The sequence below is a fragment of the Mustela erminea genome, chromosome 2 (assembly GCF_009829155.1).
Source record: "Mustela erminea isolate mMusErm1 chromosome 2, mMusErm1.Pri, whole genome shotgun sequence".
Classification (NCBI taxonomy): domain Eukaryota; kingdom Metazoa; phylum Chordata; class Mammalia; order Carnivora; family Mustelidae; genus Mustela; species Mustela erminea.
In genome coordinates this window covers 40,411,354-40,482,709 of record NC_045615.1, presented here as the reverse complement: position 1 = coordinate 40,482,709, position 71,356 = coordinate 40,411,354, and the positions used below count along the sequence as shown (strand labels likewise).

At 37.5% G+C, this 71,356-nt stretch overlaps 2 protein-coding genes across 2 annotated transcripts; one reads left to right on the top strand and one right to left on the bottom strand.

The window, feature by feature from the left end:
- Positions 1 to 26,654: 26,654 nt before the first annotated feature.
- Positions 26,655 to 55,688, bottom strand: ASIC5 (acid sensing ion channel subunit family member 5). Its single transcript, XM_032332701.1, has 9 exons — positions 55,387 to 55,688; positions 46,033 to 46,270; positions 44,008 to 44,133; positions 40,208 to 40,357; positions 38,898 to 39,045; positions 36,495 to 36,551; positions 34,055 to 34,223; positions 28,612 to 28,703; positions 26,655 to 26,845 (listed from the first exon to the last, which is right to left on the bottom strand). The coding sequence occupies exons 1-9, from the start codon at positions 55,686 to 55,688 to the stop codon at positions 26,655 to 26,657; spliced, it is 1,473 nt and encodes a 490-aa protein (XP_032188592.1).
- Positions 41,568 to 42,731, top strand: LOC116584408 (methionine-R-sulfoxide reductase B2, mitochondrial-like). Its single transcript, XM_032332702.1, has one exon. The coding sequence runs from the start codon at positions 41,572 to 41,574 to the stop codon at positions 42,112 to 42,114; it is 543 nt and encodes a 180-aa protein (XP_032188593.1). The 5' UTR covers positions 41,568 to 41,571; the 3' UTR covers positions 42,115 to 42,731.
- Positions 55,689 to 71,356: the final 15,668 nt, after the last annotated feature.

The window sequence follows — 71,356 nt, the reverse complement described above, 5'->3', positions numbered from 1 at the left end:
AGGCATTAAGGTCATTGTGATAAGTGAAATAAGACAGACACAGAAAGGCAAATAATGCATATTTCAGCTGATGTATAGAATCTAAGGAAGGTGAATTCCTAGAAACAGGGAATAGAAGGATGGTTACCAAGGAATAGGGATTAGAGGAAATGGGGAGACGTTGTTTACAGGTACAAACCTGGGGCACCTGAGTGGCTGAGTCAGCTAAGCGTCCTACTTGATTTTGGCTTAGGTCATGATCTGAGGATCTTGGGATCCAGCTTTGTGTCAAGCTATGCACTCAGTGAGGAATCTGCTTGAGATTCTCTCTCTCTCTCTGCCTTTCTCCCTCCTAGCTTGTTCTCTTCCTCTCTCTAAAATAACAAAAACAAAACAAAACAAAAAACAAAGGTACAAACTTAAGACGAATAAGTTCTGGAGACACAATGTACAGCATAATGACTACGGTTAGCAATAATGATGTATCATATACTTGAAATTTACCAAGATTGTAAGGTTGCTGTGCATGTGCACATGCATGCACACACGCACACACACGTGCGCACGCACACACACACACGGTAAATACTAGAAGTGATAGGTATACTGATCGGCTCAATTATGGTAATCATTTCATAATATATACATACATACATTAAAACTTCATATTGCTCACTTAAACGTACACAATTTTAACTTAGTCCTCTGTAAACCGGGGGAAAATGATTTTGTCAACTTAATAAATTAAAAAATTCATAAACACTTGCCCTTTTGTGGTTTTCCACATCACATGAAGAAACCTCAATATGATTTATATATAATACAATACAGCACCACAATCCGGCATTGTAGTTCAAATGTATTAGGACAAATAACATAACCAAAGGGATTTAGGTTATTTTTGTGTCAAAGTCATTACAGTGTACGGCACAGGCTGAGCCAACTCCTGGGCAATTGTTACTCTGAGGAGTGGCCCTGGGGCTTCTCAAGGAGTTGAGTCTGTATCCTGGAATCTGGGACAAGGGGAAAGCAGGGCCTGAAGAAAACATCAGTCTCAGGAAGTATGTAGAAATCAAATTTAGGATCTGACAAGAAAGCCTAGAGTCTTAGTGATAGAAGCCAGTAATCTAGATAGTTCAAAGTGGAAAAGATTTGGGAGATAAGTGTGTCTGGAGTTGAAAGCCTTTTAAAAGCATGGTGCCATTGTGCATGTGCAATGTTATTCATGAACACATAGTTTAATTATTTTATAGCCTCAATTTTAAACATAGAGCTTCATATAAAATAATAGAGTGGTGGTTATAATTCCTTGATGCATTAGTATAATGATTTCTTCCTCCAAAGCTCCATATTTTTTAGTTTGTTTGGAAATTGCAAGGGTGGTCTCTATGAGCAAAGTCAAAAAGAAATATGACGTAAATTTGAGCTACATCAGATATGTGAAATTTTAAACTAAAAAATATCTGGTAGCCACACATTAAAAAAGTAGAAAGAAACAGGTGCAATTGATCTTAAACATCTGTTTTATTTAACCCAATATATAAAAAATATATTATCATTTCAACATGTAATCCATATAAGATATTATTCATGAAACATTTTACATTCTTTATTTCATCTTAAAACTTTGAAATCCAGTGTCTCTTTTATAGTTGTAATACATCTCAATTCAGACTAGTGTTCAAAGATAAATAGGTGTATTAAATAAGAGTTTATTTGAATAAAAATCCATTTGTAGTAGAACAAAAGTGCCCTTCACAAGGCAGTACCATACTGCGAGTGGTTAGGAGGACTACACTGACAGGAGACTTTTCTGGAGAAAAGGTGAAAGTCAAATAAGGAAATTATTGATTGGCTATAGTTTAAAGACTACATAGCTCCTTGTGATTGGTTGTCTGAGGGTTTCAATTTCACAATCTTGAGGCATTTACAGGCTTAGATCTTGGGTTGTTTATGTTAGTTTCCATGACATTCCAGTCACAACAGTCTAATGGCCTCATTTAATTAATTTAACACCAGCTCCTTCTCAAGTTCTCAGTGGTCAGTGAAGCCAATGGTCATTATCAGACAGTTGAGGTCTAACTACACAGAATGCTGACTAGATCGTCTACAAAAAGTGAATAGTCTTCTGAAATATTTGATTGTTTTGTTTCTTCCTTGCCAGCACATTGAATCATACTTTGTTATTTATACAAACAGAACGAGATTGCTGCTATAAACATTTGGGTACTTGTGCCCTTTCGATCACTACATTTATATCTTTAGGATAAATACCCAGTAGTGCAGTTTTTGGGTCATAGAGTAGCTCTATTTTCAAATTTTTGAGCAACCTCCATATTGTCTTCCAGAGTGGCTGCACCAGCTTGCATTCCCACCAACAGTGTAGGAGGGTTTCCCTTTCTCCCCATCCTCACCAGTATCTGTCATTTCCTGACTTGTTGATTTTAGCCATTCTGACCGGTGTGAGATGGTATTTCATTGTGGTTTTGATTTGTATTTCCCTGATGCTGAGTGAGGTTGAACATTTTTTTCATGTGTCATATTCACCATTTGGATGTCTTCTTTGTAGAAAAGTCTGTTCATGTCTTCTGCCCATTTCTTGATTGGATTATTTGTTCTTTGGGTGTTGAGTTTGATAAGTTCTTTATAGATTTTGGATACTAGCCCTTTATCTGATACATCATTTGCAAATACCTTCTCCCATTCCATCAGTTGTCTTTTGGTTTTGTTGACTATTTCTGTCCATCAACAGATGCATGGATAAAGAAGATGCGGTATATATACAATGAAATACTGTGCAGCATCCAAAAACTGAAATCCTACCATTTGCAACGATGTAGATGGAACTAGAGGGTATTATGCTAAGCAAAATAAGTCAATCAGAGAAAGACAATCATCATTTGATCTCTCTGATATGAGGAATTTGAGAGGCAGGGTGGGGAATCGTTGGGGGGCAGGGAGGGAAAAAATGAAACAAGATGGGATTGGGAGGGAGACAAACCATAAGAGACTCTTAATCTCAGAAAACAAACTGAGGGCTGCTGAGGGGTGGTGGAGGGAGGGATAAGGTGGGTGGGTTATGGATGTTGGGAGGGTATGTGCTGTGGTGAGTGCTGTGAATTGTGTAAGACTGATGATTCACAGACCTGTACCCCTGAAGCAAATAATACATTATATGTTAATTAAAAAAAAAAAAACAGAAGAAAAATAGCTGAATAGTTGAAAGTGAAAGCAGTCATGGGATAAAGAAAAAAGTACATATATATATATATAAAGTATATATATATATATATATACACACATTTATAGTATGCAGTTTTGAATAGAGCCTTATTTTTCTAAAGGATTTATTTATTTATTTGAGAGAAGCAAATGAGAGTGAGAGAGCATGACCTGGGGAGGGAGGGGCAGAGGGAGAGGGAGAAGCAGAGTCCCTGCTGAGTGGAGAGTGAATGTGGGGACTGGACCCCAGGACCCTGAGATCAGGACCTGAGCTGAAGTCAGATGCTTAACTGACTGAGCCATCCAGGCACCACAAATAGAGCCTTTGTTTTGAGCTTCAACACTCTATGTATTACAATATAATCTAAAAGGTGATAAGAAGAGTAATAAAGGAAAATGAATTCTAGCTGAGAGATTCTTAGAAAAATATTTAAGGAAAGAAATTGGACCTTTTTATAAGTTGCTAACTGTAGCAACTTAATGTTTTAATATTCTAAAGATTGTAAAGAACCTTACATTTTCACTTGACAATTCTCTTGAAAGTTTTGCAAGAAGCAATTACAAAGCACTAAGCAGCACCTATTGTTTTCTGACAAAGCTAAGGCTACAAAGATCTAGTTTCTCACTCAGTTCCCACCCACATTCCATTTCTCCTTTTCATTTGTATTCATGTTAAATGTTGCTCTTTACCTGTTGACTGAGCCTATTTTTACATTTGACAAGAATATTACCAAAGTACTGACTGAAAATGAATTATGCAAAAGCTAACTACTAGCTGTTTTGCACACTTGTGCAAATGAACATGAACAATTTTTCCTTCTCTTGTACTCAATAAAATGTCCCCAAAATGTAGGATCTCTTCAGAATTTAGTGGGAGAGAAGGTGCCTACTATACTGACCACATGCTCTTCTCTCTTGTGCTAAAACGTTCCTTATACATTTTTGAGATTCAAAACTTTATATATAGCTTATGTATTATATATATATTGCATTTGTTAACATATAAATCCCTTTTAAAAGTTCTTTTTTAAAAATAGGGGCGCCTGGGTGGCTCAGTGGGTTAAAGCCTCTTGCCTTTGGCTCAGGTCATGATCCCAGGATCCTGGGATTGAGCCCCACATCAGGCTCTCTGCTCAGAAGGGAGGCTACTTCCTCCCCTCTCCCTGCCTGTCTCTCTGCCTACTTGTGATCTCTATCTGTCAAATAAAATCTTTAAAAAAAAATAGTGTTAAAGCTATAATAAATATTACAAACCTCTTTCAGTCTACATTTCTTTGTTTTTTTTTAAATTTTAAGATATTTTATTTATTTATTTGAGAAGAGAGCTTGAGGTGGGGGGAGGGGCAGAGGGAGAAGGAGACACAGACTCCCTGCTGAGCAGGGAGCCAGATGTGAGGCTCCATGCTGAGCTCAATCCCAGGACCCCAGGAACATGGCCTGAGCAGAAGGCAGGCACTTAACCAATTGTGCCACCGAAGCGCTCCTACATTTCTTTAAATGTTGTACCATAGGGTAACAGTTATTTGAACTTGGCGAGAAAAAGATGTGATCAGAGGTGATCAGCATCTCTGCTGCCCTTCAAGCTCATAATAAAACCTACAGTACTGATGACAGTCAGGGAGCAAGATACTGTCCCTGCAAACCGCCATGAGCCCAATACTGTTTGGAACATTTTGCATTTGCATTAAACTTTTGTTTAATCCTTACAGTAAGAATTGGTCTATCACCTTTGGTGATATCTTTGGTCTACCACCTTCATTTTATTTTATTTTATTTATTTTATTTTATATTTTTAATTTTTCAAACTGTATCCAGCTTTATTAAAGACACTTTTCTTGAAAAATCGTGGTATTTCAGGCAGGACGTGGGCAGACAGTTGTTAACAGTATACAACGATTTCCCAACTCTCTTCTTCAACGGACTCCCGAAATCACCAAGCCACCATAAAACCCAGGGAAGTCTTCATGTGATCCTCTGAACGTCAGAGTGAGGGTTGGCAGTTCATGTTCAGCATGTTGTTTAACAGCTTTCCTTAAGCCAGCCCTGACTTTCAGGAAATGAAATGGAAATGGCAGAATCACCAATCCAAAGATCCACAAGCTGAGAAACGAACTCTGTGGACGGATGCCCTCTCCATAGGGACATTGCAAAGTCCATATTGCCTGACATACTGGGAACTGCGTTTTGGCATCAGGTTCCAACAGGTCTCTGGGTTTAAGGGAGTCAAGTCTAGGGCAAAGCAGAGAAGGAGAAGAGATCATAAATAGTGAACTTTGTTTTTCTTTGTTTTTGTTTTTTCACAGTACAAAGCATCTGTAACATTGTGGCTAATGTGTGTCAACATCAAGGAATAACCTCCTCTCCGGAACCAAGAGGAAGTTTCTCAAAACTAGAAGAGAAAGGCCTCTCCCCCCACCCCCACCAGTCTAGCTTCAGGGATATCCTATTAGTGACATGTGCCTTTCCCCTCAAACAACAATGAAATGTTCTGTATGCTAACAATAGAGCTTAAAAAAAAAAAAAAAAAGTAAAACAAAATCCTACATTTTTATAAAGCTTGATAAAAAAGAAGCAGTATTTCAAACTGTACATTCACCAGAAAGGCACGGTTATCAAAGTGCATACAGCTCACGTGGCACGCCAGCACGCTCAGCTTTCTGCTCTGCTGTGTGGGGCACCCCCGTGTTCTGCAAGGTTATTCCCATCCTTGCCAGCAGCAGCTTTCCCCTCGGTTCCTTCTCTTCCTTCTTGGGAGGGGCCTTTTAGGTTTGGGCTCTGGTTTTGGAGGAGCAGGATTAGCTGATAACCGTGCAAATCTTCTCTTGTCCCTCACCTTGGCTTTTTATCTCCTCCAGCATCTCCTTCAGCCTTCTCTTGTGCGTGGCTGTGGCCGCAGCCGGATCTAGGCCTTGGCCTTTGGCCGCCCTGGGCTCTTGCCTCTGCTTCACACTCATGTACATCTGTTTTACTTAAAAGGAAATGGAGTCCACGACATTTGGGTAACTTGCCAAAAGTCACACAGAGTGAGTGGAAGAGCTAGTAATTACACATGGCAACTAGATACCAGAACCCACTTCCAGATCAGCATGTCTGATGGCTATCAAATCAGAGGGAGGCAAAGCAGCTGGCCACAGGTGAGTTTCTGCTGAGAGTTTAACATTAGATTGCTATCAGTCAGGTGATGAAGTTCGCGTTGGGCAAGTGAGCACAGACTGTGAGGGAGCTACCACAGGTGGTTATAGCCTCAAACCCTAGGGCTAACACTGATTGACAGGATTTGGAAGCCTGGGGAACAGGCAGGGGACCAAAGCAGGACCAGAGAAGGGACACGTGATAAAACTCAGAGAAGGTCACAAAGCAACAGTCATAAGGACAGAGCAAGAGGATCCCGTGGTACACAGTAGGTACGTCTAAGAATAAGAGGCTTATGTTCAACCTGAAAACCAGATTTACCCTAGAGTTTTCAGGTTGTGGGACTATTTAATTCCAGTAATATGCTCTGAAGGGCAGTCGAAGTCGGGCTAGAAAGTCCTTTACTGTATCCTTGCAGGAAGGCGTCTTCTAAGAGTGCGGGCTCCTTGGATGGGGCGGCAAGCCTCTGTGAATGGTCGCCAACCTCACCCTCACGCTCCTCGCCTCTGTCCACTAGCATTTTCATTGTTTTTGTAGGGGTTGCTGACCCAAAGAACTTTTATTGGTTTTCTTTCTTAAGTCTTCTAGCAAGATCTCTCAGAAATACAGAAGAAATTGTCCTGATTTTCCCTATCCTAATTTCGGTCTCTGCTTCCATGGTACCCGGGCATGACCCACTGCCATCCTTCGATCTGCCAAAATTTTGATGACTTGCTTTCTTGTCAAATAGACTGAAAGGATGCATGTCCAAGTCAGCATATCCACTCCAGTCACTGCAGCCTGGCTAGAGTTTTTGCCTTGCAGTTGGAGCTCAGGATTGTCGTCTGTCCTTCTTCCAAATACAGAAAAATCTACGGGAGAGGAAGTATGATATTTGTGTAATTTCTAAAGCATCTGTTTTTTCTGCTTAGCAGTTTGTTCTTTGAGGGACTATGAGTTTACTTATTCAAACAGCCTTCTCTTTGCATACAGATTTTACAGTCTGTTCTTATTCCGTTCACCTTGATGTCCCCATAAACATTTTCACTTTTCACTAGCACAAGGGTGTGTGTGAAGGTATTAACCAGATTTAAAATAGTAATTACCTATGGATCTAAAAGAATCTGAGTCACACTTAGATATAAAGATTTGAATTTTAGAGTCTTGAAAATTTAAGAGGACTCCAAAACTACATATTCTTTTACTTTTTTTTCCTTCCTTAAATAGGGCCTAAATGAATCACAGCCTTATTTGTTTGTCTCTGTAACTCCATATTAATAGACACCTGGTTGTAAGAGGTGAAATGGAAAGAGAGGCCATCGTTACTTGATCTGTGTGCTTCAAGTAAGAGAAAATGCCACCTGGTCCTGTGCTCACTGCTGTCAAAGTCTGGCTTTCAGCGTTAAAATTCATCCTTGCCACTCAGCAAAGGGCTCATGGAAGTAAACACAAAATGCTCACTGCTGATTTAAAGACTTACTCGACTTTTGTTGTTCTATATTTCCCTCTGTTTTAAAGGTATTTTAAATTAGTTAATATTTGCATTGTATCATAAATCTATATATATATTTTGAAAGATTTTATTTATTTATTTGGGCACATGCATAAGGTGGGGGCAGAGGGAGAGGGAGAGAGAGAAGCAGGCTCCCTGCTGAACGAGGAGACTGACATAGGGACTGAATCTCAGGACCCTGGATCGTGACTTGAGCCGAAAGGCAGATGCTTCACTAACTGAGCCACCCAGGCGTCCACATAAATCTATATATAACAAGGAGAGCAAAGGACAAAAAGATGAAGACTTAACAAGTTCCTAAAACTTTTAAATATATGAGCTCCCAATGGACAATTTATTAACAGATTAGCACTTTAATTAGCTTTTGTATATATAAAATATTTCATCGTATTCAACCTTTTCTTTTTGTCAAAAACAAACAAAAAAAACCAAGATTATGCTGATCTTCATTCTAGAACTAAAGCGTCTATTGGGTTTTCTCAGAAATGTAATCGCTCATTGTTTTTTCTTGAAATTTTTAAATGTGATGCACTGGGTTTGCCAATTTACTTGCCTTTTTTCCCTGGTAATTTTTTTTGGGTGTTTGCCATAAGCAACAACTACTTTAAGCCAAAAGATAAGGTAATTATTATCTTCTTGGTTCTCACTTAGAAATTTAGGAATTACACATTATTTACATGGGATTGTATATCTTCATCTTCATTTTAATAACTGAATTTAAGTAGATTTTTATTATTATCTACTATATTGTGTTAATCATTCAAAAATCATCAAATTGTGAAAGTATCATTTATAAAATATTACTCCTTATTAAATTAAGCATGAGTTAAGCTAAATAACAACAAAAACAAAAATATTAACATTTTAACATAATGGGATAACATTATTTCCATAACAGAAAAGTACCATTTCCCAAGCATAAGTTATTTATGGGGCCAAACTTGACTGAAAACAAGTATCTCCCTGACACTGACATATGAAATCTTTATTCATTCTTCTGGTGTTGTAACAGGTTCCAAGTGTAGAAAGGACCTGATTTCTTCAGTGATTCATATTATGATTCTGACTTGAGCAACAAAGTAAATAATAATATTGTTAGATTATAACCAAGGGTAAAAAACAAACTTCCTGAATCCACAGTGATACAAATAAATGACTGAATAAGTTAAATAAATAAGGGAGAAGAAATAACTCTTCCTCCCAGAATAATTTCAGTAGAAGCAATTATTAATGGATTAGCTATTTAGGGAGAGAAGGGAAGGATCTAGAGAGTCTGAGTAGTAGATCTAAAGTGAAATCAAATTAGCCAGCAGGTACCTGGAACTGAACTATTTTATATTTTTGGCTAGAAGATTCCCTTCCCTATAAAAAGTAGTTTGAACATTTAAAAATAACTCACTGTGTTACACTCTACTTAGTTTAATAAAAAATTTTTCTTTTTCAGAAAATGTGCTCAGGAAACACCATATACATCTATTCACAGCATTTTCCCCTGTTTATATTTTTTGTATTAGAAAATTACATAATTTTGGGCTCCTGGGTGGCTCAGTGGGTTAAGCCTCTGCCTTCGGCTCAGGTCATGATCCCAGGGTGCTGGGATCAAGCCCCGCATCGGCCTCTCTGATCAGCAGGGAGCCTGCTTCCTCCTCTCTCTCTCTCTGCCTGCCTCTCTGCCTACTTGTGATCTCTGTTTGTCAAATAAACAGATAAAATCTGTTTAAAAAATTACATAATTTTGTACCTTGCCTTTTCACTCTATGTCATAAGCAATCATTTTTCTTTGTCTTTTTAAAAATTTTCATTAAGTGGATATACAATGTTTGCATTAAATTTCATCTTGTGGATCTACAATTATTTTCTCAACTGGATTAGCACAGCCAGGCATCAGCACTCAGAAGCTGGAGACAGACTGAGTAGTGAGATCCAGCCCATTTTTCTGGGCTATGTTGGTTATCTACCCAGTGCAGCCCTAAGTGCAGTGACGTGGGGCCTGCTTGTTCATTCAGCACATACTCACTGAGCTCCCACAGAGTCAGACTCTAGTCTAAGAGCAAGGAATAGATCAATGGAAAATGGCCAAAATTCCTTGTCACCTGGGAGACTATGTTCTGGGTGAGGGACACAGGCAATAATAGACTATTTAATATAATAATATTAAATAATTACTAATATAAAAGAAAACTGAAAGAAGATGATGTGTTCTATGGGAAAAATAAATAATAAGAATAAAGAGGATCAGGAATACAGGAATGGGGCTGAAGATGCTTGCAATTTAAAAATGAGAAACAAGCAAGCAAATACTTGATGATATGAGGTAATTATTGCAAATTTTTCAAAGAAGAACAGCCTAGTCCTTCACTTATGGCAGGTTCAAGTGACATGCATCCCAGAAACCAGAAGGATAATATACCCAATCAGACTTTGGCTCTGCCCGTTTCTCTTACTGCATGTCCTTCCCCCAACTAGTTCTCTCTCTCTCTCTCTCTCTCCCTGGCAAATAAATAAATAAAATCTTTAAAATAGCAATGACACATAAGGTGTTCTTACTTTCCAGAAATGTGTCATATCTTAGTCTTTACAGAGTGTTCCCATAGAGGTATTCCCTTAGCCTGAATCTAGCATCCTTGGCCACTGCCCCTTAAAAAAAAAAAAAATGCACTTTATTTATTTATATTTAGCAGTTATAGGTTTACAGAAAAACTGAGTGGAAGGTACAGAGTTCCCATATTCACCTCATCCCACCGCTCCCTGTCTCCCCTATTGTTGATATTTTGCATCGACTGGTACATTTGTTACAACTGATGACCCAATACTAATGTATTATTATTAACTAAAGTCTGTAGTTTACTTAGGGCTCACTCTTCGTTTGGCACATTCTATGGATTTTGACAAATATCTAGTAACATGTGTCCTTCATTACAGTATCATACAGAATAGTCTCATTGTCTTAAAAATTTCTTGTGCATCACCTACTTACCCTTCTCTCCCTCCCCTGAGCTCCTGTCAACCACTGATTTTTCAGAGTTTTGCCTTTTGTAAAAAGTCATATGGTTGGAATCATACAGTATGTTGTCTTTTCAGATTGGCTTCTTTTACCTAACAAAATGTATTTGAGGTTTCTTCCATGTCTTTTCATGGCTTGATAGCTCATTCTTTTATGCCACTGAATTTTTAATACACCATGAAGCATATAATATTTCATTATAGTCACAATATTAGCAAATCCTTCCTGATTAAGGATAAAGCCCTTTCTCAGAATGGTTAGCAAGTATTATACCCCTACAGTTTAGAAATATCTGTAGTCTGTCATATCTATACATTTTCTTTCCAGTCCAGGCAACCTCTAGTAAGGCCTAAACCATTTGGCCACAAATCCTGTTTCTCGGGTATCTAGTCCCTCTTAAGATGGTGAGACCATATTGGCTAAGCCCTGTAAGTGTTACGGCCACTTTCTCCTTGTATTTTATGCACCTCAGTGAACAGTGCCCCTAGAGAATGGGACTTTAAAATATTCAGATTCTAGGTGCATAAAGATTCTGAAGATTCTGTGGGTGAATCATCAGTGATTTGTGGCAATACAAAAGCAGGAATAAGATAAAAATAACTTGAAAAACAAACCCCAGGAGACGATTCCAAGCTGCTCATTTTCCAGGCAGGTCACCAAGGGATGCCCACTGATAGCTTTTCTTCAGATTCCTCAAATAGTATTATTGGGTCAACTTTATAGTTTGGCCTCAGGTCACTTTTCTATCTCAGCGGAAAACAAAATGAGCATGGATCATGGCCTACCATCATACCTGAGAGAATTAAGAGTATCAGGATTTTCCTTCTAAGGTGCCCTCAGGAACAGAATGACTGTATTCTTTCCCCACATAATTTGTCCTTCATGGGCTGCCTTTCCATCTTCCACAGTTTCTACCTATCCATTTTTTTTTTTTTTTTTAAACCTGTCTTAATGAAGACTTGGCCTCTTAGGTGAGAGTTTCAGATTCAGCCATACCATCGCCTCACAGGCGAGTAGCAGAGATAGCCTTCCTAGACTGTTCCCATTTGTCTATTTCCCAGAAAATGTACCATTAGAAAGGTAAAATCATGGGACTGTCGCTACCACAGGCAGTGAGCTAGAACTTCCAATTAGTCCCAAAGAGCCCATAATGTGGAATCAGTTCTATTGTCGCTGTAGGGATATTTATACTTCCCAGAGCACCTGGATGGCTCAGTCAGTTAAGCATCAGCCTTCAGCTTGGGTCATGATCCTGGGGTCCTGGGATCGAGTCCCACATAGGGTTCCGTGCTTGCCAGGTAGTCTGCTTCTCCCTCTCACTCTGCCCCTCCCCACCACTTGTTCTCTCTCTCAAATAAATAAATAAATAAATAATTTAAAAAAGGAATATTCCCACTTTCAGGATAATTGGCATTGTGGTGTTGATTGTTTGCACGGTGGCTTTTCCTTCCTCCAGAGCATACAGGTACACTCCTTGACCTGGTACAAACAGATCAAGTCAAATAAAGAAAATATTCTTGAGGTGAGAAAGTTGGATAGTACATGTTTGCATCATTCTCCAATGTTTATTCTCATTCCCATATTCTTGAAAAAGAATCCTTTTCAGAGGTGTTCCTCCTCCACTGTCTCTCATATTCAGATACAGTGTGCATTTACCCATGAGTCAGATCAGCTTTTCCTATGTCTATCACACTCTCCCCATTTATTTATTTATAAACATATCATGTATTATTAGCCCCAGTGCTACAAGACTGTGAATTGCCAGGTTTACACATTTCACAGCACTCACCATAGCACATACCCTCCCCAATGTCCATAACCCCACCACCCTCTCCCTACCCCCAAACCCCTGCAACCCTCAGTTTGTTTTGTGAGATTAAGAGTTGCTTATGGCTTCCCTCCCAATCCCATCTTGTTTCATTTATTCTTCTCCTACCCCCTTAACCCCCCATGTTGCAGCTCCACTTCCTCATATCAGGGAGATCATATGATTGTTGTCTTTCTCTGCTTGACTTATTTCGCTAAGCGTGATACCCTCTGGTTCCACCCATGTCATCGCAAATGGCAAGATTTCATTTCTTTTGATGGCTGCATAGTATTCCATTGTGTATATATACCCCATCTTCTTTATCCATTCATCTGTTGATGGACATCTAGGTTTTATCCATAGTTTGGCTATTGTAGACATTGCTGCTATAAACATTCAGGTGCACGTGCCCCTTCGGATCACTACGTTGGTATATTTAGGGTAAATACCCAGTAGTGCGATTGCTGGGTCATAGGGTAGTTCTATTTTCAACTTTTTGAGGAACCTCCATGCTGTTTTCCAGAGTGGTTGCACCAGCTTGCATTCCCATCAACAGTGTAGGAGAGTTCCCCTTTCTCCGTATCCTCACCAGCATCTGTCATTTCCTGACTTGTTAATTTTAGCCATTCTGACTGGTGTGAGGTGGTATCTCACTGTGGTTTGGATTTGTATTTCCCTGATGCCAAGTGATATGGAGCACTTTTTCATGTGTCTGTTGGCCATCTGGATGTCTTCTTTGCAGAAATGTCTGTCCATGTCTTCTGCCCATTTCTTGATTGGATTATTTGTTCTTTTGGTGTTGAGGTTGGTAAGCTCTTTATAGATTTTGGATACTAACCCTTTATCTGATATGTCATTGGCAAATATCTTCTGTCAGTTGTCTTTTGGTTTTGTTGAATGTTTCCCTTGCTGTGAAAAAGCTTTTGATCTTGATGAAGTCCCAATAGTTCATTTTTGCCCTTGCTTCCCTTGCCTTTGGTGATGTTCCTAGGAAGAAGTTGCTGTGGCTGAGGTCGAAGACATTGCTGCCTGTGTTCTCCTCAAAGATTTTGATGGAGTCCTGTCTCACATTGAGGCCCTTCATCCATTTTGAGTCTATTTTTGTGTGTGGTGTAAGGAAATGATCCAGTTTCATTTTTATACATGTGTCTGTCCAATTTTCCCAACATCATTTGTTGAAGAAGTTGTCTTTTTTCCATTGGACATTCTTTCCTGCTTCTTCAAAGATTAGTTGACCATAGAGTTGAGGGTCTGTTTCTGGGCTCTCTATTCTGTTCCACTGATCTATATGTCTGTTTTTGTGCCAGTACCATATTGTCTTGATGATGACAGCTTTGTAATAGAGCTTGAAGTCTGGAATTGTGATGCCACCAACTTTGGCTTTCTTTTTCAATATTTCTCTGGCTATTCGAGGTCTTTGCTTGTTCCATACAAATTTTAGGATTATTTGTTCCATTTTGGGGGGTTTGGAAAAAACTAGATGGGATTTTGATAAGGATTGCATTAAATTTGTAGATTGCTTTAGGTAGTATAGACATTTACACAATATTTGTCCTTCCAATCCATGAGCATGAAACATTTTTCCATTTCTTTCTGTCTTCTTCAATTTCTTTCATGAGTACTTTATAGTTTTCTGAGTAGACTATTTGCTTCTTTGGTTAGGTTTATTCCTAGGTACCTTATGGTTTTGGGTGCAATTGTAAATGGGATTGACCCTTTAATTTCTCTTTCTTCTGTCTTGTTGGTGGTGTAAAGAAATGCAGCTTATTTCTGTGCATTGATTTTATATCTTGACATTTTACTGAATTTCTGTATAAGTTCTAGCAGATTTGGAGTGAAGTCCTTTGGGTTTTCCACATATAGTTATCATATCATCTTTAAAGAGTGATAGTTTGACTTCTTCTTTGCCAATTTGGATACCTTTAATTTCTTGTTGTTGTCTGATTGCTGAGGCTAGGACTTCTAGTACTATGCTGAATAGCAGTGGTGATAATGGACATCCCTGCTGTGTTCCTAATATTAGCGGAAAAGCTTTTCTCCATTGAGAATGATATTTGCAGTGGGTTTTTCATAGATGGCTTTGATAATATTGAGGTATGTGCCCTCTATCCCTCTCTATCCCTACACTTTGAAGAGTTTTGATCAGGAAGGGATGCTGTACTTTGTCAAATGCTTTTTCAGCATCTATTGAGAGTATCATATGGTTCTTGTTCTTTCTTTTATTAATGTATCACATTGATGGATTTGTGGATGTTGAACCAACCGTGCAGCACTGGAATAAATCCCACTTGGTCGTGATGAATAATCCTTTTAATGTACTGTTGGATCCTATTGGCTAGTATTTTGGTGAGGATTTTTGCATCTGTGTTCATCAAGGATATTGGTCTGTAATTTTCTTTTTTTTTAATTTTTTATTTTTTATAAACATATATTTTTATCCCCAGGGGTACAGGTCTGTGAATCACCAGGTTTACACACTTCACAGCACTCACCAAAGCACATACCCTCCCCAATGTCCATAATCCCACCCCCTTCTCCCCACCCCCCTCCTCCCAGCAACCCTCAGTTTGTTTTGTGAGATTAAGAGTCACTTATGGTTTGTCTCCCTCCCAATCCCATCTTATTTCATTGATTCTTCTCCTACCCACTTAAGCCCCTATGTTGCATCACCACTTCCTCATATCAGGGAGATCATATGATAGTTGTCTTTCTCTGCGTGACTTATTTCGCTAAGCATGATACGCTCTAGTTCCATCCATGTTGTCGCAAATGGCAAGATTTCATTTCTTTTGATGGCTGCATAGTATTCCATTGTGTATATATACCCCATCTTCTTTATCCATTCATCTGTTGATGGACATCTAGGTTCTTTCCATAGTTTGGCTATTGTGGACATTGCTGTTATAAACATTCGGGTGCACGTGCCCCTTTGGATCACTACGTTTGTATCTTTAGGGTAAATACCCAATAGTGCAATTGCTGGGTCATAGGGCAGTTCTATTTTCAACATTTTGAAGAACCTCCATTGTAATTTTCTTTTTTGATGGGATCTTTGTCTAGTTTTGGGATCAAGGTGATGCTGGCCTCATAAAATGAGTGTGGAAGTTTTCCTTCCATTTCTATTCTTTGGAACAGTTTCAGGAGAGTAGAAATTAATTCTTCTTTAAATGTTTGGTAAACTTCCCCCAGAAAGCCCTGGGATTTTGTTTGTTTGGAGATTTTTGATGACTCTTTCAATCTCCTTACTGGTTATGGGTCTGTTCAGGTTTTCTATCTCTTCCTGGTTCAGTTGTGGTAGTTTATATGTCTCTAGGAGTGCATCCATTTCTTCCAGATTGTCAAATTTGTTGGCATAGAATTGCTCATAGTATGTTCTTATAATTGTTTGTATTTCTTTGGTGTTGGTTGTGATCTCTCCTCTTTCATTCATGATTTTATTTATTTGGGTCCTTTCTCTTTTCTTTTGGATAGGTCTGGCCAGGGGTTTATCAATCTTATTAATTCTTTCAAAGAACCAGCTCCTAGTTTTGTTGATTTGTTCCTCTGTTCTTTAGGTTTCTATCTCATTGATTTCTGCTCTGATCTTTATTATTTCTCTTCACCTACAGGGTTTAGGCTTTCTTTGTTATTCTTTCTCCAGCTCCTTCAGATGTAGGTTTAGGTTGTGTGTTTGAGACCTTTCATGTTTCTTGAGAAAGTCTTGTATCACTATCTATTTTCCTCTCAGGACTGCCTTTGCTGTGTCCCACAGACTTTGAACTATTGTGTTTTCATTATCATTTGTTTCCATGAATTTTTTCAATTCTTCTTTAATTTCCTGGTTGACCCATTCATTATTTAGAAGGATGCTGTTTAGTCTCCATGTATTTGGGTTCTTTCCAAATTTCCTCTTATGATTGAGTTCTAGCTTCAGAGCATTGTGGTCTGAAAATATGCAGGGTATCATCCCAATCTTTTGATACTGGTTGAGACCTGATTTATGACCTAGGATGTAATCTATTCTGGAGGATGTTCCATGTGCACTAGAGAAGAATGTGTATTCTGTTGCTTTGGGATGGAATAATCTGAATATATCTGTGATGTCCATCTGGTCCAGTGTGTCATTTAAGGCCTTTATTTCCTTGTTGATCTTTTGGCTAGCTGATCTGTCCATTTCAGTGAGGGGAGTGTTAAAGTCCCCTACTATTATTGTATTATTTTCAATGTGTTTCTTTGATTTTGTTATTAATTGGCTTATATAGTTGTCTGATCCCATGTTAGGGGCATAGATATTTAAAATTGTTAGATCTTCTTGTTGGGCAGATCCTTTGAGTATGATATAGTGTCCTTCCTCATATCTTATTAAGTCTTTGGCTTAAAATTGAATTGATCTGATATAAGGATTGCCACCCTAGCTTTCTCTTGATGTCCATTAGCATGGTAAATTGTTTTCTACCCCCTCACTTTAAATCTGGAGGTGTCTTTGTGTCTGAAATGACTTTTTCATAGGCAGCATATTGATGGGTTTTGTTTTTTTATAAATTCTGATACCCTGTGTCTTTTGATTGGGCATTTAACCCATTTACATTCAGGCTAACTATTGAGAGATGTGAACTTAATGCCATTGTATTGCCTGTAAGGTGACTGTTACTGTATATTGTCTCTGTTCCTTTCTGATCTACTACTTTTAGGGTCCCTCTTTGCTTAGAGGACCCCTTTCAATATTTCCTGTAGAGCTGGTTTGGTGTTTGCAAATTCTTTCAGTTTTTGTTTGTCCTGGAAGCTTTCTATCTCTCCTATTTTCAATGATAGCCTAGCTGGATATAGTATTCTTGGCTGCATGTTTTTCTCATTTAGGGCTCTGAATATATCATGCCTGTTCTTTCTGGCCTGCCAGGTCTCTGTGGATAAGTCAATATAATATGCCAATATAATATTTTTACCATTGTATGTTACAGACTTCTTTTCCCAGGCTGTTTTCAGGATTTTCTCTTTGTCACTAAGACTTGTAAATCTTACTATTAGATGACGGAGTATGGACCTATTCTTATTGATTTGAGGGGGGTTCTCTGCACCTCCTGGATTTTGATGCTCGTTACCTTTGCCATATTAGGGAAATTCTCTACAATAATTCTCTCCAATATATATTCTGCTCTCCTCTCTCTTTCTTCTTTTTCTGGAATCCCAATTATTCTAATATTGTTTGGTCTTATGGTATCATTTATCTCTCAAATTCTCCCCTTGTGGTCCAGTAGTTGTTTGTCTCTCTTTTGCTCAGCTTCTTTATTCTCTGTCATTTCGTCTTATCACTAAATCTTTCTTCTGCCTCATTTATCCGAGCAGTAAGAGGCTCCATTTTTATTGCACCGCATTAATAGCTTTATTAATTTCAGCTTGGTTAGATTTTAGTTCTTTTATTTCTCCAAAAAAGAGCTTTTACTTCTTGGGACAGGGTTTCTCTGATATCTTCAATGCGTTTTTCAAGCCCAGCTAGAACCTTGAGAATCATCATTCTGAACTCTAGATCTGACATATTACCAATGTCTGTATTGATTAGGTCCCTAGCTTTTGGTATTGCCTCTTGTTCTTTTTTTTTTTTTTTGTGGTGAGTTTTTCTGCCTTGTAATTTTGTCCAGATAACAATATATGGTGGAGAAAAAAAAAATACTAAAAAGGTGGCAAAGACCCCAGGAAAATGTGCTTTAAACAAATCAGAAGAGACCCCAAATCATTGGGGGAGAAAGGGGGGAAAAAGCAGTTCAGAAAAAAAAAATTAAAAAAGAAAACAAATCTGTGATCACCAAGACAGCATGGTACTGGCATAAAAACAGACACATAGACCAGTGGAACAGAGTAGAGAGCCCAGATATGGACCCTCAACTCTATGGGCAAATAAGCATCAACAAATCAGGAAAAAATATACAGTGGAAAAAAGACAGTCTCTTCAATAAATGGTGCTGGGAAAACTGGACAGCTATATATAGAAGAATGTAACTCGACCATTCTCTTACACCATACACAAGGATAAACTCAAAATGGATAAAAGACTTCAACGTGAGACAGGAATCCATCAGAATCCTCGAGGAGAACATAGGCAGTAACCTCTTCAATATCAGCCACAGCAACTTCTTTCAAGATATGTCTACAAAGGCAAAGGAAACAAAAGCAAAGATGAACTTTTGGGACTTCATCAAGATCAAAAGCTTCTGCACAGCAAAGGAAACAGTCAACAAAACAAAGAGGCAACCCACGGAATGGGAGAAGATATTTGCAAATGACAGTACAGACAAAAGGTTGATATCCAGGATCTATAAAGAACTCCTGAAACTCAACACACACAAAACAGACAATCATATAAAAAAAATGGGCAGAAGATATGAACAGACACTTCTCCAATGAAGACATACAAATGGCTATCAGACACATGAAAAAATGTTCATCATCATTAGCCATCAGGGAGATTCAATTTAAAACCACACTGAGATACCACCTTACACCAGTTAGAATGGCCAAAATTAGCAAGACAGGAAACAACATGTGTTGGAGAGGATGTGGAGAAAGGGAAACCCTCTTACAGTGTTGGTGGGAATGCAAGTTGGTGCAGCCACTTTGGAAAACAGTGTGGAGATTCCTCAAGAAATTAAAAATAGAGCTTCCCTATGACCCTGCAATTGCACTACTGGGTATTGACCACAAAGATACAGATGTATTGAAAAGAAGGGCCATCTGTACCCCAATGTTTTTAGCAGCAATGGCCATGGTCACCAAACTGTGGAAAGAACCAAGATGCCCTTCAACGGACGAATGGATAAGGAAGATGTGGTCCATATACACTATGGAGTATTATGCCTCCATCAGAAAGGATGAATACCCAACTTTTGTATCAACATGGATGGGACTGGAAGAGATTATGCTGCGTGAAATAAGTCAAGCAGAGAGAGTCAATTATCATATGGTTTCACTTATTTGTGGAGCATAACAAATAGCATGGAGGACAAGTGGAGATGGAGAGGAGAAGGGAGTTGAGGGAAATTGGAAGGGGAGGTGAACCATGAGAGACTATGGATTCTGAAAAACAATCTGAGTGTTTTGAAGGGGGGGGTGGGAGTTTAGGGGAACCAGGTGGTGGGTATTAGAGAGGGCACAGATTGCATGGAGCACTGGGTATGGTGCAAAAACAATGAATACTGTTACACTGAAAAGAAAAAAAAAGAGTTAAAAAAAAGAAAACAAATAAAGACAAAATATTAAACAGAATATATATGTATATATATATATATATATATATATATATATATATATTAGACTGGTGACTAGAACTGGGTCACTTACTTAATTTTAGGAGTATTTCGGTCTCTTAGAAGAAACTACCTCCCAAAATTCTAAAGAATGAAAAACATATGTAAGGGTAACCACAATGAAGGGATGGAATATGACTATAAAGATGAAAAAAAAATAAATTTCTAAAAAAGGAGTTGATAAGATAAGTTGGTTGGAAGAATAAAGAAAAAGAAAGTGGAGAGAATTTGCTCAGGCTGGAGACTACAATAAGCCTGGTGCTTGATTTAGGGTGTATTTTGATCTATTAGAAGAAGTTGTACCCCCAATTTTTTAGATGAAAAAACCCTATGTGTATGCAAAAAATAAAGATAGATACAATGAAAGGTAAAATATGAGTATAATAATGAAGGTTCAAAAATATTATTTTTTAATGAAAGGTATTGTTAAGATAAACGAGTTAAAAACATTAAAAGAGAAAAAAGTAAAAGTTTAAAAAATTAGCAGAAGAAAAAAATAAAATTAAAAAAATTTAATTAAGTTTGCAAGACTAAAGAATCATGGGAAGAAAGCAATGGATTCCATGCTTTGCTTTCTCCTTCTCTGGAATTCCACTGTTCTCCTTGGTAAGTGAACTTAGTCTTGGCTGGATTTCTTGTTTATCTTCTGGGGGAGGGGACTGTTGTAGTGATTCTCAGCTGTCTTTGCCCAAGGCGGAATTGCACTGCTCTTACCAGGGGAGGAGCTAAGTAAACCTCTCGAGTTCGCTTTCAGGAGCTTTTGTTCCCTGAATGCTTTCCGTAGAGTTCTGGAGGATGGGAATGAAAATGGCGGCCTCCCAATCTCACTCCGGGAGGAGCCGAGAGCTCGGGGCCCCACTCCTCAGTGCGGCTTCAGAGTAAAATGCTCAATCATTCCCGTCTCCCTGGCCTCTGGCTGTGCTCCCAGTTCACCCAGCCTGTGACCAAGCCTCTCTGTCTTTGGCACACAGCTCTGTCTGGAGTCTCCGAACCCCGCAGATCCCTGAACTCTTCCAGGAGGCTTTCCCTAGATCTTGTGGGGACCCCACTCACAGAGCAGTGGCCTGTGCCACGGATTATGTTTCAAGGTAACCCTGAGTTGAGAGCTCACTTCTCAGCATTATATCTGTAGCTGACTTCCCCCTTCTAATACCTGTGAGCTCTGTGACACTCAGACACCCCTGATCCTTCTGTGACCCCACGGGACCTGAGGCCACCCTGTCCCCGCATGGGCTTCACCCCGGTTTGGCCTCTAGAGCGATGCCCTCAGTGGAGCAGACTTTTAAAAGTCTTGATTTTGTGCTTCTTTGCTCTGCCGCTTGCTAGGAGAAGGCCCCTCCCCCCGCAGTCAATCTTCCCATCGCTTTGGATTCACTTCTCCTCCAGTCCTACCTTCCAGAAAGTGGTCGATTTTCTGTTACTAGAATTGTTGCTCTTCTTCTCTTCAGTCTCCTGTTGGATTTGTAGGTGTTTGGAATGGTTTGATAAGCTATCTAGCTGATCTCCTGCTACCTGATGTTGTCTCAGCCTTCTACTTCTCTGCCATCTTGACTCCTCCCCCGCCCCATTTTTAATAAAGGTGTCTTGATTTCAGTTTGAGGGTGGCAGGAGATTACTGAGTGCATATGGTGTTACATTTCTCACCTCGTTTCAGTACAATAATAACAGTGATGTATCACCTTGATTTATTTGGTAGAATCAAAAAGAAACACAGTCTCTTATTCCAAATGCTTGAGGTGATTGGCTTCAGTCAAAGGGTAATAAAGCCCAAACTAGTGGACTAGGCCCATGTCCTTGAGAATTGTCCTTGAGAATCTTTTTTTTTTTTTTTTTAAATTCTATTTATTTATTTGAGAGAGAGAGAGAATGAAAGAGAGAGCATGGGGGGGGGCGGTCAGAGGGAGAAGCGGACTCCCTGTTAAGCAGGGAGCCTGATGTGGGACTGGCAGTTGCTTAACCAACTGAGCCACACAAGCATCCTGTTCTTAAGAATCTTACCCAGAGCCTTATAAGTCAGTTTCTTTCCCCTTGGCATTTTGGGAAGTGTTTTGCCACAGGAGAAATGAATAGATCTACTTTTCTACCCATCATCGCATAGTTTGAACACTTCTGTGTTCTTATATTTCATACACCAAGTCGCTAACTCCAAGGGCAAGAATAAGCCTCAGTCTTTGCCTTCCAGACTCCATTTGAGTCAAGTGCTAGGCTTTCCAGATGGATATCTACATAGCCCATTTAGACTTTTATTCAAAACTTTTACAGATATTTCTTAAATTGCATTCTCTGCAGAGTGGTATTCCTAATTGTCTAGTTACCAAGGGCTTATTTGGTTGGCCAGATAGCAAGGCTATTGATTAATCTATTAGTCTATAAATATCCAAATGTTATTCTGGGGGTGGGTGTCCCAAGCTTCATTATTCCCAAATGTAATTTGGGAATTCTACTATATCCATTGTGTGTACTTACCCTGCCTCCTTCAACCAAAGATTTATCATTCAGAGGGTGAATGGGGGTTGATTTCCAAACTGACTTATGTGTGTCAGTGGAGAATTTTCCGTCAGCACATTGGGCAGCTTGCTTTGCTGAAACAGAAGGGAAATAATGATGTCTGTGCCATTCAGCAATAGGAGCTTACCATTTGGGGGATGTTGGCCCTAACTGCACAGCTACAACCTGTTCTTGGATGCAATATACTCCCACTCTTCCCTTACTTAAGAGTAGTCATCAAATATACTTCTGTAAGTATCCTTTCCATCTTATCATTGAGTCCTTCTGAGTTGTTCTGTCATTGTTGGAAGGTCTCTCTGACATCACAACTGTATTGGGGTTTAGAATTATTTGATGTCTCAGTGGCAGGATCTGTCTCTACCAAAGCCAGGTAACAGATCAATAAGTGAGTCCTCTCAGTACTATCTTTAGTTTCTGCATTTAGTGACTTGCAGGCCTAAATCTCCACCACTCTACGCTAAGATGCAATACTAGACTTCTGTCAGGGAATGATAATCTTCAAATATCCGTTTGACAATACTTCCAAAGACATCTGTGTGTTGTTTAAAGTTAAAATAGTAACTGTGGATGAAAATTGGGTAATCCTAAAGTTCCCATTTAGCATGACAAATTAAAATTGCCCAAGAGGTGAAATTAATTTGCTTAAGCTGGAAGCCAGTAATGGCAAAGCGCTCTATTTTATCTAATAAGTGCATTCCATGATGGGTTTGGGTATAGGTAAGGCCACAACAAGATGGTTTTTTTTGGTTTTTGTTTTTGTTTTTTTCTTTTTTGCTCCCCGATCTTCAGTTTCTTAGTAACACTAACGTCATCCCTGTAGCATCAGTGCACCTTCCAAGTTGCTTTTTCAGCTTTTGGTTGCTGCCCTTCACAGCTTCAGTTGAGTTCCTACATGATCTTGTCCCCTTTTAATAGGAGGCCTATGTAGGGGACCCAACCTTTATTGACATTTACTGTTATTTGCCTTAGTGTTATGTCACTGGAGGATGAGTCTTTGTTGGTTCTCATGTCACAAGTTTAAGGTTGTTTGTACCCACAATATTTCAAGTGCTTCAGAGCTATTCCATTTCTCTGTAGGTGACAGTGGTGTAACTTTGACTTTCAAAGCCCAGACTCTCTGTATTCCCATCTTCCTCAATTTCCAAAGAGGTAACACTTGTATATTTAAAATTCTGGGAAGTTGTTTGGATGCCGAACATGGCAACCAACCAAAGATTAATACTTATCCTGAATAGTCTCCTCCATTTCATTGTGTTTGCTATTCAATTATTTACCTCCTTGATCATTTAAGAAAAAAAAAAAAAGAAGAAGAAGATAGCAAAGATTCAGTTGGCAATTGATGGTACTTCTCTGCCTCGTGGTCCAGCTCTCCTCTGGCCTGTTACCGTTTAGTCTTGGCACGGTGCGCTTGGAACATAGTCATAAAGAAGTAGCCTCACAAGGGAGCACTCTGTCTTTCCAAGTTCCAGTAGAACTTTGGACAAAAAATGAGGCCCATCTTGCTTGTTTGTTTGTTTTTTTGTTCCTTATGCCAGTCTCAATTTTGTGTTTTGTGTTTTGTGTTTCGTTTTCTTTCCCTTTCCTCATCAGTAAGTTCACTTTTACAAAGGCGATTAACAGAAACAGCAGTCTTCTATTTTCCCTCATTTCCCCTTTCATTCAGCTTCTTTATTTCAATTAATTTTGCCAACCTTGCAGGGGTCAAAACTATATCATGCAAAGTAAGTGGATAAGACTGGTCTCTGGTAATCTGTTTTAAAGTTTTCGCAACTTTAAACCAAGGTTACGGTGACAACCATTGGGCATCAGAATCTCATGAAATCCATAATACCTATTGTTTCCCCAAAGTAATTCTGATCTATTGATTCAGGGATCCAAAAGCTACTCCTTATATTGCTCTGCATTGTCCAATTCTCTTGACCGGCATTATTGTTCCAGGGTCTAGAATCTGGACTGTAGGATCTTGGGTCTAAATTAAGAGAAGTGAAGCTTACATTCTAAGAATCTCCATTTTTAATCAGTTGCTGTTTTCATTAAAGCAATCCTTATTTGTTTTAAACAATATATATTTGTAATTTTTAAAAAAAGATTTTATGTATGTATTTATTTGTTTATTTGTGAGCGAGCGAGAGTGGGAGAGAGCATAAGCAGGGAGAGGAGCAGCTCAGGGAGAAACAGGCTCCCTGCTGAGCACCGAGCCCCACGCCATGCTCTATCCCAGGATCCCAGGATCATGACCTGAGCTGAAGGCTGATACTTAGCGGCCTGAGCTACCCAGGTGCCCCTATATTTGTAATTTTTAAGAATATCAGAAGATAACTTAGTGAAATTCATGTGAAATATTTAGGATTTCTTATAATTCAGGATTCATCAAGTCCAAAAAATAGGAGTCATCCCAATTATATTCTGCTACTTTCTCATTTTATGTTAGGCATACAGTATTTGACGAGTCGTTCGTCTATGAATCACTCACATTACAAATTGTTTAAATTTTTTTTTTCAGTGTGTTAAAAATGATTAAGAATAGTACCTCCTTGGTTTAGCTTCACAGATTTGGATAAGAAGAGGGGAAAAGAATTGTAATATAAGAAGGGAGAAGCTGCCTTGTACTAAGCTTGAGACTCAGTCATACTATTAGCATAACAAATGATTTTTCACAACTGTCAAAACAAAACAGAACAAAACAAAAACAAACAAACAAAAAAATTATGGCTTTTCAGCCAAATATTTTATTCTATTTTTTGGTCCACAGGACAAAGAAATGAGTTGATTTTCACATTGCACTGTCATCATTCTTATATTTCCTGTTTATTTGTTCACCTTGTTTATTTCCTTTTGTTCTGTTTTCCCACTTCTCATTCCCTTTTTCATTACAGGCCATCTTTCTAATGTGTTTTTTATGTAAATATTTAACACTATATTTTTGTTTACTTTTTAAAGACATGTTCTCTAAAGACATACATACTTGTTCTGTGTACATGTGTATTCAATTTATGCAAACTCTCACATGATAGCTTTTGGGAGGGTTTTATGTTTTTAATAAAGCTTTTTTCTTTTTTTTTTTTAAGGGATTTTATTCTTTCTTTTTGTAAGAGTTTTTATTTATACATTTGAGAGAGAGAGAGAGCACATGGAAGTGAGAGCATGGGCCTGGGGGAGGCGTAGTGTGAGAGGGAGGGGCAGACTCAGTGCTGAGCAGGGAGCCCAACAGAGACTCCATCAGGACCCCAGGATCATGACCTGAGCTGAAAGCAGACATTTAACTGTCTGAGCCACTCAGGAGTCCTTTAAGCTTTTTCTCTATCTAGCGCTTTATTTTTTTAAAGATTTATCAATATATCAATATTTGGAGGTGATCGCATTTAATCCACAGTGTGTCTCTGCTGCTTTGTCTTTGAGAGCATGTCCCCACACCACTAACATAGGTCTCCTCACTGACAGCTATGTAGGTGAGGAAACTCCTAGCCTGTCACGTTTCTGTTGGAGAATTTCCCTGAAGTATTTATCATGATTGGGATTTCCAGGTCACGGGATAGACATATTTCTTATTTACTTGAGTCCTGTCTGACTGCACTAGCTTCATTTCCAGGGCACTTAAATAAGTACATGGAGATACTTGGAAAAGCTGACAAAACACTATGCACTCTCAGTATACCATAAATTTAACTTTATTTATAAATAAATTTATTTTAGGTATTTGCCTGGATAGGCTATAGAGATTCCTGATCCTCCAAACGTCATACATACAGTAGAACTCTCCAGACAAAATAAAATTATGTTGTGTTTTAGTGAAAGTAAAAATTCTCTGAATTTTGTAAAGCACAAATTACACATATTATTTTCTCAATAAAAAAGTATCTTCTCTCCTCATATACAGTTCATTTACCAGGTCCAATTTCCATATCCAATCATAAAGAATGTCTTTGCATTACATACTCATTGATTAAAAATATGTTTATGAAATACCTACCACACAATCTCTACTGTTATAGGTGCTGGGAATTCAATGGTGAAAAAAATTAAATGGCACTGGGTTTTTTTATATTTATAAATTAATATTTATACATAAATATGCTCAGAGATAAGATATGCATAAAGAGATAGATACCTACAATGACTTTTATTGAATCCCTAAACTATAAGATCAAGTAAGTTACATAACAATGAATTAGCTGTGAATACATTTGAATGTATTATGAAGAGAAGAGCAAAAGCTTTTGTCCTACATGAACATTAGCATTCTTCTACGTGATTTCTCTTCCCCAGACTATCCTGAGGTGGAAGAGTCCCCGGCGTGATGTCAGCTATCTTCAGCAAGAACAAAATGCATATCCAATAGAAATTGGTGAATATATATTCAATAATTTCTATAATTGTAATCATACTGGCTCCACAAAATAGGCCCAGTTGACCGCCAACATCTGCTGTAATAAAGCCAGTAACGAAAATGAATAAATCATGTTTTTTTATAACAAGCAAATTAAGTATTACTGAAATTTAAAATATTTGAAACAAATAAGTTAATCATAGCTGATATTATACGAAGATGAATTAATTATATCATTTTAAGTTCGGTGTCATCTCAAAAAGGAGGGAGTTATAAAGAAAGAAAAAACTGATGCCTTGAGTGAGAGAAAGGAGAGAGAGAGAAAGCAATAATAAAATCTGTTTCCAAGAGTGTAACTCAAAGATTTAAGAAGATATTAAATCTAGGGAAATTAATAAAACACCATAGACAATTACAAATTCATTTCCCTGTGTTGAATGAAGAACAGAAATGTAATATTTAGATGGTTATATTGAGGGACGATGTTTTCCAGAAACAAATTTCTTTTTTTTTTTTTTAAAGATTTTATTTATTTATTTGACAGAGAGAGAAATCACAAGTAGGCGGAGAGTCAGGCAGAGAGAGAGAGAGAAGCAGGCTCCCGCTGAGCAAAGAGCCCGATGCGGGGCTCGATCCCAGGACACTGAGATCATGACCTGAGCCGAAGGCAGCGGCTTAATCCACTGAGCCACCCAGGCGCCCCCAGAAACAAATTTCTAAGCAATTTGGAAAACTATCTTTTTAAGCATTTGTAATATTTTATCCAATAAAGGCACGTTACACGATATATTGCCCTGTGTGTAAGAAAGTTTTAAAACCTGTATTTGTCTTTGTTGTTTATGATTCCTTTGTAGTAAAATGTGACATAAAATTTACCATTTTTAAGCTGTGGTTCTGTGGCATTAAGTACCTTCACACTGTGTGCAACCATCACCACCCATCTTCAGAACTTCCTCAACTGAAATCCTATACCCGTTAAAAAAAAGTCCCCCAGTCCCCCATGCTTCTACCCCTGGCAACCACCATCCCACTTTTTGTCTCTATGAATTTGACTACTGAAGAACTAACTTCTTAAATAGAGTACATTATTCATCTTTTTCTCAGTGCACGGGGCCATTCTTAGGATCCTGCTATTTTTGTAAAGAGGGGTAATGCAGTGTAGGTTGCCCCTACGAATACAGGTTGCCCCTTTAAATACAGGTTTTAAAACTTTCTTACACACAGGGCAATATCGTGTAATGTGCCTTTATTGGATAAAATATTACAAATGCATAAATCTGTACATTTCCTCCCTATTCCGGGACTCAGCTGCCAGTGTGTGACTGCTGTCATTTGGCCTAAATCTGATACTCCTTACTGACTCCAACATGACTTCCTCTAAATATTCAATGAGATCTAGGAAATCAGCAATTCGATTTGTTAAGGATGTAAACAGAGAAGGGTTGTAAATGGAAGGTTGAATTTTGCTTGGTGGGTCTCTTCTTTTCAGTCCATTCTGGGAGGAGTTCTGCATGGAGGTCTGAGATGCCTGATCGGTCAGTCAGAGGGAGGATTGCTTCAACACCCTACAAATAACTACTAGACAGTGGTCATTTGCTGGGGGCGGGGTGGCGTGGGAAGGGAAAGTCAGATACTGTGTGTAAATAGGAATGTCAGCCTTTTCTTTGTGAAAGCTGGTGTGAGGTTTGCTGGAGGAGTGTCTAGAAACTGGGAAAGTGCCAGATTTAAATGAGAGACGAAAGACAGCCACTATCTCTTCTCCTCCATTGATAAGCTAAAACTTTAAGTACAAAAGAAAAAAAAAAAAAAAAGACCCTGATAGAAAACATCTTAGAAAGTGAGGAACAACTAAAGAACACTTACCAAGTAATTCAGACACACTCACTGCTTTTTGCTGCTGAGTTATCTTATAGTTTAAGTCACTATAGTTTATTTCAATGTTCACAAGATTCTCCCTGGGGATAAAAGTAAAGTTAATCTAGCGCAGGATAGTCAGCACTACTTTTAATTCCTCTTTGATGAAAGCAATATTCATTTTAAATTCAGATGTCATTTCATGTGGAATGAAACAGAGCACTGGGATCACAACAGCTTCATTTGGAAGGTACTCTTATACCTCAGTTGGTATTTAGGAAGAAGAATTTCCCCCCAGATCCATTACTTCTATGCCTTATTCTTAAGAAAATTGGAAAAAGACATTACATGTAAATATCTATTAAGTAGACTGGCATATTTACAAGCATGTAAATGGGTGTCTACTTTGAATTAAATCTGTCCTGGTGTAATCTGGAGAAACTACATGGTTTCCCTGAGTCTTGGTTTCTTCATCTATACTAAGAATTTCAGAGTCAAGATTTTAGAGTTGTATGAGGAGAAATTAAATAATGTGTGTAAAGAATGGCACAGAATCTGGTATATCCTGGGTATTCAATAAATGCAGTCATTTACTTTATAACATTGATATATTAAGGCAGAGACTCTGCTTTCTTAGTGCCTTCTAGAAATCTTTTTACGGGACCAGAGTGAATAAAAACTATTTAAAAATAACTCTTCAGGGGTGCCTGGGTGGCTCAGTGGGTCTGCTTTCGGCTCGGGTCATGATCTCAGGGTCCTGGGATCGAGTCCCACATCGGGCTTTCTGCTCAGCAGGGAGACTGCTTCCTCCTCTCTCTCTGCCTGCTTCTCTGATTACTTGTAATCTCTCTCTCTGTTAAATAAATAAAATCTTTAAAAAAATAAAATAAAATAAAATAACTCTTCATACAGTCTTGGATGCACTCACATGCTCTGTCTCCAGCTCAGAATTTACTTTAAACTGCAATAAAAATCCAACTGTGTCATGGTATTTTTTTATTTGAATCTACAATAGTTATTTCAAATGGAACATATTCCAAACCAAGCTCTTGCTATTTCATCATTTATAATGTAATGACACTGAGAGCCAAATCCATGCATAAATATTTGTCTTACCTTCAAAATACATACAGATTCCAACCACCTCCCACCCCATTCTTTGCTACCATCATTGCCTAAGCTTTCAACATCTCACCTGGATTTTCCAAATAGCTTTCTGATTGGTCTTTCCACTTTCAGTTTTAATGTAAAAACTTCCCAGATACGTCCTAGTAGACTCTAAGTTAAACTCCATGACCCTATCTCTACCACCTACCTTCTCGCTTTGAACTTTCTCAACTCATGCCCTACCATCCCTAGCCATTACTTACACTGCTTCTTACCACACTAGTCTCCATTCTGTTCTTTCCATACATGAGGCATGCTACTGACTTAGAATCTCCCTCTACATTTGATTTCCCTCCTTCTGGAATGTTCTTCCACCATTTATTATTGAGGCTAGTTCTTACATCTCCTTGAGATCAGCAGTTTTCAAAGTGTAATCACAGATGTTTAGGGATCCCCAGTATCTTTTTGGGGGTTCATAAAGCCAAAATTATTTTCATAATATATGAACGTATTATTTGACATTTTCACTGTGATTGTTATTTCAAACATTTAGCCACATTTAGGTGAAACATCATTTGTACTTGAAAGGATGACTGGCAAACTACGGTTATCCAGACTATGATATTTGGTAGACATTGTCACAAAAATGGAGGAAATGCCTTGTCTCTTCAAGAGAAATAACTGATAATATTTGCAGTTAGTAATACATTTCAAGCTTAGCTTTTATGCTATTTTTATAATTTTGGAAAATTTGTGTCTGTTACAATGAGCTTGACAACTCCCCAACTTTTAAAGCCTTCTCTGATAAATAATGATATTAAAATAAAAGGTACATTATATAATTAATGGATCAATATTGAAAGACCTGCACAACTCGGAGAATTTTTCTAATTACAAATGCTGTTCAAAATCATTTATGGATGAAAGATCCATTGAAAGTACAAGATCAGTAGATATGAATATATTTAATAGATGTTATATATATTTTAAATATGAAAACTTCATTGGTATGTTTTGATATTTCACTACTTTCAAACGGCAGCCTTCAAATGACACCCTTCCCTCTTTTTGTCCTATAAGAGAGAAGCTGATAAGAAAGTCCATGTACTTTTTCCTTTGACACCTGGAAAAGCTCAAATGCTTGAGATATCTCATCCGAGTCCTACTTCATGACCACAGTGAAAGGCAAAGTCAATTGTCTCTCCTGGTACTTCTAAGCTAAGAGAGGCTCTGCTTGGGAGACCCCAGAGACTTCCAGAAATTCTCATTACAGGACCACTGAAATTTTTTCATGCCCCCTTGATGCATCTGTGGCATCATAGGTCCCAATACACAAATCAAATTTTGAATGGAGAGACAATCCCATTCCCCACGGGGCAGCCCTATGGTAAAACTTACAATTAACATTTAAGAAACTACACATGTAACATTTTGATGAGCTATCAAAGAAAAGTGACACATATCTACAAAAGCTATTAAAATCTGTCTCTATTTCCCAGTCATATATCTGTTTGACCCTAGATTTTCTTTACATTCTTCAAGCAAAATAACATAAATCAACAGATTAAGTGCAAAAGTGAGAATCCAGCTGGCGTCTATTAAGCCAGACACTCAAGAAATTTACAATATTCCAAGATAATACCATTCCTCTTCTTGAATTATTTTTTGTTTCCAAAAACAGTTTGTAAAAAGCTTTTATCTATATTGCCACATAGTACATTTATTATTGTGATTGTAAATGAATTAATATATAGCATTTTCATGGTTTAAATTTCTAGTGTGACAAATATCGACACAACTCACACAAAGAAAAGCTCATTGGACTCTTCAGTAACTTTAAAGAATGTAAAGGGACCTTGAAATCAGAAAGTTTGAGAACCACCACTTTAGGTCTCTACTCAATTGTCAGCTTCTCAGGTAGATCTTACCTGATCACAGTCCTCAACACTGAGAACAACCCTCCCTGACTTTGGCTTCCTCAGGTCCTTTTTCTGCTTCCTTTCTCTCCATACCACTTCGCATTCCCCGACATGACGATATATACATAGAGTTCATCTTCACCCCAGTGAAAATAAGTGCAAGAAGTCAGAGTTTTTGCCTTTTGTTCACTGAGGAATCCTTAATGTCTCGATCACCCAACACATAATAGGTGCTCATTACATATTTGTAAAATGAACAAATAGGGGAACAAACTGAAGATGAAATGAATGAACAAAGGAGTAAATACTAACCTGTCTGTTTTATGAACTGAGGTGGAAACCAACCACCTGATGATTTTCAGAGAGCAACAATAATTGTCATGAAGAATGATTCCTATTCACAGTGTTTCCTAGAATTATGTGGTGTCCTCCAATATATCTTAGAAACATGGCTGTAAATCACTCTTCTAATTATTCAGAGTTTTAGAAATCAATATTCTTAAGTACACTTAATTCAAAATATATCATTAATATGTTTACTTAATTTCCATTGGTTTAACCCAGGGTAACAAGAGAATGTGCTAGGTTTAAGTAGATAATCAGGGGGTACTGTCATATTTACAAATAATAAAACAGTTGTCAAACTGAAGGAAATAATAAAGTTGTCTTAGAAGTCAAATAATTTTAGTAATATTGCAATCTTTTTGTCCCCCATCATGCTCCTAATTTGCATGTACATTGATAATACTGTTTAATTTCCTAAGCACAAACCTCATAAACATTTCTAAACATTAACCATCTGTATTTTTGAGAGATGATAGATTTATACCTTACAAAAATAGTGTGATATTTACTCAGTTTCTCTCAAGCAAGTGACTTCCCCAGTAATTGGGTCTCATTGAATATATACCATGTGAGGCTATTGCTGACTCCCCATTATAAAGGTGATAGGAAGCTTAGCCTGAGTAAGGCAGTAGTATGGAACTGAATATGAGGATAAACGTTGGCTCATTCTTGGCCAGTTTCATTAGTAAAACAAATGAACTTTTTAAATTTTTCCATTTGAATTGAACATATTTTCAAGCAAAAGTCATATGAAATTATTTGTTTTATGCAAAATGGATTCATTCCCTTTAATATAGCATTCATACTCAAGTACCTAGAAGTATTTAGTGTTTTGTAAATGCAATAAACACTCCATTTTTCCTTGATCTCCTTATCATTATTAAAATCCAGATATTTTATAATTTCTTCTCTCCTGACACAAACAGATATTCTTGGACTTAAGTCCTGAGCAATTTCAATCCATCATGATGTAATTCAGGAGATCTTGATCTGCCAAAAGGCACACAGACTGCACCTCTCAGTCATACTTAAGTCTAACAGAAATAATACCATAAGTAAATCACATTCCCATATTAAAATGGAATACAAAGAGACATCTGTTCTGGACACAAGAACATTAACAAAGAGGTAATCTCAAATTTTCATGCCCTTCATCTTTGTAACTGCTAAGTGTTTGAAATCATACCTATCAACCCTGTCTTGAAGAAAGTACTTTTTCTTGCTGACTTGTAAAGATCACTTCATTGTCTGGGCATTTCCATGGGGAAAGTATTTTATTTATCTTGTGAAAAGGAAGACCAGGCTAAAGGTGGAATCAAAATGTGCTTTCAACGTTAGATACCTGGCTTTTAATGAGTTAATACATATTCATTTTACTAAAGTACAAACTCCCATGGACTGCTGTTTCAGGCACTCTGCTTAAAAATATTAACAAAAAAGCAAAGAGAAACGTTAAGTTTGCTCCCTCCTTTTAGAACAAAGAGTTTTCTATGAAGTTTGATTTGTGATTTTGAAGCTGCGGCGTGGTGTAGTAGAAAGAGACCTAAGTTAATCTTTGGCTAATCAAACTTGGAAGGATATATCTTTGTGGAAAACTATAGGGAGACTGGAATTCTAGGTCTCGGGCCCAAGTTCTTCCTGTGTCTCTGACTACCTTCCTAGGACAGTTACTTGAGATGTTGTGTGTGTCAGTTTACTAGCCTGTAAAATGAGAATATTAATTTGTGCTCCATCAACCTTACAGTCATTAAAACATTCAAACCATGTGATACTCACGTGAGGAATTTTCCTATTTTAAAGCATCAGCTGATACTTGTCAGCCGTGTTATTTTCCACAAATGTGAGATCATGAACAAATTCCTCAAGCAGGCTTCATTTTACTTTTCACACAATGAAACTGAAGGACTGAAAGACATGACCTTATCCACTTTTAAAATTCTAGATTTTCATGGTTAATTTCGTGAGATAAGCCACTGCCTCCTTTGATTGCTCAGAATTTTGTTTCCTTGGCCTTTAGAAGTTTTTGAGTAAATAAAATGTTCCTGTTAGTTACAAATAATTTATAAGACTGAAAAGATTACCTGATATATTCCTGACTTTGATTTAATTTCTTCGAAAGATATTTCAAAGCTTTTTGACTTGGGAAAGTAGAATAAGAAATAGTAGCAGGATATTCTGTTTCTTCACAAGGAACAGGACAGCTAGAATTATGTGTTCCCATTGTGCATAATCCCTTATCTTCAATGAGGTCTGGAATGAAAATCAGGGTATTCAGAGAAGAGGACAACTCCATAGTTAGGAGGACAGAGCTGTTACAAATTTCATCATTTTACTTTCAATGCTAAAAACGTGGCTAACAAGTTCTATCATTACTTTCTTGGCAAACGGTGTTTATATTTTATTTAGATTTCAGTGTAAATATAGCAAAGGAGACGGAAAATGAAACATGTAGGTGTTGTTATCTTTTAAATTCATTGAGTCATTGGATTCTGATCTTTGTTAGAAATCAGAAATTCTTTCTCGAAAAGTCTCTGGGCTTATTTCCATAAAATAGTATCCATTTAAACAGGAAAATGTTGGAAAGTTGTTTATGTGACATTGTGTCCCTCTGAGAAGAAATTTCAAACACTATCACGAAAGCCAATGACGCAGGTTTAAAGTAAACTTACCCTTGGGTTTATCCCAAGTTCTAACTGAGATATGTGGCTGGGTGTTGAGGTTCTCTCGTACCTGTCGACCCAGTGACTTCTAAATCAGCCAGAAGTTCTCCGTCCTCTGTCTTCTCTAGACTTCCGTAGAACAATCAGACTATCTATGCAAATGTATACTGAAAAAAATCCCCTGCAGGAGGTGATATATGTCTCCAGCATTCCGCTGGACCACATCCCAGTGTCCAGTCCACTGCTCCCCACTCTTGGTAGATATTCCGGTTCTTGTTTTCCCCGTGGCTTTGTTACTGAAACTCTTTGTTCTTGTGAACCCTTTGTTCACCAAGACCCCCTGATTAATGATAAACTTGGGACTTTTTTTTTTCCCCCAGAATCTAACCTTGATACTCCTTTAGGGCATGACTTTCGCACACACCCTCTAGTTGTTTACACTGGTTAAAACCACCATTCTTTCCCTGTACTCACACAGAGGCGGTTCACTCACACACACACACTCTCACAAACACACACTTGTCTATGTATCCGCTTATCCTACAACACTCTCTGAAGAACCACATGCATGGTTTGTTTCCCCAACTCTCTCCAGCCCCCATTGGGAATAGGAAATTATAAGAAATTTGATAATGTACCTCTTAACTCCACTGGTCACTAATCTGACTTCTGCATAGTCAGCTTGGAAGCTATTAAAAAAATATATGTGATCCCTTCTACCCATGTCTATTCCATGAGATACTTCACAACAACGGAAAAGAAACTGTGAATTTTTTTTCTTTTATTATTTTTACATTTTTAAAAAATTTTAATTTTTTCTTTAGAAACTGTGAATTTCTATTCCTGGTTTACTGGAGGTATTTCCACAATTGGATAGAATAGCAAGTTTTATAGTAGAGTATATAATATTCCATTTTAATTAAAAAAAAAACAGTGATTTAGCATCATAAATATGGAGCTACATATGTAGAAAAAAATAAAGGTAGACTATACTAGAGTGTTAATATTGGTTAGGGGTTAAGATAAACAATATGAAAGCAAAAAAAAAAAAAGTTGCTTAAGAAGAAACTGTCCCCAGTAAAGGTGGCATGTATAATTTTGATTTCATTTGCATAAAATTTTGTGTATGCCTCTCTCTCTCTATATAACATATGTATTTATATATGATATATGTATAATTAAACGGATAAATGAAAGAATGGTCACATAAATAACGACAGTAATTTTGAGAGTGATGCAACTTCTACTGATTCCCACAAGATTCTTCTCTGTTCTGCATGTTTGAACTAGTCACAATATGCATGCTTTGTGTAATAAAAAAATACAACAAAGTTATTTTGATTATACAAAAGTATCAAATTAAAAAACATAAAAGTTAGAAATAAAAATCAAAACTGTCTTGCTGTTACTTTGGCACTGAAAATATTCAATTCAGATTTATCTTGAAATCAGAGGGTTTTGTTTTCTCTGTTTTGTTTTACTGTGTCTATAAAAGCTACTTAATTTTAAGAATACTGAAAAAACTCCCTCTTTACAATATCTATTCTGGTTCATTTCTGGACTAGCTGTACTATAATTTAATGGCTTGTATAGGGGCACCTGGGTGGCTCAGTTTTTAAGCGTCTGCCTTTGGTTAACGTCATGATCTCAGGATCTTGGGATCAAGCCCCACATCGGGGTCCCTGCTCAGTGGAGGGCCTGTTTCTCCCTCTTCCCCTGCCACTCCCCCTGCCTGTGCTCTCCTGCTTTATCTCTGTCAAATAAATAAATAAAATCTTAAAAAAATAAAATAATGTTTTGTATAACATTGAACATCTTTCATAGAAGTCCTGAGAATAAAGAAGTAAAGTAAAACACTTACCAAGTGTAGGAGAAACACAGTTGTAAAACTTTTGTAGGTCACATTCAATCCCATTTCCTTAAAAATAAGTGTAAACATAGAGACTTTATATTTTATGAAATAAGTGGTATAATGACAAAAATACCTTCCATCCATCAATCCGTCTGTCCGTCCATCCATCCATCCATCTATCTATCCATCCATCCATCCATCTGTCCATTCTTTTGCAAAACAAAACAAAACAAGACAAAACAAAAACTATGCAAACATGCTAATATCTAAATAAAATATACATTGGGAGGAAAAATAACAATGTTTTTATTTCCATGTTTCTTTTTTTCTCTGCCTCTATACTAATTTTAAAAATGTAGCTTGGAAATTTATAATTGTTTTCACATTTATCATCTCATCTGTTCAAGTAGCTGTAGAGGAGTAGGGTTTGGTTCACCTTCTGTCCTTCTCTCTCTATCCATTGACTGATTGATTTTTATTTTTTACGGTATTAGTTGAAGGATGCACAACATCTTTTTGTGTGCTTTCTGTTTCTTGTTTTATTTCTATTTAAATTCCAGTTAGTTTCCATACAGTGTAATATTAACATCAGGTGCACAATTTAGTGATTCAACACTTAACATCCATTGATCTAAATATATATACACAAACTCGTACACCTGGTGGGCTGCTTTTCTAGTGGTCAGATAAGTACCAATATTATTAATCACTGGCTGTGGACCTTGAGAGGAAATTGTAAAATCAATATGGAGCAGAGCTGAGTTTGATCCTAGGCTGATTCTAAAACTTTAGTCATTGCACCTTAACACAGATACTTGTCTATTGCTATAACCCTTGTGGTCCCTAGGGTTAGTCACAGTGTTTACTCAATGCTCTTGCAAATAACCAAGAGGGATTGTCTATTTACAAGTTGTAGATAAACTTGGCTTACTATGAGGATGTTTCTTGGTAAGGGAAATGAAAGAAGCAAAAAGAAAAAAAATCTACTTCCAGCATTAAACTTATTTTAAAAAGTTCTCTTTTCCAAAGTATGCTTTGCTTCTTCCAATGATATTTGTCCTGTTACAAAGAACAATGATATTTTGGAAACAATCCATATCCAAAAAGCAGATTTTGGGGATTGCCTTTGCAAATTGTTAGTGGAGGTACTTTAGTTACTTCAATTAATGCCTATAGATCTCAATTTCATCATCTATAAGTAGATTCAGAAGGATATGTGAGGAACAAACTAAATAAAATATCATTTTGAAGGCACTTGGTATATGCTAAAGTTCATAAAAATGCCATGCTTTGTATTTTATAGTTCATCTTGTCTAGTTTCTGGTCCATATTTGTTATCCAGTTCTATTTGCAAGGAATAATACATTTTAAAATTGTAAACATTATAATCCATTCACCAATTCAGATGTTTCCCCCCAGAAACTTTGGAAAGATAATTGGCCATGACAAATCAGATCCAGCATGAGCGTTTTACAGAACGAAAGTTTCGAATAACCAGAATTCTAGAAAAAAGGAAGTGGTGATTCTCCAAATTCTAAGAAGCAATTTGTTAAGTAGGCATGGCATTGGTCTGTGTGTGAGAGATAGTGTGTGTATGTGTATGTGCGCACCTGTATGTGTGAGATGGGCCACAACAGCCAATTAAAAAAAAATTAAACTGGTATTGCCTTTAACCCACTCTGTCTTTCTTTATGTTTTTGCTGGCCAGGGGGTATGAGACAAATCTGAATAAAAATAACCAGGCTTATATAGAATGTATTCTGTATCAGGCCACTTACATGTTTCAAACCACTTACATGCTTCTTTCATCTGTATGACAATCCTCTAAGGTAGGACACTGTTAGGATTCTCCCCCATTTTATAAGAAGTACAGAGAGGTTTAGTCTAAGGAGAGGAAAACTTGCGTAGCTGAGATGAGCAGCCTGGTTCAGTGTCCAGCTCTGACCCACCCACTCTGCTCTATGGCCTTCTTCAGTGTTTGCTGCTGATGTCCCTGGCTCTGGAAATGTTCCAGATTGTTCACAAAGGGAGCCTGGAGTTTGTTTGTTTGTTTTCTGACGATAAAGAAAAGAATTTCCCAATAATGACATATTCAGGGTTGATTCACATTTTTATAGATGATCTAATTTTTCTTTCAAATTGAGAAAATGGGGACAATCAATCTTAGATACTTAAGAGTACCCAATTTTACATCCTGGAAATAAGAACTGGAGACTAGCTTGACTTTCTTTTCTTTCCTGGAAATCTCTGGCCTGTTTCCACGATTTAAGATCTGTTGGTGGGGGTTATACGTGTCAAGGAGATGACTTTCTGACATAGATTTCATAAGAATGGAAAACAATTTTATGGTATGTTATTTTCCATGATTCGAGTTAAGCTTGCATAAGAGGAAATTTGTCATTCTTTATTTACCAGGAAGCAGAAAAGGTAAACATCCACATTGTTCTTGTATATGTTGAGCTTTACATTCCTTCAAGCAACCAGAAGTGCTATAGCTACTAAAATTCTGTAGCTTGATGTTAGGATTGCATTCTCCCCAGGGGTATTCTTGATGAACTGTCTAAGAGAAAATAAACACGTGGCTCAGGAGGTATATCTGAGACAATCCACACATTTCCATTCCAATAAGAGAAGCTAATATATATTTTTTTACTTTTCTCTTGGAGCTCTTTGATACTTTCTTTTTTTTAATTGACTACATTTGCCTGCATTGCTTACTCTTTTAGCCTGAAAATCCCCAAAGGTAAATATAACAGTGGTCCTTTAACACATATCCCAAATGCTCTGTACCTAAAATGAATCAATAAAATCAGACAGACTGACTGCTCTAAATATTAAATCACGTAATAAAAAATAGTATCATTTATGGAAATAACATGTTACCATATTCATAGGTCCACCCACAAAACACCAATCAAAATGACAGGCAAAAAATCTTTTACTGAGCACTTACTATGTGCCAGGCAATATGGTAAATGGTTTTTTAAAAAAAATATTTAAGATTTTATTTATCTGTTTGAGAGAAAGAGAGCACAGGAGAAGGGGCAGAGGGAGTGGGGAGAGAGAACCTCAAGCAGATTCCCCCCTGAGTGCAGAGCCCAGCATGGGGCTCCATCTCAAGACCCAGAGATCATGAGCTGAAATCAAGAGCTAGATGCATAGCCTACTGAGCCACCTAGGCGTCCTGGTAAGTGCTTTCTTGTTGTTGTTTCACTTAAACGTTGTAGTTGCTATAATAACTACGAAAAAAATGTCTTTTTCTCAGAGAGAGGAGATAGAATTTCAGGACAGTAATTAAGGAAATTGTAGAGCAAGCGGCTGGCAAATGGGAATCCACGACATGCCTGACTCCAATATTCCTTGCTCTTCCCACTTATTTTTCTTCTTCCCAGAACATCCCATTGAGATAAAGCACAATTCAACAACTTGGGGTTCTCTTCATATTTACTGATCCTTTCCATTTCTAATGAAATTTGAAGTTACCTTGAATTTTCCAGGCTTCCCAGCTTTTATTTATATTGTACATGTGAATTCACTGATATTACTACATAGGTACCTCCTAGTAATGGAAAAGAATCTGAAATGAAGCGAAATGTAAAACTTCCAGAGGTCTTCTAATGGCATGGCAGAAAGAGGTTTCTAGTGGAAGTATTATTTGGGTGTATATCCATTTATTACCCTACTTGACTCCGTCAAATTCTAGACCTTGTGTATCTATTTACCTTGACTTGGCGGATTGTTACTCGGGCATGCATTCCTACAGGTGACGACAAGCCTAAGCCATCAATCTGCGGCACCTTCTTTGGTGAATGGATAACAAAGATGATTCCAGCATCAACAAAACCAAGGGCTGGGTCATCAGTGAATTCCTCCTGAAAGAAATGACCCCAAATTTTCCCCAGTGACAAACATATCAATTCTACACAAGTTCAAGATTTCATTTTATTATCTCGTGATAGCATTTGACCTACTTAAAATTAAATATTTCCGAACAATATCAAATTTCTTTTTATATGCAAACTGAAAAATAAGCCCCTAAGATGTACTTTTCATGGTTGAATCACATGTCAAGGAGTTAACAGTTTCCATAGATTACCTTCGCCTTACATGAATACCATAGAACATATCATGACTGCTAATTGTCTGATTTCCCAGGGTACTCTCTTCCCCTTGTGGTCTTTTAGTTGCTTCTTTCTTGCCTATTCGCTTCACTTTGTTTGTTTTAGAAAATCATTTGGCTCCTTTCTTCTTCTTGCAGTTAAAATCTCTGGCCTTATTTAAAATTGAAATTCATATCCCCCAAGAGTGAAGACATACACTATGTTTTTAACACCAGTGCTCGTCAATAAATCCTAGACCAGATGAAAAAAAAGAACCCTAAACTTGTGGTATCTTGTTATTAAAGATCTTTCTTGACTTACAGTGAGGTTACATACTGATAAGCCCACTGTAAAGAAGAAATATCATAAACCAAAAATGCATTTAAGACACCTAATTTACAGAATATCATAGCTTAGCCTAATCTATCTTAAACATGTTTAGAGCACTCACTTTATCCCAGAGCTGGGCAAAATTATCTAACACAAAACCTCTTTATTAGTAGAATGTTGAACATCTCGTGTAATTTATTGCATATGAAACCAAAAGTGAGAACCAGAATGGTTCTATGGGTGTAGTATGATTGCAAGTGTATCAGTTACTTACCTGGTGATAGCGTGGCTAGCTGAGAGCTACCTCAGCCCAACATCATAAGAGATTGTCCCACATATCATTAGACCAAGAAAAGATCCAAATTCAAAATTTGAAGTATGACTTCGACTGCATGCATATCCCTTTTGCACCATTTGTAAGGTTGAAAAATTATAAGTGGAGACATTGTTAAGTCAGGGACTGTCTGTAGATATAATTTCAGATTATAAGACGAAAGAAAGGGTTTGGGAATATGATGATATTTTTCCATGAATGGATCAACTGCATATGTAATTACACTTAATAAACATGCTTAATATTCTGTTTGTAGCTCAGGACCCTGTTTCTCCTCAGTCTGTTATGACTCTTTAAGAAACCCTCAACTGGGCGTGGCGTCATGGCGCACCTGCTCCGTGCGCTCTGGGGTTTGCCCTTTCGAGGGGCGCCCCTGCGGGCCGTGAGGGGCCGAGCCGTCAGCGGTGGCTCGGGGGTCGATCCCGAGGACCCAGGTTCTCTTACGAAGCATGAGCCGTCCCTCAGCAAGGGCGAATGGCGAAGGAAGCTGACTCCAGAGCAGTTCTATGTCACTCAAGAAAAAGGGACCGAACCACCTTTCAGTGGAGCCTATCTGAATAACAAGGAGTCAGGAATGTATCACTGTGTATGCTGTGACAGCCCACTCTTCAGTTCCGACCACAAGTACTGCTCCGGCTCCGGGTGGCCTGCGTTTTCCGAGGCACACGGGGCGTCTGGCTCTGATGAAAGGGACGCGAGCATCCTGAGGCGTGTGGACACCTCATTAGGATTAACTCGCACCGAGGTTGTGTGCAAACAGTGTGAAGCCCACCTTGGCCATGTGTTTCCTGACGGACCTGGGCCTAGTGGTCAGAGGTTTTGCATCAACAGTGTGGCCCTGAAGTTCAAACCAAGGAGACACTGACCATCTCCAAGAATCCCTTTCTGTCACCACTGCTTCATTTACACCCTCAATTTTCAGTGTATGTTGAATGACTTGTTTTATTTACTACCAAAGTAAGCTAAGTTTGTGCTGGCACCAAGCAAGTCCCCACTTCTGTATCGGATTTGCCTGGAATCAACCCAACCCCAATTCCAACGTGGAGGGTGGAATTTCACAGAATGGCAAAGGGGCAGCCATTTCCATCCAGTTGACTTCTGTAGGCTTTGCCTGTGACCAGAGGGCATGACTCTTTGGGGACAGTAAGAAACTAATGGACTACAAGCCAGAAATTCCTACAAAACTACCCAGAACTTTCCATTGCTCTAAGTCCTTTGTGGACATATGTAGGTGATGGATCAAGAGAAAAGAGGAAGGAAATATGGGATTAGAGTAATCTACAATCCCAGCATTGAAAGAAGTACCGAGGACTTGGACTGTGGCAGAGCCGCATTTGGGGGGCATACATGGTGATCAATGGGATGCGTGATTCTTCTTCAAAATTTTAGAATGTCTTGAACATTCTGATTCATCCTTTCTACCGGCAAATAAGTTCCAAGGAGAGTTTGTTAGATTTCAGTGATAACGAGTAAAAGTGGCTACAAAGTTAAGTTTAAACATGTTCAAATAAAATATTTAGTAAAAAAAAAAAAAAAAAAAAAAAAAAGAAACCCTCAACTGGCTAGTGTGGGCAAGTATTTAAGAGCTATTTACTTATGGAATATTACTTTGCGTTTGCAGATTTTAATTGCATTCTAAAAATATTTGGGAAATTCTAGCTTGTAAAATTCATAATATAATATCTAAACAGACTATATGGCTAGTATTTAAGTGTCCTGAAAATATAAATAAAATATAAGTACAAGTAAATATTTTAGATAAGACTATATATATGTGTGTGTATATATATATATGCACACACACACATACACACACATGCACTATACTGTTGCAGTACTGTGTTAGGACAAAAGTATCTTGAGTGGGATACAGAGGAAGTTATGAAACATGCCTTAAAGAAAAACTCTTTGAAATTAGCCCATGGCCTTATTCATTTGAATTGAGAGGTAAGATACTTTAATGGGATTTTGGGAAACCAGGTTTACTTCTTAACCTCACATTAATCATATAACTTTGGATGCCGAATTTATTAGCATTTAAGAATCTTCATACATAAAACCGTAATAATGAAGCAGAATATCCCTGAATGTATAATACTAAAAACAGTTGTGTAAGATACAACATAAGAATTACTCTTGGAGGGGAGAGCTACACCAAGTACCCTTGAAAGCTGACAACCACTGTATTCCTTAGGTTTCTGGACATCTGCCTCTCAGGCCTAAACACTTAAAGACTTCTTGGACCAATTACAAGTCTGTAGAAACTAGGCTAGGCAGTCAATTTATACAGCATTCTTTATACAATGAGTATTTTTTTAGTCATCCTTTAGTCATCCTTTAGATTCCATGGTTTGTCAAATGTGCATGCATGACTTCTTTCTAAAACATGTTACCTTTTTTACATAAAAGTCTTTCTAAAAATATTATTAAAATACATAAAGTCATTTTAAATTAACTATATACATTGTGGTTGAGAAACTTCTGGCTTCCTTATTTTGTGGTGTGAACATTTCTGGAGCCATGAAAATGATGGTCAGTAGTATAGTTAAAAATGTCCCGATTATGCCTCTAAATTTTAATTTTTTAATCTCTATGTCAATATTTGCATCCATGGGACTTCAGGCTAGGTTAACAAAAACTGAAATAATACCAACTGTGGGACCAATATGACAGGGCAAAATATTTTGATCAAATCTTTTGAAACCTCTGCACATTCTTATTTGTTTGATGCCTGGCAAGGTTTAAGAAAGTTCAGTACCTGATTGACGTTGAAGAGCAAGCTTAAGCCTCTTCCAGAGACACTCACTTTTTCCTTTGCTTGAATATTTTCACCATGATTAAAAGTAAAACAATTTCCATATTCAGTGAAGACATGTGCAAAGTCCTCAATATGAAAATGAACCAAATGAAATGTAATTAGTTAGGTATTTTGGCGACTTTTGAAGTTGAAGTTGTTCTAACTTTAAAAAAAATCAGATGTCTAAATGAGAATGCAGAAATATCAGAAAGAAGAGGTAATGTGGTGATTCTGGAATCACATAAAGGATAAAAATAGGATAGGATAGGAAAAAGCCTATTCTGAAGCCAGTCCTACTCTCAAGAGTTCCCTGTTAATTAACTGTTACCTCATTAACAGTTTTTTTTTTAATATCCTTGTGTCAATCTATATGTGATTATCTGAGATTTTTTATGTAAATAAACATGTTTTTAAAAATTATTTGTTGTGATTTAGTAAGGATTCATGGAAGCATGTATTCTTACCTAGGGAGAAGGCTCTTTGAGGGTTCCCTCCGCCACCACCATTGGTATCCTCCAAATGCCAATACCACATAGGCACCCATATGATAAAAACTGGGCCAATCTGAATACCCTATTCCCTCACTTCAGTAACTGGTTTAGGAACTGACATGTGTCCTATACAAAGCTAATCAGTCTTGCATGGAATTATTAAGAGGATACTGGAGTGTTAACATATGATAATGAGAAGTGAGGGTTGTCAGCAATCATCATGGCTCTGTGAGGAGAATTCACACAGAGGAAAAACTAATGTGAGTCACAAGATATAAAGAGAGAGAGAATGTTAGTGATATTGTCAAAGTGTCTTGGTTGAGCCTATTCTGAAGCCAGTCCTACTCTCAAGAGTTCCCTGTTAATTAACCCGATGCATTCTTTCTACTCTTTTGTTTTCAGAGGTAGGTTTCTGTAAGTTGCACCTGAAAAATTCCTGTCTAATACATGTCTAATACAAACTTTCTTGGTGACAAGTTTGAGCATTTGTTTATTAAATAACAAGCAGCATAGAAGAAATTCTTATCTACATTAAGAGTTTGAAAAGGGCTTCATCTCAGTCAGGTGTCTGTCAAGAATTTTTTTTTTTTTTTTTGGTCTATGCGCTAAGGAAGCCTACCAGAAGAATAAGGAATTGTGTCTCAGAATCATGAATTTGTGACATTTACTTGGAATCATCTAGCAACACCTGTTACAGAACTGCTCCTACTAGAAACATGGTGTCAGAGTCCCTACATATCCCTTTGCTAATAGTTTCCAGGGATATCCAACACTTTCTCTGAAATGTAGACTAATCACATAAAGGATAAAAATAGGATGTTATGAGTGATTAGGGAAATATATGTACTTTGCACAGTCAAATGCTGTGAAATGCTTTCTATAGCCTTCAAGCAAAAAAAAAAAAATCTCAATGTTGGTTCCTTAATGATAATAAAAATGCTATCTTGGAATATGTTATTGAAGAATGGTAAATATTAAAATATTCCTTTACATTGGGGCACCTGGGTGCCTCAGTGGGTTAAAGCCTCTGCCTTCGGCTCAGGTCATGATCCCAGGGTCCTGGGATCGAGCCCCACATCGGGTTCCTTGCTCAGCAGGAAGCCTGCTTCTCCCTCTGCCTCTGTTTGCCACTCTGTCTGCCTGTGCTCACTCTTTCTGACAAAAAATAAATAAATAAATAAAAATTTAAAAAAATAAAATAAAATAAAATCTTTAAAAAAATATTCCCTTGCATTAATTTTTTTGGAGATTATCCTGCAACAAAGTTAATCAAAGATTTCTGTTCTCTAGCTTCTCTTACCTAATCACTTGGAAAAAGAAGTATGTTTCATGTGTATTCTATACCCCATGATGTAATAAGGCTGAACTAATGAAATAGCCTCTTTCAGCAAATTTTGTTTGATTCTCTGTGGAAGTAAACTTCATCTCCGTGTGAAACAGTACAGTGCAGTAGTTTATTATGTTGATGATATTTGAAGAAATATCAAATTGTTACCTGTGGGCCACATGGCTTTCCAAAAAAGTCACATTCTAACAGTGTGCTACTGTTGAGATAAAAACCATTTTTTTTTACAAACTCTGTAATGCTGAAGTTTTGATGACTTGTGAGAAAATCAATAGCATCTTTAAAGCCAGTGTAATTGGATCTGATTTCCTGAAGATGGAGAACTTTGTAGACAATATTCCATAAGAAAAAAATAATACCAAATTTGGCTGCAGCTTCTGTTTGGAACCTATTAGGGGAAAAAAAGGCAATATTTAGCATAGCAAAGACTGTCTATTAACTAGAGGACAGACACCAAAAATCTGGGCCCTATCAGCTTCTCCAGCTTATCTAAAGTTAACTTCTCCTTCATTCATACATTTAGGGAAAACTGAATTCCTAAGAGGTCTTTGCCACATCTGAAATCTGCTTTGCATTTGTACTTGTCATTTCAATTACCTAGAAGACTTTACAGACCTAGATCTGGATACATCCTAATGGATCTTCAAGACCCAACATGAAGAGAGAAGTGGGAGTGTAAAGTTGCTAAGAATATAGACTCAGGAGCCAGATTTCCCAGGTTCGAATCCTAGCTCTGTCATTGTGGCTTTGTACTCTGCCAAAGCAGTTATGTTGGAATTATTTTCCAACATCTTCCTTGTGTATATCTGGTTACGATAGTAGAATAAGAACTTCAGTCTCAGACGTACTTTCTGGTACATCTCCTGACTCAACTTGTTGATATGGGGTAACAGCCAGGACTGGAGCTCTTCCTGCTTCCTTCTGCTGCTTCAACGCTCAGATCAAATCAAAGTGCGACCTGGAGAAGGTGCCAGTTCATCCTGCATGTGGCTTACCCTACCGAGATCAGGGGTGGCAGAGAGACACACCTTTCTAGTTCCTATTTCTTCCTTCCCTTCAGATCTGTTTTCCTTTCTGACTGCTGATCTTGATGATTTCAAGCCCAACACCAGAAACGGAGGCAAGAGACTTACAAAAACTGCTTAATCAACCCCAACGTATAGTGGACTTAATCCTTATACTAAATTCATTCTGTGTCACTCATAGGGCTCTTGTTCTCCAAGGAAGCCCTGATTGTTACAGCCAATGAGTGACTTCATCTCACTGTGACTCAGTTTTCTCACTTGTAAAATCAGGGTATGTTAAAAGCCTACCTCAAACTGTTATTTTGATGGTCAAGTTATTTTTCTTAAAGCATTTAGAAATGTGTCTGGAATATAGTGAAAGTTATGTAAACATTCATGAAATTAATGCCCCCCATCACTGTCCAAGTATTTTCCTGGCAATTAAAGGAGAAGGAATCTATTCACCCTAACTACAGTAAGTAATCTGTGATTCCCTTCTTTCACTGAGCAATTTCCACATTGCCTTGTGTATAGTTGTTTATTTGCATACACCATATACTTTCCAAAATATGATTAATATTTTCATATTTTGAGTATTATAAACCTTGAAACTTAACAAATACTCTTCATTCAAATTTGTTGTTAGAAAGCATAGAACGAGGAGTGTATTCTTGCTTGCTAAGTACACAGAGCCATGTGGTGCTGGGTTTGTGTAAATGTGACCTCACTCCTGGACTTCCTTTCTGTCCCAGATTTTATATTTTATCTTCACTTTCTCTTATCTTTCATGTAATTTTGCTTTCTCCTATAAGCCACATTAAACCCTTTCTCAGTCAAGGTAGAGTATACATACAAAACATGGAAAATAAAAAACACACCCAAACCAGCATCATACATCTTTTTAGAGGTGAGAAACCATTTTCACGGTCAGGTCCGAGTAGAATCTCTTATTTAACCAGCTATAAGCCTTGAAGGCCTGTCTAAATCCACCAGCCTATGTTCTACATTCTTATGCATATCCTCCTCTGACTTCCCCTTTCCTTACAGACACTATTAACCCATGGTGGTATTCTACCTGATAAGAGTATACCCAAAAACCTTGCTTTTCTTGGTCAGCAGTGTTCCTAGTAATCTTTGAGGAGTTAACAGTCTACATTTGCAAGCGATTTGGGAGGGGGATCACAGTGGCAGCCCTAATTGAGGGATGGACCTTGAACTTCTTTCAGCTTTCCATCTCTCTGAATGATGACACTATGCCAGGGATCTGCTCCAAAACCCTGCAACTTTGGGGTTTCTACCCAGGCTGAGAGTCAATACTACTTCCCATGATGTTCATTGGATTCTTTTCAAAACAATTATGCAGAGAAATGAAGTAATTTTCACATGTGTAGGAGGTATAAATACAATAGATAAATAGGGTTAAAGGGAGGACGTTTTAAAATACTTTTTTAATTGTGTTATGTTAGTCACTATACAGTACATCATTAGTTTTTGATGTAATGTTCCATGATTCATTGTTTTCGTATAACACTGGGTGCTCTCTGTAATCCATGCCCTCCTTAATACCCATTACCAGGCTCACCCATCCTCCTACACCTCCCTTCTAAAACCTTTTGTTTGTTTCCCAGAGTTCATAGTCTCTCATGGTTCGTCTCCCACTCTGATTTCTCCCCCTTCATTTTCCCCTTCTCTTAACGTCCTCCATGCTATTCCTTATGTTCCACAAATAAGTGAAACCATATGCTAATTGACTTTCTCTGCTTGATTTATTTCACTTAACATAATCTCCTTCAGTATCATCCCTGTTAATACAAAAGTTGGGTATTCATCCTTTCTGATGATTGAGAAATAATCCATTGTGTATATAGACCACATCTTTTTTATCCAATCTCTGTTGAAGGACATCTTGGCTCTTTCTATATATTGGATATTGTGGCCATTGATGTTATGAACATTGGGGTTCATATGGCCCTTCTTTTCACTACATCTGTATCTTTGGGGGTAAATACCCAGTAGTGCAATTGCAGGGTCATAGGATAGCTCTATTTTTAATTTTTTGAGGAACCTTCACACAGTTTTCCAAAATGACTGCGCCAATTTGCATTCCCACCAACAGTGTAGGAGAGTTCCTTTTCCTCCTCAGCCTCTCCAACATTTGTTGGTTCTTGCCTTGTTGATTTTTGCTATTCTAATTGGTGTAAGGTGGTATCTCAGTGTGGTTTTGATTTGAATCTCCCTGATGGCTAATGATAATGAACATTTTTTCATGTGTCTGTTAGCCATTTGTATGTCTTCTTTGGAGAAGTGTCTACTCATGTCTTCTGCCCATTTTTTGACTTGATTATCTGTTTTTTGGATGATGAGTTTGAGAAGTTTTTTATAGATCTTGGATATCAGCCCTTTGTCTGCAGTGTCATTTGCAAATATCTTCTCCCATTCCGTGGGTTGCCTCTTTGTTTTTTTGACTGTTTCCTTTGCCGTGAAGAAGCTTTCGATCTTGATGAAGTCCCAAAAGTTCATTTTCACTTTTGTTTCCCTTGACTTTGGAGATGTGTCTTGAAAGAATTTGCTGTAGCCAATGTCTAAGTGGTTACTGCTTATGTTCTCCTCTAGGATTTTGATGGATTCCTGTCTCACATTCAGGTCTTTCTTCCATTTAGAGTTTATCTTTGTGTATGGTGTGAGAGAATGGCCCAGTGTCATTCTGCATGTGGCTGTCCAGTTTTCCCAGCACCATTTATTGAAGAGATTGTCTTTCTTCTATTGGATATTTTTTCCTGCTTTGTCAAAGATTATTGACAATAGAATTGAGAGTTGATATCTGGGCTCTCTATTCTGTTCTGTTGGTTTATATGTCTGTTTTTGTGCCAGCACCATGCTGTCTTGGTGATCACAGCTTTGTAATATAACTTGAAATCAGGCAGTGTGATGGCCCCAGGTTTGTTTTGCTTTTTCAAGATTTCCTTGGAGATTTAGGGTCTTATCTAGTTCCATTTAAATTTTAGGATTGTTTGTTCCAGCTTTTTGAAAAACACCATTGGTATTTTGATTGGGATGGTGTTGAAAGTATACATTGCTCTGGGCAGCACAGACATTTTAACAATGTTTATTCTTCTGATCCATGAGCATGGAATGTTTTCTTTAAAAAAAAACTTTATTACACCATAATAGTTGAGACCATGAGGGTGATCTAGGCGATGAACTAGACTTAATGGATAAAGCTACCAATATTTGGAACAAAGGAAGTAAAAAAAGTTATGAGACATATCGTTCAGTGTAACACCAAAGTGTCTTGCTCTGAGTGTATTTTTGACTTAAATCCGAATTTCTAAACCTGCCCAAGTCTATTCTTTTAGAAATCTTGCTTAGAGTTTGCCATACTCTTTTATTTAACATATGCTGGTAAGAGGCAAAGAAAATAGTAATAAGAATGTGTTGTTTTGTTTCAATAAGTTAATAATTGATAGCCAGTTAATGAATGCATGTGCTAACGCCTCTAACTACACATCCCCAGATTTTGTGACCCAAATGCATACATTTCGTCTGATGTCCAAATTGATGCTTGACTCAGACCTTCATTGGATCCCATCAAAACTGATGTAAGTCTAGCATGTGTTAGCAAGAAATATATATTTTACAGATCATTTTATGGAGAGGAAAAATAGAGAAGAATGTCTGCTGTTTGGATTCTCCTACAAGAAAATGTAAGTATCTTATAGTACTCTATGAAAATAAAATCTTTGACATGTGCCCATTTCATTTTTGTATAAGAGTCATGATTTTATCTTTTATTTAAAATCCCTGGGGCCCCTGTGTGGCTCAGTCAGTTAAGCAGTAGCCTTCAGCTCAGCTCATGTTCCCGCCTGGAATTGAGCCCCACATTGGAGTCCCTGCTCAGCAGGGAGCCTGCTTCTCCCTCTCCCACTGCCTGCCACTCTCCTACTTGTGCTCTCTTTATCTCTTTGTCAGATAAATAAATAAAACCTTTAAAATCCCTTACCTCATATTTAAGCAGTAGGTTTGGAATAAACAAAGAAGCACAGTGACTACTGTGAAGATAAACAGAACTCAAGTTATTCATTCTAGTACAATAGCTCAAATAACATCCGAATTCACTCTATCCCATCATTATTTCTGGTTTTATTTTTTATTTATTTTATTTCTGTCTTTAGTAGAAGAAAACAAATTTCAGAGGTGTGTTTTTTTCCCCAAAATATAATATAATGGAAATTCGTGATTAATTTTATGCTGAAGATAGTTTAGTGAACATGTTTGACACAGGAACATCTGAGAATCACTAGAATAGGTCCCACAGGAACAAAACCAAAAGCAATCTTGAAATTCCTGGAATGTATTGTGAGGTGTGATTTTTATAAATCTCTGGCAAATGTATCCTGATGAGTTCAAGTCATTGTTTTGTGGTAAAGAAATTTTCAGGCTTAAAATTTGTAAGTATTTTTCAGTCAAATGTGAATGAAATAATACCAACAAGTCCAGCTGTGTTGAATATTGAACAAGAATATATAAAGAAGGCAATTTTGATGAAACCATTGACAAATTTGCAAAAGGCTGAAAAATGGAAGCTACAGTGCTAAAATTATTCATCACACTAACAGATCCAAAATAAAGGTCTTCCTTTTTATTTCAAAAATACATTAATGTTAAAAATTATCAGTGTATTATTTCTTTCCTATTTTTGTACTATATTTACTTAATTAAAAATTTAGAACAAATACATATAGGCCATTATTGCTGTATGTTTAATTTCATATTGTAACTGAAAATAATTTTGTTATATAAAGGAGGGGAATGTTACAAAAATTATTTACTCTAGGCTGTCATATACATTGCACTGGCCCCTGGTACCCATGGTAAAAAGTAAACCCTTCCTGGGCACCTGGGTGGCTCAGTTGTTGGGCGTCTGCCTTTGGCTCAGGTCATGATCCCAGGGTCCTATGACTGAGGCCTTCACTAGGCTCCCTGCTCAGTGGGAATCCTGCTTCTCCCTCTCCCACTCCCCCTGCTTGTGTTCCCTCTCTCTCTGTGTCTCTCTCTGTCAAATGAATAAATAAAATTAAAAAGAATTAAATTCTTCCTAATAATCTGAGATCTCTTGGCAAAATTTCCTCAACTCAGGTATTGATTCCTGCTAATAAGTTAGTTTAGCAAGAGTACAGACATTAGGAGCGAACAGCAGACATCTTTTTCAGTCCCTAACTAGTAACTTTAAGGAAACTGCAACGGTACACCTTACTTTCTCTCATGTGAATTGGAGGCAATGCAGTTTAGAATAATGGTCTTCAAATTGGGATGTGTAGACCTGAGGATACCCGTGTACAGACAATTTTAAGGGAATAAATTTCCAGATCTTCAACTTTCACATGAGGTTCAAAAAGAGACTGCCTTCACAATTGTGTTTTTCCCATTTATGAAAGACTTTTTACCTGTCACCCATCAAATCCTAGCTTATAATAATGCATTCTGGTATCTGTTAAACTCAGGGCTTCTAATAGACCCATACACAATTAAATTGTACCTTACTTCAGAAAAGACTCTAAGAATTAATCAAGGCTCCTTAAATTTTTCTTGCTTTGTCATGCACATATTTCTGATTAGGGTGAAGCTTGGCATTAGACACAAGGTGTTTGAGCCCTTGCTAGGACTTTCTGAATTGAGAAAAGCTATAGTAGGGCATCTTGGCTCTTTCCACTGTTTGGTGACTGTGGCCATTGCTGCTGTGAACATTGGGGTACAGGTTGCCCTTCTTTTCACCACATCTGTATCTTTGCTGTAAGTACCCAGTCATGTAATTGCAGGGTCATAGGGTAGCTCTGTTTTTAATTTCTTAAGGAATCTCAACACTGTTTTCCAAAGCGGCTGCACCAACTTGCATTCCCACCAACAGCATAAGAGGGTTCCCTTTTCTCTAAATCATCTCCAACACACGTTGTTTACTGTCTTGTTAATTTTTGCCATTCTAACTGGTGTAAGGTGGTTATCTCAATGTGTTTTGATGAATGAACATTTTTTTCATGTGTCTAGTAGCCATTTGTATGTCTTCTGTGGAGAAGTGTCCATTCATGTCTTCTGCCCATTTTTTAAAGTGATTGTCTGGTTTTTGAGTGTTGAGTTTGAGGAGTTCTTTTTAGATCTTGGGTATCAGTCCTTTGTCTGTAGTGTCATCTGTGAATATCTTCTCCCATTCTGTGGGTTGCCTCTTTGTTTTGTTGACTGTTTCCTTTGCTGTGCAGAAGCTTTTTATGTAATTAAAAAGAACAACAACAACAACAACTTTCTTCCTTCTGGAACACTCAACATGAAATCTACTCTCTTAACAATTTAAGTGTAAAAAACAGTATTGTTGATTATAGGTACAATGTTGCCCAGCAGGTCTCTAAAGCTTCTTCATCTTGTACAGTCATATAAACTTAATGCATAATGATTTCTAACTCCCCATTTCTGTTCCCTTTCCCTCAGTCCTTGGCAACCACCATTCTACTCTTTGGTTTTATGAATTTGATTATTTCAGATACATCACAAAAGTGGAATCATGTAGTATTTGCCCTTCTGCGACTGGCTGATTTTATTTAGCATAATGTCCTCAAGGTGTATCCATGCTGTTTCTCATTGCAGAACTTCCTTCTTCTTTAAGGCTAAATAATGTATCAGTGTATGCACATAACACATTTTTGTTTATCTGCTTATCTATCAATGGGCATTTAGTTTGTTTCCACATTTTAGGTATTATGGATACTATTGCAATCAGTACAGGAATGTTAGTATCTCTGTGATATCTTGTTTTAAATTCTTTTGGATGTATACTTAGACATGAAATTGTTGGATTATACAGTAAATCTATTTTCAATTCTTTGAGAAGCCTCTGCACTGTTTTCCATAGTGGGTGCTCCCTTGTGCATTACCACCAACAGTGTATGAATATTACAGTTTCTTCACATCCTCACCCACACTTGCTGTCTTTGTTTTTTGTTGTTGATTTTGGTTTTTGGTTGTTTGTTTTTTATTTGTTTTGTCCATCCTGACAGGTGGTATCTAATTGTGGTGTTTGCTTGCATTTCTCTAATGTTTAGTGACATTGAGAATTTTTTTTCATATACCTGCTGGCCATTTCTGTATCTTTTCTGAAGAAATGTCTATTTTAATCCTTAGTACATTTTTAAATTGGGTCATTAAGTTTTATGGGGATTTTTGTTTGTTTGCTTTGAGGTATAAGAGTTCTTGATAATTTTGAAGTTTTACCCCTTAATGATTGCTTTTTCAAACAAATAAAAAAAAATTTACCAATGATGATTGTTTCTCTAAAGAGAAGATCTGTGAAATTTTTCATACTACCATTCTCAAAATAGTATCTATGTTTTATTTTATAACAGATCTCTTCCACTAATCTTTGCTTGTATTAGAACACAGACCACTTAACATAGGCAATAGTACTGAAAATCTCTGGGGGAGGGGGTTGATTTGCTTTTACTCTTTGGGACCTTGATACACATCTTGATACCTATCTAGCAGTCACACAAATGTGCTATAATATCCAATACATATGGAACACCTGTCTGAGGAAGATCCCAGGAATGAGACAAAATGGTGTATATATTATCTCATCTAATGTAACAGCAAACATGTGTAGATAATATTATATAGTTATAATTTATACATACAAAAGTTGAAGCTCAGAAGATTGATCAGGGGTGGTTCTAGGAAATCACCACCACCACCCCCCAAAAAAATCCTACATGTGACCTTTCAGGCTCATCCATAGGAGGCAAGTATAGGGTTATCTCTGGAAGGCCTCAAGGGGAACGGCTACGCTCCTACAGGAGATGTAGTGTAGTTGTTGAATTGCTATTTTCTGGAGGGAGTTGTAGTTAAGGATTCAAGAATAGCAGAGCATTACCCCAAGTGACCTGAGCTCAGGGCCCTGTGTGACTGCACAGGTCCCAGGTTTGTGAAGCTGGTCTGCCTCTGTTATATTAAGGATCTAATCACAAATGCACTGGAACATGCCCTGTCTCTAAATTACTTTTGTACCGTTCTTCCTCATCTCCACCTAGAAACTGTTATTAAGCACATGTGTAGGGCATCCTTGATACTCGGACTTCCATGACACCCTGGACACAGCCTGTCCCTTGTGCTTTCAGAGCAACGATCATACATGTTGCATTGGGACTGTATATGCTTCTCTCCTTTTTTGCGAATTAACAAACTCTTTAAGTGCAAAGATCCAGACTTTTACATTGATCTAGCCACAGGGTTTGGTATGATGTCTAGTAAATAATTACAGAAAGAAAGACAGAATAAAAGAAAGAAGAAACCAAATAAGCTTCTTTCCCCTTCTATATTTGGGTTTTTAGGTATAATTTAAGAAGTTGATGGGTTTAGGTACATTAACTATCACATGATAAAACTCTATTGTCAGTGACACAAGAAAGGTTATATGAGCAATGTTGTAGAGACTTATTACTACTTAAAGAAGAATTTTTACCTGTTTAAATTGCAAAACGTCACAGCTGGGAAGTCAATCTTTTCGACATACTGAACCTCTATCGACGTCGTGGTGGGCCATGTGAAGTAGTTGACCAAGCGGCTGTAGATCTGCCATACAACGAGTGAGACTGAGCCCAAGACTACCACCAACCAGATCAGCTTGCGAATTTTGCTCTGGTTATGAACGATGTTGTGCACCCCGTGAAAGGAAGTGGAGATGGCAAAGTCATGGTCAAACTTCTTTCGATCAGTGGGAGAGGGCAGCGGTTTCTTTGAAAGGCATAGCTTTATCTTTTCCATGAGTCCTTAAGTTTACCAAAATATTGAACCAAACAAAAGTAATGAGTCAGAAATCCTTAATGCTATCTGTGAGAAACACAACTCTAAGAAGTTCAAACAGGTTACCCTTTTTAGGTTGGAATACATCAATATTCAAAATCCACCCTGGGTTACATGGTTTCTTTAGGCATCAGGAAGTAGAAGAATTGATAGCATGGGTCTGATCGAATGGGTGGCTTGCAACTCATAATCTTCAAAAAATTAGTTCTCATTTTTGAAATACAATTTCTCGGGGCACCTGAGAAACAGACCCGAAGTCTGCCATCAGCTCAGGTCAAGATCCCAGAGTCCTGGAATCTAGTTGGGGGGTGGGGGGAGGTCCCTGCTCAGCAGGGAGTCTGCTTCTCCCTCTCTCTCTGCCTCTCCCCTGCCACTTGAGTGACCCGTGAGTGTGCGCTTTCTCTCAAATAAACAAATAAAATGTTAAAAATAAATAAATGAATAAATAAAATACAGTTTCTTGTTGAAGAATCACAAGGTCCCTTAGATGTCACGAACACAACGAAGCTAATAAGTGGGGTTAAAGGGTAATAAGTGGGGTTAAAAGGCAACCTGACCTTCAGTTAATTTGGGTCCTACAGTAATGTATTGTGAGGCTGATCTTCTGTAGCTCCATAGGCTTCAAAACATGTCTATTTTGCTTCAGCTGGCTAATTTAGTCCAGAATATTTAAAGTTGTGTCATCAGTGAAGCAGTCTATCTTCAGACTCTTGAGAAAGTGAATTTTTTCCAAACTATCAATAATCAATGAACTCATGTTTATTTATATTGATTGATAAGGACTGATAAAGGTAGACCATATTTTTACCTGGCAATATATAACATATTCTGAATTTGTTGGTTTCACTTGTTTTTATTTTCTCTAGAAGACATGGAGAAGTTTTTTACTGAAAGAAGGCTGCAAACAGCTCAGAGAATGAGATGGTTTTTGAAACAGAAATACCAGGTTCCTGGTCTACACTGTGCCAAGTTCCTTAATCTTTCTAATACATGGCTCCTCTTCCATCGGATGGGAGAACAGTCTTTGCTTCATGAGTTTGGGAGTATTAAATAAGATAATATTTGGCGCTGGCTTTGCACATCATCTGAACCATGCTAAGCACCCAATTTTTCTTAGCTATTTTTGTTATTCTGCTAATTTACTAGTGACTCAGCAAGTGGCAAAATAGTAAGGGATTTTAAACATTGAGTTTTTAAAGGCCTCACAAATGCCATAATTAAGTGAATTGACTTTTATATATTTTTTGCTTCAAGAAACATTATTTCTGTCATTTGATCAGCATCAATTTATTTCTAAAAGGTTTCAAGTGTGGCTTATCATTAAATCATGATTTAATTCTTCATAGGTTGCATCAATTGGCTGAGCTTATGTCATGATATGTAAAAGATACCTATAATTGTTTTCTAAGGGACTCCATTTCATTTGCAGAGTGTTAGGACAGAAATACAAATTATATTATGATTATTTTACAGACTATACACTTAGCAGGAAATTTTGTATTCATCTGATTAGCTCAAGTTTAGAAGAGAATTTTGTAATATTCCCACATTCTGTTGTTTTTAATATTGAATTAGGTAATGTATGTAAGAAGTAACAGACACTGTCCCTGGGCAAAACCGGAAATATAAGAAAAGCTGTAGTTATTATTATTACCTAGCAAAATAAATTTAACGATGTTATTTTGTGTATTACTTAGTCACTAGTTACAAACATGAAGGATTGACCTACAGAAGGACAAAGTCTCTGGGCATCTGGTACCCTTCCTAGTATAGAGCCCAAAGCTATTAGAAGGGAAAGAGTAATCTAGTGACCAGTAACTGGCCAACTAAAGTATTGCTGTTTGCAAGAATTACCTTGAAAAATATGTTTCAGGCTTATCTATTGAAAATCAGCTTGTTTAATATAGATCTACTCCTTTACAATTTCTTTGATTTTACTGGCATATTCTTAATCATTTGCTAAGTTTTTAAAAGAGTTTTGTAAATAATTATTATTGTACATGAATGATACAAGGTGAAATATTACCATGAGGAAGGTTAAAATTGTTTAATAAACGGCTTTGCAGGCAGGCAAAGCAAAGAAACGTCTTACTTTCCTGACTGAAGTAAATGCTACGTAATTATGCCAAGTGGCATAATTGCTTTGAACACTGATCTTTAGAGAAGCATTTTGAGGAATATCAAACACGTTTTGCTGTATTTTAAAAATAAAACTTATAGGCACATGAGAAATAGAACCTCCTCCAAAAACCCCAAAAGCACACACACAAAAAACCTGAACAAAATAAAACCAAAAAATAGATTCTAGCACATAGCAATATTTTAAAACTATTTTTGCTTGACTCCCTCATACAAATTGCTTCTTTCCTATGTAACAAAAACTGTGTTACTCATATCCAAGTAATATTGGAAATCAGGCTTTCCAAATGAAAAAATAAATAAATAAATAAATCCCCCTTTCCCTTGGCTAATGTCCAGCCTATAGGAATGAACATGTTAACTGCTCTGCGGAGTTGCCTCCTTACCCACCTTTCTCAGCAGATGCTTTTGGTTTCCCAATCTGCTCCATTCTCAAGTTCAGCATGCAGAGTCCTTGGGGTATATCCAATTTTCACCAATAACCATATTCATTTTGTGGCCTTTATATAAAATACAGCACTTGAGGTTGTAAAACATGGGGGCAATTTAAATGTTTGTGTTGCTATGTTTTGTCTCATTAAACGCATAATCTGCAAACCAAAAATGCTGGCAGAACCGGCTATGGGTATTTATGGACTGTTGAGAAGCCATCTCAGAGTGAAACCAAAAAATATAATTTGGAAATCGTTTTCTCAGAGTGGAAGAGAGAATCCTGACAGAAATCTGCGGTTTTAGAACCGCCCCTGAACTGCCTAGTGATGCACCTGGATGAGAATTGCCTTTGCTTTTATCTCTCTCTCTCTCTCTTTTTATACCACTCTTACTCAAAATGCAGTTGGAATGAAATTTGGGGGGTAAAGATGCCTTTTTCCGGTTGAAGTTACTTTGTATACAAATGAAGCTGTTTTAAACAGAAATAGTAATCAGTGAAAATGACAAAATAAGATATTAGAAAATCTCTCCTCCAGAAGTAATGATTTTCCAGAAGCATAAAAATTCAATAAAACACAAAGGCAAATTATTTGTTCATATTAACATTTTTGAGAAATTACTAGAATTTGTTATTTTAAAAAATAAACTGGAAAATACACGATTGTGTATAATGAATGACACTACCTGTTGACACAATGGAGGAACTGCATGTGTCTCTGGGAGCCTTTCAGAGTTGCCATAGTGTTTTACAACACTGACCATTAACATGATTAGATATATTTCATACACATTGGAAACTCAGTACTATAAGTTAAACCTAGTGTTATATGGAAGCAAACTAAAAAATTTCAAGAGATGTAAGTGAAAGTCCTGGAGTGACTTCCCCAACAAATTAAAGATTTCAGGAAGAGGGTCAGTCTCGTGAGGCATAGATTTTTCTGTGAAAGAGCTCTTCTTTGGGATTACATTACAACTTCAGCTAGAGTGTTTTAAAATTTGGCTATTCCTGAGAAGAATAACAGCTGACTTACCTAATCACCTTCCCTTTCCCATTCTGACTTGTTTCTTCCTCTTAACCATCTTTCCAGAGCTGCTGGGGAGCTCTCAGATGAACCAGATAAAGATTAGAGTGCTAAGTAGGCCTAATTTTCAGTTATCCACTGTTTCAGATTTTTAAAAAATTTAATTTAATTTAGGGTTTTTTTTTTTTTTTTTCAGTCTTTCAGAATTAATTGTTTATGCACCACACTGGGCAGAGTCATTAGCTGATTCAAGAAGTGAATAGACTGGTAGGACTAAGTCAAGAAGAGAAAGACAATTATTATATGGTTTCACTTACACATGGAACATAAGGAATAACATGGAGGACATTAGGAGAAGGAAGGGAATAAAGAAGAGTGGGGGAATCAGAAGGGGAGGTGAACCATGAGAGACTCTGGATACTGAAAAATGAGCATTTCAGAAGGGTGGGAGGTGGGGTGATGTGTTAGCCCAGTGGTGGGTATTAAGCAGGGCAGGGATTGCATGAAGCACTGGGTGTTGTGCGCAAACAATGAAGCATGGAACATTACATCAAAAACTAATGAAGCACTATATGGTGACTAACATAACACAATGAAAATAATTAATTAATTTTAAAAAAAGATGAAAGTATTTGCTCCTGCTTGCACTCATCGTCAGGCGCTGATCTTCATCTCTTCTCCAGTTTAAGATGAACTCTTCACTGCTGCTTTCTTTTTTCCTTCTCTCTTCAGCTTGCAATTATGTCACCATCTCCCCCACTCTATTAGCAATTCTGGTAAACAAATTCCATCTTCTCTGTTTAGTGAGAAAATCACCCACTCATCTGCCCTGTTCTTCCTTGTTTGATTGAAATCGAAGCCAAGGATCCTTTCCACAGTTATCCCTTATTTCTTCTGCCTCACCTGAATTTGCTTAACTCTCTGAGGGATCTCATTAAAAATACAGCTGCTCCCACTTTCTTTCCTTCTACTTTCTTGGCTTCTTGCACTTGATTTGCCTAATGAGTACATTTGGTAAAAGATAGATTTTCAGATCCCTTCTGACACCACCCCACAGCATGTACACACACAAAGGTGAGACATTAAATGGCAGACCAAATGCAGTGAGGATCTAGAGAGTTCTGAACTGTAATAGCACAAGTAGGGTCAATGGCAGAAAAGTCACTCGTGATTATTGATAAATGCAAAAGGTGCGATTAAAGAGAATGGAGAGGAGGGGGAAAAAAAAAAGCACAAAACATCTCATCTGACCCTGAATTTGAATCCATAACGTAAACCACAATAAGAATTTTATCCAATGTCTAGAGAAGTATATTCTGGCCCAGTATCAATTATATAAACACACAAATGTGCCCTTTTCAAATATTTCCTATAAATTCTACTTTTAAAAAAATTCACGTGTTTTTCATAAAAATGTCGATCCTATTGAACTGGCATATATCTAAAGTTATTTTAAAATCATATTTGGCTACTGCTTTTAAATTTAGCTTTGAATTAAAACTCTGTATTTTATATACAGTGGAAAAAAGACAGTCCCTTTAATAAATGGTGTTGGGGAAATTGGACAGCTATATGTAGAAGACCATTCTCTTACACCATACACAAAGATAAACCCAAAATAGATAAAAGACCTCAATGTGAGGCAGGAATCCATCAGGATCATAGAGGAGAACATAGGCAGTAACCTCTTCGATATCTGCCACAGCAACTTCTTTCAAGATATGTCTCCAAAGGCAAAGGAAACAAAAGCGAAAATGAATTTTTGGGTCTTCGCTTCTGCACAGCAAAGGAAACAGTCAACAAAACAAAAAGGCAACTCACAGAATGGGAGAAGATATTCACAAATGACAGTACAGACAAAAGGCTCATATCCAGGATCTATAAAGAACTTCTCAAACTCAACACGCACAAAACAGATAATCATGTCAAAAAATGGGCAGAAGACATGAACGGACACTTCTCCAATGAAGACAGACAAATGGCTATCAGACACATGAAAAAATGTTCATCATCAGTAGCCATCAGGGAGATTCAAATCAAAACCACATTGAGATACCACTTTACACCAGCTAGAATGGCCAAAATTAACAAGACAGTAAACAACGTGTGTTAGAGAGGCTGTGGAGAAAGTGGAACCCTCTTACACTGTTGGTGGGAATGAAAGTTGGTATAGCCACTTTGGAAAACAATGTGGAGATTTTTTAAGAAATTAAAAATAGAACTTCCCTATGACCCTGCAATTGCACTACTGGGTATTTACCCCAAAGATACAGATGTCGTGAAAAGAAGGGCCATCTGTACCCCAATGTTCATAGCAGCAATGGCCATGGTCACCAAACCGTGGAAAGAACCAAGATGCCCTTCAACGGACGAATGGATAAGGAAGATGTGGTCCATATACACTATGGAGTATTATGCCTCCATCAAAAGGATGAATACCTAACTTTTGTATCAATATGGATGGGACTGGAAGAGATTATGCTGAGTGAAATAAGTCAAGCAGAGAGAGTCAATTATCATATGATTTCACTTATTTGTGGAGCATAAGAAATAACACAGAGGACATGGGGAGATGGAGAGAAGTGAGTTGGGGAAAATTGGAGAGGGAGATGAACCATGAGAGACTATGGACTCTGAAAAACAATCTGATGGTTTTGAAAGAGTGGGAGGTGGGAGGTTGGGTGAGCCTGGTGCTGGGTATTACAGAGGGCACGTGTTGCATGGAGCACTGGGTGTGGTGCATAAACAATGAATTCTGGTACACTGAAAAGAAATTTTAAAAATTAAAAATTAAAAAAAAACTGTATTTTACATTTTGTTTAGGACTGTGCATAACCATTAATAGTGATGCATTTTTTTTCTTTTTATATTTAGACAGATTTGAAAAAGAATACAGGATCTGCAAAGGAAGAGAAGGTGAAGAATACTTTTTCTTTTATTAGAAATAGATATTTTTTCTTAATAACTTTGGGAAGAAAAACCAAAGCGTACTTACAAATTAGCATATTTTCAATAAATAATCTGATGGCGTCTTGCTTTGGTTGATAATAATACAAAAAGCAGAAGTTATATGGCTATTTTTCTGTTACAACTTGTGTGTAAGTGTTGTGAGTTAGTGTTTGTGTATTCGATGCACTATAATCTTTTCTAAAACACTAAGTGGAAAAAAAATTAGCCACCATATCACATCTATTCAACACAAATAAATCCATGCATCTTAAAAGACAGCATTTAGTGTAGAAAGGGACCTCACGATAGACATCACCAAGTCTAACCCTATTGCCACCCCCGCCCTCACCCATGTAACAGAGAAGGCAGCTCAGACATGAGGCAAGAGAACAGAAGTTCCAGAAAAGCAGGGCTCCTTGTCTATTTGGTTTGCTGATCTGTCTGACTTTGGAAACATGCCTGGCAGGTAGGAGGCAGTCAATAAATATTGTGAAGGTATAGAAAATTTTCCCAGCCTCGTATTTTCCTCATGACACACATTAACATTAGAAAATTAGTGTAATTTTTTCCAACCTTTTATTTTTAAAAGTGCAAACTGGGATCCTGGTGGTTAAGCATCCTACTCTTAGTATCTGCTGAGGTCATGATCTCAGGCTTGAGAGATGGAGCCCCATGTCAAGACACCGTCGGGCTTCTCGATCAGTGTGGAGTCCACTTGGATTCTTTGTCATTCTCTCTCTGTCCCCCCGCCTCCTCTCTTTCTCTCTCTCAAATAAATTTAAAAAAAATTTTTTTAAAGAATAAAAAATAAAAGTGCAAACTTATACTAACGTTGCAAGAACTGTACGATGGATACCTAAATATTCTTTACTAGAATTCAATAATTGTTAACATTTTCCAACATTTGCTTTATCTTCACTTCTAAATGCATCATCCTCTTTATCTCTTAGGGGGAAAAAGAACAATCCTTCTTCAGCAATACGATATAGAAATCTCATTTAGGAAGATTTACGCTGATACAACACCATTACTCATTATGCACTCCATTCTCAGAATTTCCAAGTGCTTCTCCAAACAGAAGATATTTAATTTATAACGTTTTACTTTCCCAATCCAGAATCCTATCAAGGATCATGGGTTGCATTCAGTTGTCATGTCTATTTAGTTGCCTGTAATCCAGAACAGTTTCCTAGACATCAGTTTTTTTAAATTTCTTTTTTTTTTTAAGACTTTATTTATTTATTTGACACAGAGAGAGTTAACAAGTAGGCAGAGAAGCAGGCAGAGAGAGAGGGAAGAAGTCTCCCTGCTGAGCAAAGAGCCGGATACAGGGCTCTGAGATACTGACCCGAGCTGAAGGCAGAGGCTTAACCCACTGAGCCACTCAGTCACCTCCATAGGCATCAGTTTATTTTGTCTTCTTCTTACATTGCTATTTTTGAAGAGTCGGTGTCAGGTATTTTGTGGAACTCCTCTCACTTCTTGCTTGTATAGTTTTTTCTTCTTGATCAGATTCAGGTCAAATAATGAACGGCCACTGGAGAGCCACAAACGTGATGTGTGTTCTTCACAAAGTAGCACATCAAGAAGCACGTGATCTCAGTTTCTCCTTTACTGGTGGCAGCACAGTTGATCTCTTGGTTAAGCTTCTGTCTGTCAGATTTGTCCTTTGTAAATGTACTTGTTCCCTTTTATAATTAATGAGTAATCCTGGGAGCGATTCTCTAAGGTTAGGATGTCTTGTTCCCAACTTGTCATGGAATGAATTTTAAAATAAATCAACAACTCTTGTCTGAATTAATTATTGCTCTGGTGTTTCTAAAATGATGATATCCTCCTCCTGGCATTATTTTTGTATTTTTGTTGGCATTCTTCTGCAAAAAAGAGTATTAGTTTCTGATTTCCCTGCTTCTTTTTTAACCAATGGATTGTTTTATTGTTCTATACATGAAATCATAGTCCTGTGGTTACTCATTGAAGGGATTCTTTAAATCGGCACCTTTTTCTGGAAGGACTTACTAAACTTTATACTCTTCAATTAAAAGCTAGTAACTCAAATATGTTTTAGAAGAAAAACACTGTCAAATTGAGAAGACAAACTTGTGATGTTCCAGGCTCAGATTAATCAATTAAAGGCAATAAAATCAATAGTTGTAGAAGAAGAGGTAGGATTCATGGTCATCTCAGCTCTCAGTTATTTGGGTTGTTAGGAAAAGTATAAGTAAGCCAACATATAGATATGCTAACTTATGGATTTCCTTTTAAATAATTCAACGATTATTCAACGATTTGCTTATGCCTTATTTATTTTATAGTTTTCTAGAAGATGTACTAGAAACCAAACTTCTTGGATCAAAACAACTGTGAAGAGCGTATTATGTATTTCTTTAATCTTTCTGGTTACCTGGGTGCTGTCTAATAAGATGTTGAAATTGTTCTCCAAACAGAATTCTTCTGATGTATGTTTTCATATATTGATTGAATGAAATGTTCACCCTAGATCTTCAAATATAGGAAGGAACCACTTTATAATTTATGCAGAAGTAATATACACAATAAAATGTTACATATCTATGATATTATCATTAACAGACATATATTAAATGTACCATGGATCTATTCTAATTATCCATGTATTTAAAAAGCCCATCCCTGGGGTGCCTGGGTGGCTCAGTTCATGATCCCAGGGTCCTGGGATAAAGCCCTGCATCAGGCTCTGTACTCAGCAGGGAGCCTGTCTCTCCCTCTCTTTCTGCCTGCCTCTCTGCCTACTTGTGATCTCTGTCTGTCAAATAAATAAATAAAATCTTAAAAAAACAAACAAACAAACAAACAAAAAAAAACAGCCCATCCCTAGCTGGCAGCTTTTCTGAAAATGAAAGGCTTTTGAGAAATCTGCTTGTGGGTTTCTTACTCAATTCCTCTGCTGTGGTCTACTATTGGCTCAGTCTGTGGGAGGTTTCTGTTGGTCACTCCACTGCAGCAGACCATCAGTGAAACAGCCTCTGTTTATACACCTCTGTGGTTTTCTTCACAGTATTGAAAATTTTCCTGTTATTGGTTGAGGTAAGGGGAAGGACTCCACTAATGCTTAACTGGTAGGGCCAGGAAGTTGCAAAATTCTGTGTCCATACAGCACATGGGTCAAGGTAATCTGGACAGGGTCCAATTATACAAACATTCTAGCAGCAATTTTATGGGTTTGTCTTTCTTTCTTTCTTTCTTTCTTTCTTTCTTTCTTTCTTTCTTTCTTTTCCTTGTTTTTTTTTTTTTACTCTATTTGCTTATCTTTTTGTGCAACAGAACATTTGAGAGAAATGAATTTGCTTCCAACTACTTAGAACAAAAATATTTATTTGTCATTGTTTCTATACCTTTGAGGACTATTCTAAAAAAAAAAAGTTATAAGTTGTGTGCAGAGTGTATCTTACAAAAAAGAAAGCAAAAGAAAACAAAAACACAACTCAAAGATGGCAAAATTTAAAAGTTGAACATTCAAGAGGCACAAATCATGATGAATAATAAAATATAAATGATTACAAAAATTTTAACCATCTGGATTTATACACTACAGTGGGGTAGTTTCCTTTCAAATTCTTGTTCACTTGGAACCTCAATAAACCTTAATTTGGAAATAGAGTCTTTGTAGATGTTATTTGATAAAGATCTCAACATGAAATCATTCTGTATTTAAGGGGGACTCTAAATCCAATATTTAGTGTCCTTTAAAATTTTTTTAAAAATTTTTTAATTTTTTAAAAAGATTTTATTTATTTATTTGACAGAGATGGAGAGAGCACAAGTAGGCAGAGAGGCAGGCAGACAGAGAGGGGGAAGCAGGCTCCCCGCTGAGCAGAGAGCCCGATGCGGGACTCCACCCCAGGACCCTGAGACCATGACCTGAGCTGAAGGCAGAGGCTTAACTTACTGAGCCACCCAGGTGCCCTGAATATTCTGTGTCTTTATAGAGAGAAGAGAAGAAGAGGTAGACACAGAGACATACACAGAAGAAGCCATGTGAATACAGAGGCAGAGATTGCAATGACATGCTCACAAGCCAAGGGACTCCAGGAGCCACCAGAAGCTAGAGGAGGCAAGGAAGAATTCTCCCCTGGAAGCTTCAATGGGAATATGTTCCTCACAATGCTTTGATTTAAAACTTCTAGAGAACTGTGAGATAATAAATTTCTGTTGTTTTAAGTGACCACATTTGTGGTGATTTGTAATAGCTCTCTTAGCACATAGGCTGAAGAGAAATCAGATGAATTTTAAGTGAGAATTTATAAAAAGCTGTGTGGTTCCTTGGCAAATACAAGAATTTTAAGCCTGATGATATAGCCTAGTTCAGCTATGTCTTTCAAAGGTGACCGCTGAGGTGGTATGTGGGATGAAACCTTTGTGCAGCTTTATGACAAAGACCCAAAAAAAAAAAAAAAAAAAAAAAAAGTGTGACAACCAAGTTGAATGCTAGAATAGATAGAAAAGAGTTTTTCAAAATAAATGTTATTGCAATGGCAAGAAAATTCATGAACATCTGTGTCATAGTCTAAGGCCAAATTCTTTGTAACATTTTCTGTAAATCAAGAATAATGAAAAATATTTTTACATTGTACTTGGGGTTAGCATTGAACTCCCAGGGATATTTATCTTCATTCAACAAAGATAAAATAACTAGTATGGCCCAATATTGCTTCCAGCTGTGGAGGATTCACCAATGAGCAAAACAAATATCCCTGTTTTTGTGGAGCCTCTAGTTTAGTAGAGATGACAATAAACCTAATTACCAGTAAGTTACCTAACAAGATGGAATAGGAAATGTGCTATGGAAAAAAAAAAAGAAATAAAACATGACAAGAGAGATCAAGAGTTGTCAGTTTGAAGAGGGGGTGTCAATTATTGTTAAAAGTGGGGTAGGCAGGGTAGACATACTTGGAAAGGTCAAATCTGAACAGTCTTGAGGACTACTAAGGAATTACTAGAGAGGAGAAGAACATTCTAGGCATTCTGCCTAGCTAGAGCCAAGGGCCTGGGTAGAAGCTACTTGCTTTTGATGGGGAGCAAAGTAGCCAGAGTAGGTGGACTGTAGTAAGAGAAAGAGAGGAGAGAGGGTCGGAAGGGTAATGAGAGGACATATAATGCTGGGCTTGTAGACCACTGTGAAGGTTTTATCTTTTATTTTCATAAAATGGAGAATTTCTGTAGGTTTGTCTGAAGAATGACATGATCCAATTTATATTTATTCTTGCTTCAGGTATTGGGAATAATGCGTGCATGGTGGTTGGGTGGGATGAGGGAGTGGGTGCTGGACCAGGTTGCAAGAAACTGTTGGATTCTTTTTAAAGGTAGAACCAAGAGGATTTTGTTTTGGCTTACATGTGGGTTGTGAGAAAGAGATAGGAGTCAAGGATGACTCTAGGAGTTTTGATCTGAGCAATCAGAAGAATGGAATTACTATCAAAGGAGATACAGAAGACTCTTTGTAGAGTTGATTTTGTAGACGGGGTAAGATTAGCTCAGTTTTGGACCTTTTGAGTTTGCAATGTCTATTAGCTATCCAAGTAGAGATGTTCAATAGGCATTTGGAGATAGGAGTCTGGAGTTCAGAAAGGAGGTCTGGTCTGGAGATAGGCATTTGAGAATCAGTGACAACTGGGTCGTATTTAAAGTTAGATTAGAATCTAGAATCATTAGAATGTGTGAGTCACCAAGCTGGGGAGCATAACTAGAGAAGAGGAGATGACCAAGGACTGACCCCTGATCTCCAATTTTAAAAGCTATGGGAAAAGGGAAGATAATATGGAATGGCCAGTGAATATGAGACAGGAGGAAAACCAAGAGAGTGAGATATTCTTGTCTCCAAATGAAGAAGGTGAATCATAGGGAAAGAGTAATCAGTGGTGTTAAAGGCTGCTGATGGTTCAAGCAAGATGAGGCCTGAAATTTGACGTGGGGTGCTAGGCACTGTGGCTGTGTTAGAGAAGTGATGGGTGGGATTTCCGGTGGCTGAAAGGAGAGTTCAAGAACAGAAGTTTGGGACAGTGCATAGAAACAACTCTCTGGAGGAGTTTTACTATTAAAGGGGAAAATAAAATAGTGCTGACGTGCAAAATGCAGTCAATAAAAAATTTCACAAGTTTCAAATATAACAGCAAGTTCGCGTGCTTACAGATACGATGCACTTAAGAGTGAAAGTGCAAATATATGGGAGAGAGAGGGCATAATTGAAGCAAAGCTCTTGTGGCAGGGTGGACCATGATGTAATACACAAGTAGAGAGTTTGGTATGGATAGTTCATTTATGGTAAAAGAGCTGGAACACAGAGTATTTGGTGGTCCATGCTAGGAGGTGATGACACAGTTAAAATGGAAATTACTCTGATTGTTCCAAATGTTTCAGTGAAAATGAAATCAGAATCATCAATGGACAATAGATATAGCAGTTGGGGAAGAGGGGAAGCTGTGGAAATTAATAGAATGAATGTCCTGGGATAGTATCATACGACTTCTGGCAATGTAAAGAGCCCAGTTGAGGTTCATGGTTAGAATTTAAAATGGTTCCAATAATGTAGTACTAGCACGAGGCAAGTACAAATTTTCCTGGGCTGTAACAGGTGAAATGGATTTCAATAATAAATCTTATGTGACAAAATTGGGTATTATTTTGACTCATAATCAACTTAAAAAATATGAAGGAGACATTTTCCATTCTTCTTTTAGTGCTTGGTCTTTGCAATCTGCTGTATGCTTTCCACTCCCATCTCTGTTTGGACCAGCCGCATTTCAAGGGTATGGTAGCCACAGGTGGCTAATGGCTCCTGCTCTGGCAATGTGGGGCTGAGTGAGTAGTACAGGAGTGACTGGCTGAGAGACACTGGAGTTCAAGGTCCTCAGGGGAGGAGGAGAGTTCAGGGAACTAAATGGATAATCTTTACATATATTGAAAATTCCAAGAACAAGAACTTTTGAAGAGAATGACAGACAGTAATCAGGTAGGTAAAATCAGAGAGAAACAAGGAGGAGTCAGCAGATAGTAAAGACAGTGATGAGTAATGGAATTTCTAGGGAGAAAAGGTGAAAAGTCTGAAAACAAGTGAGAGAATTTCTATCCCTCCTCATGGTACAAGGGCTTGAGGGAGAAGAAACAGCTATCACTGGAGAAATCTTCTTTGGGAATCAGGGTCTTCAGAGGTTTTCAGTATGGGGAGAATAATCCGTTAAGCAAGAAATACCTGTTTGCTTAGGATATGAATGTGTCTTGGCTGAGGTTCAAGAATTGTGTAATAGACATTTTTGTAAATATACTTTTATTTTTCAACAGAAGTAAAGAAAGCTTGGCCTAAAATTATAATATTAAGAACAATTGGGATTCAGTCTGGGCGGCTCAGTCAGTTAAGCCTCTGTCTTCTGCTCAGATCCTGGGATCGAGCCTTGTATGGGTTCCTTGCTCAGTGAGGAGTCTGCTTCTCCCTCTCACTCTGCTCCTCCCCCCAACTCATGCTCACTCTGTCTCACTCAGTCTCCCTCTCAAAAAAAAATAAATCAAATCTTTAAAAAAAAAAATAAATAAAAACCATTGTTTTTCTGAATGGGAAAATTCAGGGAGCATATGATTCAAGTTAATGATTGGTTATTTCTGGGAAGTAGACCTCCAGTGAATTTTTCGTTTTTGACTTGGTGCATTTTTGTATTAATGTGTTGTTACGATATGTATATTTCTGTTTGATTAAAAAAATTCAAAGACCTATTCTCTCCGTGAGGTCTTTTAATTTGATATATCCTCTCTCCTGAAGAGAGAATGGGGTTTTCAAAAGAATTGCTAAGTGAATAAGATTGGGATGTGTGTGTGTGCATTAAATACCTAGTTAGATAAAAATACAAATAACAGGGGCGCCTGGGTGGCTCAGTGGGTTAAGTATCTACCTTTGGCCCAGTCATGATCTCAGGGTCCTGGGATTGAGCCATGCATTGGGCTCTCTGCTTAGCCAGAAGCCTGCTTCCTCCTCTCTCTGCCTGTTTCTCTGCCTACTTGTGATCTCTCTGTCAAATGAATAAATAAAATCTTTAAAAAGAATACAAAGAACAACCAAAGTGAACAAGCAGTCATTACTGAAGGAAACCAGAATATGTCACCTCAAAATACACTTCTTTGTCTTAAATGTTATTTTAAGCTGAAGGCAATTAAGTGCAGTAAATGCAGAAAAGGTTTCCTCTTTTCTGCTTAAAGACAAGAAATAAATTCTCATTTTACTGGAAATAGACTCTTATCAGCCTTGAGAAGGCACCAGAATAATCTGCCAACGAATTGTTCAACTATCTACTAGTTATTTTACCATATATAGCCTTTGGTCCAAACCCCTTTGTCTTGTCATTTCATTCTTCCTTCCTTTCCTCCCTTTCTCCCTTCCTTCCTTCCTTCCTTCCTTCCTTCCTTCCTTCCTTCCTTCCTTCCTTCCTTCCTTCTTTTCTTCCTCAGTCTCTCCCTCTCTTTCTTTCTTTCTGAGGTATAAAAGCCTCCCATACTGGTCAGTTTCGGTCTTCATTCTCTAATGAAGGCTCCCATTTACATGTACAAATTCAATAACATTTGTGCCCTTTTCTCTCATTAATTTGCCTGTCATTTTAATTTTCAGACACAGCCAGAAACCCTAAGAGAGTGGAGGAAAACGTTTTCCTCAATTAGGATGACAATCCGAAGTATTCAGTGTATACAAAGCAAATGCCAACCTTCCCCAGGACAATGTGTTTCTCAGACTAAACACCAAGGCAGACAGCTAAAAGAAAGCTTGTAATCAATTGGCACAAGTGTCTTTACAGAGCTGCTGAGAAATTGCTATTGATGTGTGAAATGGATTTAACAATCAATGAAATAGCCTGCAGCTGCCCCCCACCCCAAACAATCAGTAAGAGAGCAATGGTTCTTCTTCTTCTGTAAAATAACATCTTCCCCAGGGGCTCCTGGATGGCTCAGGTGGTTAAGCATCTGACTTTCGTTTTGCCTCAGGTCATGGTCTCAGGATGGAGAGAGAGAGCCTGGCATTGAGCCCCACATCGGTTCGTGCTCGGCATGGAGTCTGCTTGAGATACTTTC

Excerpts from the sequence above, each read along its gene's own strand:
- ASIC5 (XM_032332701.1), bottom strand. The coding sequence starts at position 55,688 with ATGGAAAAGATAAAGCTATGCCTTTCAAAGAAACCGCTGCCCTCTCCC. Across the intron at positions 39,046-40,207 it reads TAACAATCCGCCAAGTCAAG|ACAGTTCATCAAGAATACCC; the intron begins GTAAATAGATAC and ends ATTTTCTCTTAG. Across the intron at positions 28,704-34,054 it reads CAAAGTCAGGAATATATCAG|GGAGAATCTTGTGAACATTG; the intron begins GTAATCTTTTCA and ends TTTTATCCCCAG.
- LOC116584408 (XM_032332702.1), top strand. The coding sequence starts at position 41,572 with ATGGCGCACCTGCTCCGTGCGCTCTGGGGTTTGCCCTTTCGAGGGGCG.